Raw genomic sequence first — 72089 nt, forward strand, 5'->3', positions numbered from 1 at the left:
TTATATAGTGTACGTGGACTCAGCAGAAAAATGATATTGAAAGCAGTGGCAATGAAGGCCAGGCCAAGGCCACTCCAGTGGGGATTGGTGAAGACACTCAAATAAGGAAAGCTATTATTGATAAGAATGCAAGGATTGGCAAAAATGTTATGGTAAATATCTTGAACAATTTTACTCTAGTAATTAGTATAACAAACTAACGTATTATTATATGATTGAATGATTTTGAATTAAAAAAACTTAATCATATGATGACATACCAATTTTATACCAATGATATCCTTAATTATACCCCCTTAATTATACCTCTAATGAAACCATAAATGATATATTCTGAATATATAACTCTAGATTATACTAGGCTCGATAGTGTAGATGGAGTCTAACATTGAACCATATTGTTTAACGGTCTAATTGTATACTACATGAAGCTAAATGGTGTTAGACTTGGTCCATTAGCAAGATATTATTCACTTTGGATATGTAATTCACCACTTTTTTACTTTTGAACTTTGACTCAAAACACATTTTGACAATATAGGATTTCATAAGTTATTTTACCAGTATTACAGATGTAAGATACTTAACCTAGTATCTTTCTTATATTTTGTCAATTTGAAATTCATCTAAAGGTGTTACACTAAGTTTTTTGGTTTCGAACCGATATCAAGTTAGATTTTATTCAAATTCATTCAAAATTGAATCCAACTCTATTTGCAGTCGACTTATTCTTTTGATATGATAGCCACAACTCATGAATTAAGTGTTACCTAACAATTACATAATTTGCAAAATCCACCCATCACTAATTGTAAATTGTGCATGCACATGAATTGAAGCATTATACAGCATTTTCTAATTCTAAATCTTCTCAACTTTGGAATGTATACAGATCATTAACAAAGACAATGTCCACGAAGGGGATAGAGAAGGAAATGGCTACATTATAAGTGGTGGAATTGTGGTGGTTCTTCAAGGAGCTTTGATCCCAGATGGCACCATCTTATGACACCAATTATATGCAAAAAAGAATACTTCATTCATTTTTTAAAGAACTAAATAAAATTAATATTAATTTATGTATTAGTATTAATGTGTCATTATGTAATTGAATTTTATTTTATTTTTAATTTAAAATTATTTAATAATATAATAATAACATATCATAATGCACAATTTTCATTGATAGACGATGCATTGAAAGATTGCAGGATTAAACTTCATTTTAGAAAGGGTTAATACACTTAAGGAAGGGGAGTTAGCACCTTAGACAGTGAACCAAGGGGGGTGGTATGATCTTATTGGTTGTGGGGTGATGGAATTCAGCTATATAAACCTACTCCTTTTCATTGTATATACACACAAAAAAATAAAGAACATTTCTCCCGCTTTTGTGCTCTGTTTCTCAATCAAATATTTTGATCTTGCCTTCATTTTTCTTTCGTCTTTCTTTCATCTTTCTTTTCCAATTAATTATATTTTCAATATGTTATTAGTACAAATCAATCAAGTATATCATAATATTAATAATTTTTTAATTATGTTATTATTCTGTTTGTATATTACAAATATATATATCTCAATTATGATATTGTCCTATTTATCAATTACAAACTATGTATGTTTTAAATATTGTTATTATTCTATTTAATTTTTCATTTATAATTTATGTTAATAAAATTATAATTATATTTCATTTACAATCTAAAGTTTGCAAAATCATAAATTTAAACTTGTAGTCTTGAATATCATTTGAATATATATTTATATTATAATAATTGTATCTAATTTATAACCTAAAATTTATAAAATCGTAAGAATATATATTTAAATATATGGGCTCAAAGTCATAAATTCCATCAAAATGTTTATTTATTTTATAATAACTATATCTCATTTGCAACCAGAGACCTGCATAAATTGTGAAAAAATATGGACTTGAAGTGCGAAATATATTCAAAATTAAAGTTTAAATACTATATTATTTTGAATACTAATTACAAAGTAGAAGTTTTGTAAATATAAGATAATATTTAAACCTGAAGCTTCAAAGATTAATCCCAATATATTTCCTATAAAACCAAAAGTTTTGTGAATATAGACAATATTTGAATATGAAGTATCTAAAAATGGATGGTTATAATTAAATGAGTTTTTTACACGATTCTCCATCAAGGTTACTATTTGTAATTGATTAAATAAAATTGATGAGTCTTGAAAAATTGATTAAATAAAATATCTCAGAAAAACAAATCCAAGGTTACTATTTGTAACACCCAGATTCAGGTGTGCCAGTAAACTCTAGTTTCAAAATTACCTCTAAAGTTGATTTTATTAGTTGTTGTTTAAGGAATTTGTGGAGGAATTCTTTAAAACTACTAAATGAGTAATAATTTTCAAATGGGGTAAAATGGTTAAGGGACAAAGCAGGAATGTAAATTGAATGACATACTTGAAATTATATGATGGTGCTAAGGGTTTTTGGTAATTGTATAGGGATATAATAGTCATTTTTGGAGAAGAATAAGGGTAAATTAGTCCAAAACAATTATAAAGGAAATAAAAAATGTAAAAACAAACAAAAACTATTCATTTTCTTCTTCCTTGGCCAAGACTCCTCTATAAAATTTACTAAGGTTTTCTTCAAACAAAGATTCACCAAAAAAACCTAGTTAAATCACTTAATTTTCAAAGTCTCCAGTTATAAAAATTATAGATCTGTCTATTTTGGTAAGTTTTAAGGTAAAAAGTTTAATTTTTAAGAGATATCAAGTTTATAGTTTCAATTAATGATTATGTTTTTGGTGGATTAGGGTTGCGAAGAAAAAGAAAAGAAGGAGAACAGACTTAAATCAGCCAATTATCAAAAAAAAAGATAAGAATTTTATATTTTACATACTTAAAGTAATTTGAGTTAGGTTACTCAAATAACCTTTACTTATATAAGTGTGTAACCTATTAGAATTAAGGTGATTTATGCTTAAAAGAATAAGGAAATTCATTATGACTCATGATGTAATTTTTGGTCATAAAGGTATTTTACACATTTCATATTTCTAGGGTTAACTTAGCAAATTTTGTGTATTGAGTATGTGAAAAATAATGAATTGATAGAAGAATTTGCACTAAGGGTAGGCAAGTAATTTTTGGTCATAAGGGTAAAAGTGTCATTTTATGTGATGTAGGATAATATTGTTTAATTATATGCATGATATATGTAAGAAACCTTACATTCAGCCTTGTTGTATATATGTATATTAATATGGAGAAATTAATTTGATGCATGAGATATATTTAAATGGATGAGAAAATAATATGAAGTTTGATAAGGATTGAAAAGAATGAGGAAAAACAATGAATATGCATTTTTCATACTTTGCTTATACATGTATACATAAGAAATCATAGCGTATGCATGTTTTTCGAAAAATAAAGAAAGAGGAAAAATATTTCCTAAGTTATGCATGATTTTAGGAAACAGAAAATAAATATTTTTAGTTTTATAATGACTCATATGATATAGGAAAATAAAAAGCATGTTAAAAAAAGAAAAAAAAATCCTTACACGCGAGTTGTACTATGTGGACAGTAAAGAAATATGTCATATGTACTGTGTGGACAACAAAAAAAAAAATGAAATATGGGTGCAATCCGTGAGATTAAAATTGCGTGTAAGAGATGATTATATCTCATATAGTAACTGCAAGTACTATCATATGTAATCTAGATCTGTCAATGAAAATATTTGATAAACAAAAAAAAAAAGAATTAGCAAATGTTTTATGAAAGTCATTTGCATTAGAATCATACATGCAAGCCTGTGTGATATAGATATTGGTGAATATATATATATATTTTGGTTTCTATATGTACATTTAGTTATGGTATTGATATGCATATACACTATATAATAGTTAATATATCCTCATGGAATATATATATATATATATTCCACGACCAAATTTTAGCCCAATTTCAAACCTGCACCTACGACCAAACTTCTGTTAATTTTTTCTGTTAAAAAGTGGGGTAAAATAGTCATTTTATTGTTTATATTAAAAGTTATAAAGTTTATTACTTTCTACCCCCCAAGGTTTTAGAATCTAATATTTCACCTTTACCTAAAATTTTTAAACTTTGAAAAACAATATTTTCACCCCCAAACCTAGGGTTTTCATATTTTTCAAAGCTCAGTCGCCCCCTATAACTTTCAAAAACAATAGTTTCACCCACATTCTTCAACTTTATCTTTTGATGTCGTCATCAACCTCTTCCTTCTTTTGGTACAATGGCAATAGTACAATGAAGAGATCTATATCTTCTCGTCACACAATGAGATGAAGAGATTTCTCTTCGTTGCACAACCTAAATAACAAAGAACGATGTTTCATCGTCCTTCGTCGCTCATCGCATCGTCTAAACGTGACGACAAAGCATCATCCTTTCGTCTGTTCTTCTAGATTTGGATGATACTTCATCATCCAAATCTGAGTGAGAAAGTTCGTCCTTCGTCATCCTTTGTAGTTAGAAAAGGAAGATTCGTGAAAAGAGTCAGTCGTCGGTGGTGGACGGAGAAAAAAGCAAACTCTAGGGGAGAAATCTAAACTTTTCAAACTTTAAGGATGGGCTGAAGTGTTAGTTTTTAAAACCTAGAGGGGGAAATGATAAAAATTTTGAAGTTTTAAATTTTATAGGTAAAATAACGATTTTACCCTTGTCTCTAACTGAAAATTTGGACCGCAGTTTGACCATGGGGAAGAGTTTGGGTTTTTTATCTCCCATAGGTGTGACTTTGAGATTAGGCTAAAATTTGGGTGGGAAATAGTCCTTTTCCTGTATATATATATTGTTAATTATTGGAATTGGTTATAAGGTTCTTATGGGTGGTAATTTTTCTGATGGTGTCTATTATTTATTTATTCTGTTAATTATGATTAAGTTGATTGGTATGACTGGTTTGTGTGATTTTTAATTAGGACTGTTATAAGGCATAATAAAAAATTCTCCGAGCCCTATAAAATAGAAGAATTCTTACCATTTTTTTGTAATACATCTATTGGTTAGGAGAGACTACACTATTTTACCGGTATCACGTCCTTGAAGGATTGCAAGCCAAATATGTTGATATAATGATAAATCGACTAGATTCGTAGAGAAATTTAAAAGATAAATTTGAACATCAAATTCAATAACACTTTTAATAGTTCCGTTATTTAGTACAACTCTGTTATATTTAGAATCTTTTCTCAACTACGGTTATGTGGCAAAGAAAATATTTTCAACATTTTATTTTTATAATATGGTCCTGTAAGAGCAATATCGAAAATCGAAAAAAGAAAATTTGAATTAATATTTTTTCGTTAATGAAAAACTATCAAACTCACCCCACAAACATGACAATATTCCCTGAAGTGAACGCAACTATTAAAAGTAGTTATCATGGGTGTAAGGTCATGGATGAAATATTTTTGATCTAAAGATAGTTATAATAGAAAATCTCACTTATATCACCAGAAGTGGATTAAAACTGAAGTAAAATAAAGAATAATGTAGGGTAAACTACAAAACAATAGTTGTGGTTGTAAATGTCCGACCATCTCCCTTCGAAATTTATATGTGACATATATTGAACAAAATGTGTACTGTACTCTTTTTTCTTTCGTTAGTTTTTGTCTCACTGGGTTTTCCTAATAAGATTTTTAATATCCCACTTTATAGGACATTAAACAATTATGTTCTTTTATTATAGTTTTTTATCTCATTGGATTTTTTTTAAGTAAAATTAATGTAATTATATTGTAAGTAGTGAAAAACCCGAGGAAGAATGTTTTATATATATATAGAGTGGATTTTTTCACCATATAGAAGGCAAGTTGGAAACTTTTGTGAGAATACATTTAATGAAGAGAACGAGTTAACACCTTGCATAGTGAACCTTAGGAGGTGGAATGATCTTATTGGTTGTGGGGTATGGAATTTGGCTATAAAAACCTACCCCTTTTCATTACATATACACACACAAAAGTAAAGAACACTTCTCTCAGTTTTGTGCTCTGTTTTTGAATCAAATATTTTGATCTTTCTTTCATCTTTTTATTCCAATTAATTATATTTACAACAATTTCGAGATTTAATATTTTTTTCCTATGCATTTCTTTAAATTTCTTCATTGTGTTTATGTATATAGAGCCTAAATTATACATTAAAGTAGATTATAGCTCAAATATACATACATGTATATATATGCATATATATATATATATATATATATATATATATATATGCATATATATATATGCATATATATATATATATATATATATATATATATATATATATATATATATATATATGCATATATATGTATATATATTTGATTTGGATATTAAAAAAATTACCACTTTTTGGGTTTGTCTATACATTTTTACCACATCTTTTTTTTATTAAACAATTATGTTACTTTGTTAGTTAAATATCAAAGTTACCCTTATCTTCATCTTTATAAACACAAGTAGCAGACGTTCTTTTCAACACTAAAAATTCAAAATATATTTTTAGAGATCTTGCAAATAATGATGACGATGCAGATGAGGACCATAATCCTAAGGATAATGACAATGATGATGACAAATTTAAAGGATTATATGATGATGTCAACACGGATTACATACCAAGTAAAGAAGTTGTGACAAGTCAAATCAATGAAGAGGTTGAGTCTAACACAGGACAACATGACTCCATAGATATGAGAGCATATACAAGTCATATTTATAATCTAAATCTATTCTAATAAGTTCCTGAGCCAGTAATGGATATTGAGAATGCTAATATTAGTAATTGAGAAACACAAAAAGACAACAATTTAAAAGTAATAGGTTTTTATAATTCGGAAGCTAAATTAATAGCTTTATTTAAGAGATATGCTTTAGAAACAAGCATCCAATAGAAAGTTGTTTACTCTTGTATGAAATGTTATCAAATTAGATGTGTAAATCTTTAATGCAAATGGCAAACAAGAGTGAAAAAGAAAGAGATGGAGACTACATGGTGTTACATTGCATGGATGATGCACATACTTGTCCAAAGGATCAAATATTGTCATATTATAGACAAGCAAGTGCTAGATCACTAGGACCGATCCTTAAATCAATGTTTGTAGTTAATCGTATCTACTGACCATTGAAAATTATCTCTGACATGATAGATAGGTACAAGATTAACATTTCATACAAACAAGCATGGCATGCGAAGACGTATGCTATAAATGCATTATGAGGATCTCTAAAGGAGTCTTTCATGTTCTTATCTAAATATTGTTATAATTTGGAGCTAAAACACCTAGGAACTTCTATATATATTAATGTAGATGCTAAAAATAAGTTCTAATTTTTTTCATGACTTTAGGTTGTTCGATTAGGGGATTCCAATAATTTTATTATCTGGCTATTTGCATTGATGTTTCACATTTAAAGGGAAAATACTTTAGTCTCTTTTCATTGTCATTGCAAAAAGACGACAATAATCAAATTTATCTGTTTGCATTTGGTATTGGTCACAATAAGGGAATGGATACGTGGACCTCATTCTTAAGGTACCTATAAAAGTGCATCAAGGATATTCCAAACTTGGCCATTATTTCATATCAACATCATTTGATAATTGCATCAATGGCAAATGTATTTCCACATACTTGTCATGACTTTTATAATTATCATATAAAAGGCAATATGCATACACAGTCTAAAAACACCGAGGATATTGAAAGATTATTTTAGAGAGCTATAAGGGCATATCACCTCAAGGACTTTGAATCTTTCATGACTAAAATAAACCAGGTGAAACCCGTTATAGCTTTGTATTTAAGCAATATTGCTTATGAAAAATGGGTCTACACCTACTTTGGAAGATGGTAGTATAACAAGATGATAACCAATATTACTAAGTCTTTTAATGTTTTAACAAAAATTGCGTGAGCTTTGCTTATCATCATTTTGGTGGAGTTTCTTGGGAGCATAATACAATATTGGTTTATCGGCAAAACTTAGCAGGTATAAAAACATAATTTTGTTGAATTTTATTTAGCATTTATTACATTAGGTTTGATTATTTTTTTAATTAGGTGATCGATCACACCTATTGACACCGTAAGTGGAGGATAAGATTGTCGAACATGTGTGTAAATTTGTAATTGTGGCAGTCAAATTGATCAACATCCATAGATACAAAGTTCATGATGCTCAATAACAGGTGTTCCTCTTTAATATTCTTTGTCGAATGTGTGACTATAGAAAATTTCAACTTTCATAGATTTTGTGTAACCATGTCTCAGTTGTTGCTCGATTTTGCAACCTATCAGCCTATTTCAGATGAGCAAGTGTATATTACTCCATGGATAATTTATAAATATTGTATCGAGAAAATGTCAATCCAGTTGGTAATCAATCAACTTGGACAACTTTTAATAGGCTGCCTATTTATCCATTTTCTTGTTTTATTTTTTCAAGTAGTTGTTAGCGTGGAAGCATTTTTTTGTTATGTGGAGGAAAAAGTTATTGTTGCGTTAGTGTTTTTATTAGTTGTGTTGATATAATGTCTTAATGGTTTTCATATTTTATATTTCATGATAGTTTTCATTAGATTTTTGGTAAGCTATTAATGAAATTAAGTAAATGAAGAAAAATAACATAACATCGACATATGTTAAAAGAAGGAAATGAAACCAACGTATGACCAAAACACCATTAAAATGTTAAACAATTAAATGAAACCGACATATGACCAAAACAAGTGAAAGAAGTCCATCAACTTTGCATGCGAACCCATAATTAAGGAAATTCCTCCAAGTTTGCATAAACAACCAAAAGTTTAAATTAATTAACAACTTTGAAAAAACAAACAACCATATATGAAAGCAAATGAGATATTGTTTACCCTCTCATGGTATATCAACATGGCTACATACCTCTATAGTAATTGCGAATTTGTGGACATAAAGTTAAAATTGTGATGATGCGTGAGGTATTGCATAAACATAAGCATAAAAATGTCACAGTCTCCCTATCTTAACTCATGTTTTGGCACATTTCACACACACCTAAATTTAATTATTGGGGTTTTATGTGGTGGTGGGATACCCAATCTTGTTTGATAATATGTGCTAGTTGAGATGATATAGGTTAGATACTTATATGGTCCCACCAACCTCTTGAAAGTCACTTTACAAGTGATAAATGTTATAGAGCATATACATACAAAGTTCACAAGATCAAATCAAACATATCACATGCCCAATATTGGTTCTCAAAGTTGATTGGAATAAATACCTGAGATGTAGTCATAAAATAAAATTAAAATAAATAAGTGATTGTAGTAAAAAAATAATCTTAACCAATATAATATACCACCTTATCCATTTTACTCCATGGTTGAAAAAATTCATTCGACGAAGTAGAAGAGATGTTGTGGATTCGATTAATGAACAACGACGACCACTCTATAGTCGATCCTATTCGATCAAACTCTTATGCGTCTACTGGTAGATTTGCCACTAATTAGGTTAACAATGTTGTCCAATTGTTGCCTAGATATGTTTTACGAAGAACCCCAAGAAAAGCTTCAATATGTTATGTTATAACAAAAATAATTAATTAAACAATAGAAGAAATCATCAAATAAATAAATGAACTCTCTCTATCGTGTCTTCAAGCCAGTGCCCTTCTGTTATCAATGAGGTCTAACATTCACTTTTGGAGACAAAATCAGTGACACCACTAGGGCCCCCAAACAAGACACATCTTCTAGCATTGTCTAGTATCATAAGATACCAATTATTGAATGTTTTGTATGTTTAGACCAATGTCTAGTTTGAAGGTTAGGGTTTTTCTGTGTGCATATTCTTTTGTGTCTTGGTCATGTCTATGAAAGGACTAATCAATTGTATGTCTTTTTTGAGAACATGAGCAAATGTTGATTGTTTCCTCGAAGTCTTGCCTATGTTTCTCTGTGGGGTTCATCATCATGTAACACAGTCAGCTCTTGTATGATAAGCTCTAACTGAGACAATGGTTCCACAAGACCTCCACCTTCTCATTCATATCAACCTAAACAAATTAACATGTGTCATTTCATATTAAAACATATAGAAAAAGAACACATCTTATTAAAGACAACTACCATAAACCTACATCAAAAGCAACCTCTGACTTATGACTCCTCAAATGCTTTCATGTGGTAAAACATGAATGCTTGAAAATCTTGTATCTCACCACGCAATTGTTGCATCTCTCTCTATATCATCATGACATGCTGGTCAAGTTATTGTTACATATGAAAGCCAATCATAGAAGTTTATTAGGACAAGAGTTATTAGAGATGGTCTTTTGATATAATGTTATATACAACACCTTGAAATGAGTGTCTAGCAGGGGTTGATCTATGAGACTCTCGAGGGTGTGACACCGAGAGGTTGACATAGATGGCGAGGACATTCGTATATACAAGGATACTTTAGGAATATTGGCCTAAGATCCTCATGATGTGGACCCCTATGTAAAAAAGACTTGAAGGGAAGGATGGCATGGGCATATATGGGCTCTAAGCACAAAAGAAGATGATCGATAAAAAGCATGAAATCCCAAAGCAGCATGCAAATTGTCAATTGATTTTGTTGACTTCTCATCAGATGACATGGTAGTGTCTCTTCTCCTGTGAACTCTAACACCTTAATATACCACTCTATCTCTCGATCAAGCAATGTTGGACGCAATACAGTTGTAATGAGATTTTGAAACAAACAAAATAAAACTTTGTTGTCAATTAACAAAACATATCATTATATTCTATTATGTATTATAAAAATTGGAAACTTCTACTTACTAGAGGTGTACCCATAATTGCTTCAGCTTCATCCCACGTCAAAAGAAAAACGGTCTTCCACTTAAGCATTCATAGGACATAGTAATCTGTGATAAGTAGCAAATGTGGCGATAGGTTGCTCACAGTTTCATAAATTTAAAACTGCATTAAAAAAAGACAATAAGTTTATTAGTAATAATGATAAAATGTAATCAGATTATTTGCTAGATTGACAATACGCTACTTACTTGGAATGCAGTGAGAAAACCCTTAACCAAGTAATTGACAACAGGGGTGGTCTCATGTATGCATCATACTTTTGTAAGCAATACTCATATCTTCTATATATATCCTGGCATATGGAGTCTACTATCTTATTCCATGAAAACACACCTCATGGATACCGACCAAATGCATCTAGATCGTCACTTAAATACAACATTTGATTAGATACCATGTTCTATTGTTTGCCCCAAAAAGAAAGGAATTCGCTAAATACAAAAGTATAAAATTTATGACATTTTCATCATTATCACCTTAAATCTGGTTATCAATTGCCCCCTCGATGTCTAACTATCGTAATGATCTATTAAGCCTTGGGGAGTATTGCAGTATCAATCTAGAGGTTCTTGAACAGTTCACGTAGTGTGACACATTTATGTCATCTCCAAATAAAAAACTAGTGACAAGTGTAAACTTTATCGATCTAAAATATACTTTCACACCATTTATTCAGAATCGTAGTTCTCTATCTTGTTGCCCCCGATTAATTAGATGAAAAAGCAATGCATGTATAAGAATGGCACTAAAACGAGTTTGCTCTAAACCCAAGAATCAACCAAAACAAGTTGTCTGAAATATCTCTCATTGCATCATCTTCAATTTCTGGTTTATGATGCTAACAACACCCATCTTTATTCAAATAGTCATTTGAGTATTAAATTTATACGCGTCATGAAACTTGTATGCTTCCTCCTGGATATTGATTCAGTGTTATTGCAATACAAATGAAAACAAATGTAAGAAACCAAAGATACTATCAAAAGTGACATTACAAGATCATAGGCAATATCGTTTGGTAGTTAAGTGATATCACCTAGTAGGCAATATCATCTATTGTTCTTCAAAATCTTCTTATTCTTTCTCAGATCAACCAAATCAAATAATCAGTTCAAATCACACACTTAAACTACATTAACACAACAAAATCTCATTTTTTAAACCTTAGATCTATTCATAAACTGACACCAAACACCAATATTTAGAAAATATATCAACAAAATTTAAACAAAAATCTAAGTAGAAATCACTCGCCCATAAAACTCAACGTGCCATTCTTCTTGAATTGGTCAGATTCAGACGACGACATCAGTGGATGGAGCATTCGATCTCGTTGGCGATAATTCTCCTTCTAATTGGCATCAGTTGCTTCTTCTTCTTCACATTGGGCAATCTTCTGCAACGATGGTGGCTTCTCTTTGCATTGGCGATAGAGGCTTGGAAAGGGAGAAGAACTTTTTTTGTTTTGCGAAAATGACTAGCCTTGGAGTTTTACATTCGAAACTCACGAGAACTTCTTTTTTTACTTTGCAAGGATTCTTTTGCTTTACAGAAAGGAATCACTTGTAGATTTTTTTTCATGATTGAACAGTAGAATCGTATGATTGTCAACCTTTAGTCATAACAAAAGTATTTCAAGAATTGTACGCTTTTTATGGTATATTTGTTATATATATAAAAGTGTGATAAAAATGTATAGACATACCCAAAAAGTGGTATCTTTTTTAATATCCTTATTCGATTAATGAGTTGTTTCTATTTTCATTTGTTTATTACTCTTTTCTTTTTCTTGGAAAGACTCTTTAGGTGGTAAATTAGATTTCTTGAGTTATCAAGTGTAAGGTTAGAATTGATTCGAATGGAGTTAGAATAAGGTTCAATTCAAGCTTAGGTTTAAGATCAACGAATTAATATTTAAATTTAATTTAAAAATAATTTAATTTTAGATTTAATTCAAATTAATTTGAATTTAAATATTTGGAGTGGCTTAAAGCTCAAATTCAACTTGTTCGATTCAAATTTAAATAATTTAGATTGAATCAAATCAAGTTTACTTTGTTAGGTGAAATGAGAGTATATAGTTGAAAGCTTCGAGTTATAAATTACGGTAAGAGTCTCAGAATAATATAAAAAATTAAAAAAAAAAAAAAAAGAGAGAGAGAGAGAGAGAGAGAGTAATAAAATCAAAAGTATTTCCCTCAAATAAACGACGTCGTTTCAAAACAAAGCAAACTGAATAGTTCCCCCGGAAACTCTCCCATCCAGTCGAGTCGCGTTGCTTCCTTGCAAGCAAACCCCATCTTAAGCCTCTGAATCCCACTCACTTATAAATTTCATTTATTTGTAAAACTCAGTGGATTTTCCAGATGGGTATGTCCTCGTTTTCTCATTAAACTCTTACAATTCTTGTCTTTACCCACTTTTAATATCTGTGCTTAGCTGAAGATACAAACTTTTGAGTTCTGTTTGAAGTCTTTGTTATTGTTTCAGTTCATAGTTTTGTTATTTATTTAGTAGGTAAACTAGAAATTTACAATAATGGAGGGATTGTTAAACACATTCACTCCCCAAAGTTGCATAAAACCCTTAGTTTTTAATCCAAGAATGGTTCATAATTTTCCTATAATAAAACTGAGAAACGGGGATTTTCCCCGAAAATTAGAGACGGGTTGTTGGAGAATGAAGTGTTTGAATTTGAAGAGAGATGGTACAGTTAGGGGGAGGAGAGTTAAGGGTGATGTTGAGAAGGAAGAGGATGATAGCGAAGAGAGTATGGATTGGGAGATGGAGTTTCTTGGGGAGCTTGATCCCTTTGGTTATCAAGCTCCGAAGAAGAGAAAGAAGCAAGTGAAGGATAAGATTATGGACGATGGTGAAGGGATGGATTGGTGTGTTAGGGCAAGGAAAATTGCTCTTAAATCTATTGAGGCAAGGGGGCTGAGTCATACAATGGAAGATTTGGTTAGTGTAAAGAAAAGTAAGAAAAAGTATAAGAAAATTGGTAAGAAAAAGAAGGCAATTGAAGAAGATTTGGATTTTGATTCGGAGGATGATATGGAAATAGATGATATTATGATGAATCCTGGTGGTGGTGATGATAGTACAAATAACCTTAGGAGGACTGTGAGTATGATGGCTGGTGGGATGTTTGAAGAAAAGAAGGAGAAGACAATGAAGGAATTTGTCCAGAGGCTTTCACAATTCTCAGGGCCATCTGATCGTAGGAAGGAAATTAACTTGAACAAAGATATTGTAGAAGCACAGACTGCAGGAGAAGTGTTGGAGGTTACTGCTGAGATGATTGTCGCAGTTGCAAAAGGTTTGAGCCCTTCGCCTTTGTCACCTTTGAACATTGCAACAGCACTGCATCGAATTGCCAAGAACATGGAAAAAGTCTCGATGTTGAGAACTCATAGGTTGACATTTGCCAGACAAAGAGAGATGTCAATGCTTGTTGCTATTGCAATGACGGCCTTACCTGAATGCTCGTCTCAAGGTATATCAAATATTGCATGGGCATTGTCGAAGATTGGTGGTGAGCTGCTTTATTTGTCAGAAATGGATCGAGTTGCAGAGGTAGCCTTGACCAAGGTTGGGGAGTTCAATTCACAGAATGTTGCTAACATTGCTGGTGCTTTTGCTTCAATGCGGCACTCTGCTCCTGCTCTCTTTTCAGAATTAGCAAAAAGAGCATCAAACATAATTCACACTTTTGAAGAGAAGGAGATTGCTCAGGTATTGTGGGCTTTTGCTTCATTATATGAGCCAGCTGACCCTATACTTGAATCTTTAGATAATGTTTTCAATGACAAAAACCAATTCAAATGTTGTTTAAGTGAAGAATCATCAAAACATAGTGGAGATCTCAACTCTGAAGGAGTTTCAGCCTCTGCAGTGCTCAGCTTTAACAGGGATCAACTTGGGAATATAGCTTGGTCATATGCTGTTCTGGGACAATTGGACCGAATTTTCTTTTCCCATGCATGGAAAACTATGAGCAAATTTGAGCAGCAAAGGGTTTCAGAGCAGTATAGGGAGGATATCATGTTTGCAACGCAGGTTCATCTTGTGAACCGGTGCTTAAAACTTGAGTATCCACACCTTCAGCTAGTTCTCAATGGTGATCTTGAGGCAAAAGTTTCTCGTGCTGGGAGAACTAAGAGGTTTAATCAGAAAGTGACTTCTTCATTCCAGAAGGAAGTTGCTCGTCTCCTTGTTAGCACTGGCCTTGACTGGGTTAAAGAATATGTTGTGGATGGATATACTTTGGATGCCGTTTTAGTTGATAAGAAGGTTGCTTTTGAGATTGATGGGCCAACTCATTTCTCAAGGAACATAGGTACATGTCTTTGTAACAATGCAGCATCCCGGTATTCAGATATTTGATCAAGTCAGCTGATCACCTACACTTCCATTGATCTTTATATGTTTCTCCTTGCAGGGTTACCTTTAGGGCATACCATGCTGAAGCGCCGGTACATTTCTGCTTCTGGTTGGAAGTTGGTGTCATTATCTCATCAAGAGGTGACTTTCAGTTCTTATAATCCTACATATATTCTATTTTTCACTCAGATGTTGCCAGAATGAACACTGTCAAATTGGGTTGCTAGATGAGCTTCGCACTGTTATGAATTATATTTGTAGAAATATTAGATTGGGAACTAGAACTTGTTTAATGCTAGAAATCTGTATGAGAAAGAAGATCTTTGGCCTTGCATGGTAGGGGTGTCGAAAACGGTTAATTGAACCAACTTGACTACTTTTTTAACGTAACCAATTTTTCAGTTAGGAAGAAACCGTGAACTAAAACCGAATCGGTTGAAAGATAAACCGGTTTTGAACCGAGCTGAATACTCAGTTAATCACTTTTGAACCAAATTTCCATAGGGATGGTCATTCTAAACTTGGTACAGACCATCTAGGTTCAGATTTCACATTTTCTTCAGTTTTTCTTTAATTCATTCAATATGGTGAACAATCAGTGGAACAGGGTCGTTCTTTGTTGAACAAGCAATCTGGGAAATGGAACATGCGTTCCACATCTTGAATGGTTGGTTTACGGATTTTTAAACACTCCTATCGTATGGGATTTTAAGGAGGCCAGGCCTTATAGAATAAGAGAATCATAAATGCACTAGATGTCACAAATCTTTGGAATACAAGCTCATTCAGACAATGCAAGGCTGAGTAATGTATGAATGTTATTATGTGGAACATGACTGTCAAATTTTTGCATGATCTGATGGGAAGCATGGATGGAAACTAGTTAAGATTGTGCATCTGTTAAGTATAATAGCTCATCTGATAGTTCCTTTTCTTTCTTGTCTCTCCCTGTAGTGGGAGGAGCTTCAAGGGAGTATTGAGCAGCTTGAGTACCTAAGAGGAATTCTCAGAGATCATCTTGGTGAAGGCAACAGCAGCAGTGCATAAACAGCTGGAAGTTTTGGGTAAATTATCATGTATCATCAATTATTGTCAAAACACTCTCCTATTCATATTATTAATCAATTATGCGAATCTTCTTATTCTACCTGCAAGTCAAGGTCTAGCACATGTTAAGGAAAGACTTATGTTTTTAGGGAAACTAATGCGTTGCCATCTGTAGGCTTGGATTGATTAAGTCAAGTTTGGATAAGACCTAGTTTGAAATCAATTCAAATATAAAAAAAAAAAGTCAACTCCAATTTAACGAGTTGAGGTTTTGACTCGATTCAAAACAACATTCAATTTGAGGCGATTTGAATTCAATTGTTTAGCTCATATCATGAAAATGAGTATATTATTTGGTTTGGACTCAGCTTGTGCAATCTGAACACAAAACTTAAGATTGGATGGAATCGGGCTCTAATTATATCTTAAACTCTCTTGTAATATAACATATCAAATGTATCATACAACATTATAAATGCATATTGTGTTAGCGTCAGCCACTAATTTTCTATAGATTAGTTAAAAATAGCTCCCAACAGAACGTTAAGACTGTGTTTTTCCCGTTGGAGCATTTGGTTGAAAGGACATAAAAATTATTCTGATAATCTATATTTTATTATATCTTTGCTAAGTATTAAAAGATAATCAAATTGGGTTTTATTATAATTATATCATTATTAATTTTTATAATGAAAATATTTCCATTTTTAATTAATATAATAAATATCATGAATAATATTTTATAATAATTATATTCAGAGATATTTTAAAAAAAATAACATCAAGAATATTTAAGAAAAATAATATTTTAGTATTTTTTTATTACTTCTAACTAAATATAATAATTATTTAATTTACCTATTTTTATTAAATATAATAATTATTTATATTTACTAATCTTTTACATAAACTATATTTGTGATAATATTTTATTTTTTGTAATAAAAAATCACACAAACCATATGTACCTTAATAGAAATTAGTTGTTATTTTGATTCAATAATATAAACATCCATTCGATTTTTGTCTAAAATATAAAACAAACTAAGCAAACATGATTCATATTAAACTTCATGCTAAACCCATTTTCCATGCTAGCCTCAAGTCAATCGAACTCAATTGACATGTGTTTAAAACCCAATCTAATAAAAAATTAGTAAAAAATCTAATGCAGTTCATAAACTTGGAATAGATTGATCAATTCAATCAAAATTTAGTGATAAATCTAATTCAATTCATAATTCTAAGTCAAAATATAAGTATAGATGATAGTAGATCATGCCAACACGACCCAAGCTTGATATGATCACAAAATTTGTGAGTTGTGTCAAGGCCTCATATAAAGGCTCGAAAGTTGGCACAACACAACCCATAAAACATAAAAAATTAATTAAATTTTAAAAATATATATGCTTTTGGTGTTTTGGCCTATAAAAAAGCTCACAAAATCACGTGCTCACCATATCATGGGTTGTGCCTACTATATTGGAGATCATATCTCAACTTTTAATTATTTGTGAGTCATATCAAGACCTCAAGACTCTCATTTTATTAGTTTTAGCATAATACCATTTGTGACACACACAGGTTGCACCAATTTTAATATAACCCGCCCCATTGCCCAATCTAAGCTAAGGGAGCATCAATTATGGACGGTGTCCCTTGGGACATTAGTGCTTTTTCATTGTTAAAATCAGGTTAATTTTATTTGATTATTTAAAAGGCCAAATGACTATTTCCCACCCAAGGTTTGATGTTTTCTCAAGTTTCTACGCTTTAACTATGAAAACACCAAACACCCACCCATGATCGGTTAGATTTAACAAAACCCTAACGGTGGTAAATTTAATCTTATTTTCCCCCCTAAAAGTTTAAAAACTAACATTTTTTCCTTAAGCTAAGTTTGAAAATATTGCATTCCCCCCCCCCCTAGGGTTTATTTCCAAACCCTTTCACTTTCTCTGATGTCATCACCGGCCGTCTTCCCCTCCCGACAGTTTCTCTTCCATCGACGACCCCCCTCAACTCTTGCACTACGCATCTGACGTTGAGAGAAGTCGTCTAGGAAGAGAAATCGTCTTCCCAGACGACGAAGACAAGATCGATCGATTTCGTCTTCGTCGTCTGGGAAGACGATCGTCTTCCCAGATGAAGATGAAGACGACAACGATCGCAATTGTCTTCATCGTAGTTGGAAGATGAAGACGAAGATTAAGCCCGATTACAGTTGGAAGATGAAGACGACGACGACTGGGAAGACGAAGAACTTCGTCTTCCACGGCTTCTCCGACTCCGATGGGGCGTCCAAATGGGAGGAAATAGATCGCCAGAAGGAGAGGATGCTTCGGGAGGGAGAGGTCGTCAGCAATGGAGCCGAAGATGTCGTCGGAGATTTCAAAACGAAACCCTAGGGTGAAACTGCAATTTTTTAAAACTTAGGCTGGGGAAAAATTTTAGTTTTTAAAGTTTAGGGGGGTAAAATTGATTCTATTTTAGTTTATTTTTAATATTATAGAGAAAATGACGATTTTACCCTTACCACCGTTAGGGTTTTGTTAAATCTAACCGGCTATAGGTGGGTGTTTGATGTTTCTATAGTTAAAGGGTAGAAACTTGAGAAAACATCAAACCTTGGGTGGGAAATAGTTATTTGGCCTATTTAAAATCCTCGATCTATATTTGGGAATGCATGAAATATTTTTTTGTTTAATATCATTCAATAATATAAGTACTTAATAAATTTGCTTTAAGATTTTAATTATATTATATTAACATCTTAAATCTATTCAACCAATCCTTTCACCAGGTTAAAAACACATTACACAGGTCTCTAATTGCCAGGAATTCAGGTGATCAAGTATCGTCTACATGACCCTTTGGACCTTCTTCACACATAAGCCAGACCTTGACTGATTAAAAAATGGTCCCCTTTTTTGTCGGCAAATGTGATGCCTCATTACTTTAATTATTTCCTGATGAACCCACCAAAATTTAAATAATTGAAAAATAATCACTTTGTATAAATAAATATCTGCCAAGTGATAAAGGCTCTTGCTGGCTCTTGTTTCTGGTTGTCTTGTCTTAAACTCATCTCAAAACTAGATCCTTTACTCACAATCTTTAAGGTAAATCAAAACCCTTTTCAACTTGATTCTGTTCATCAAATCTCTCTCTTCTTTTTGTTGATCTGGTGTGTCTCTGTAAATTTATACGTATATGAATGATCCGCCTTCATGGTGATATTTTTCGCTTTTGGTTTGATCTGATCGATGCTTTCTCCATTGGATTTTCGTGGAATGTGTGGATCGTTAGCTTTTAAAAAAAAAAAAAAATTGATTTAAGCAAGTGGGGTGGTTTTGTTTTTGTTAAATTGCGATCAAGTTTACATCTTTATGTGATGTGAATGTAATCATAATTCCATTTGAAGTATATGAACCAGCCTATGTAGTGATACTGTTTTTGTTGATTTGATCTGGGATGATTGATACTTTTTCCATTGATTTTCGAGGAATGTATGGATTGTGGTTTCAGCCAATTGATAGGTTTTTTTAATTTTTGGGTTAAAATGTGATCTTGTTTGCACCTTTTTTACGATATGAATATTGTCGAACATTTGTCTAAAGTATATGAAGGAACGTACATGCCGATACTGTTGTTGGCTTGATTTGGGCGGTACCTTTTTCTTTGACTTTGAACTAAAATGTGTGGATCATTAGCATTTGTTACTCGTTAAAGCAAATGGGTTGGTTTTGTCTTTGTTAACATGTGATATGGTTCACATCTATTTTTTGATATGATTATGATCAAGCTTGATCCATTATCAGCCACCAGCTTTATGGAATTTTTCCTCCATCTAGAATTTGATTTATCTCATAAGCGTGTATATGAGTGATCTTTGATTGCTTAGTACCTGATGTTCAACATAAGTTTGTATTTTGTATAATGTTGTTTTGGTATAATGCTCATACTTGGCTTCTGGTTCTTTGTGAGTTCTCATTCATACTTGTTTCAATTATAAAGTTGCTAATCTCTTAGATGATCTTAGTTACAGAATTATTAAATTTTACATGCTTGGCTTATTCTGTTTAGGGTCTTTCATCGGCCATTTTTTGTTCTGAGAGTACATTGAATTGATTGCTCTCCATGTTTAGTATGTTTGTTGTTCAATCTAACTTGTTTACTACTCATTATGTGAAAGGTATGTCTTCATCAGATAAGCCTGAAATAGTTGAAAGGGGGCATAAGAAGGATGACAAAGAAGAAGAAGAGGGTGGATTTATGGATAAAGTGAAGGATTTTATCCATGACATTGGTGAAAAGATTGAGGAGACAATTGGATTTGGGAAGCCAACTGCTGATGTGAGTGGAATTCACATTCCTAAAATTAATCTTGAACAGGCAGATATTGTTGTTGATGTGCTCGTTAAAAACCCAAATCCAATACCGATCCCTCTGATTGACATAAACTACCTGATTGAAAGTGATGGAAGGAAACTAGTTTCTGGATTGATTCCGGATTCTGGAACTATTCAAGCACATGGAGAGGAGACTATCAAAATCCCAGTTTGTTTGATATATGATGACATAAAAAGTACATATCATGATATTCAACCTGGTAGCATTATACCATACAAGGTCAAGGTCGACCTGATTGTAGATGTGCCCATCTTTGGAAGGATAACTATTCCCCTTGAGAAAAATGGAGAGATACCCATACCTTACAAGCCTGATATTGATGTTGAAAAGATAAAGTTTGAGAGATTCTCATTTGAAGAAACTGTTGCAGTTCTTCATTTGAAATTGGAAAACAAAAATGACTTTGACTTGGGCCTCAATTCACTGGATTATGAGGTTTGGCTTTCGGATCAGAGCATTGGGGGTGCTGAGCTTGCAAAGTCAACCAAAATTGAAAAGAATGGAATCACTTATCTTGAGCTCCCTGTTACTTTTAGGCCCAAGGACCTTGGCTCTGCACTTTGGGACATGATTAGAGGTAAAGGTACTGGTTACAGCATGAAAGGACATATTGACGCAGACACACCTTTTGGGGCTATGAAGTTACCCATCAACAAGGAGGGTGGTACTACACGCCTTAAGAAGAACAAAGAAGATGGTGGTGATGACGACGATGACGATGATGATGAGGTATGTTAAATTTCTTTCTTTCTTTCTTATTAAACTTCATCATTTCATCCTTGGGTGATTACCATTATGTAGTTTTAAAAATTGCATGTCATAATTTTTATGTAGTTGACAATTAATTATAAAACTAGATCATGCATAGACCTACTCACTTTGATTCTTGAGCTAAAGCTAAATACTTAAGAATCTTACTGTGTATATTATTGTTTATTTTTGTCCTTCGTTTGGTGCTCCTCAATAAATTTTTTCTCCTAAGACAAGGCCTACTTTCCTTTAATTGTCATATGATCAATAAGTGAGTTGAAATTATGTAAAGGTACCATGCTTACCAAATTATAAGTTAATTTGCAATTTTCTTATGGTCAAACAATCACTAATTATATGAATAAAAATGACTGGCGGTGAGGGATTTTTGGAAAATTTTATGAGTTATGTGCAGGGAAACATGACTAGTTTTATGAAACAATAACTTTTACAGAACAGGAAGAACATCCAGATGCATATACATATAATCTCTCTCTGTGTGTGCTCATTATCATGATACATATTTTGCATATATGCGAATATATGAACTATGATATAGATATTTCCTTATTAATTGATGGGGTGACATCCAAGAAAGCTCTTATGTGTTTGGCAAAAAGTTAAAAACGAAAACACACAGTGAATGAAATTCTCTGGTTGTACATTAACATATCGTTGCATCTTTTCTCTTCGTATTAGATTAGACTTAACCGTTGTTATGTTCTTGATGATTCATGTTACTGAGTATTTAACTCAATTTTTAATGTTCCCTTTGCAGGATTAAATGAGGATGTCAATCATATGAGTAGCTGTTGCTCGATTATCAGAGGTTTGTTACAATAATAGATCATTAATTTTCAAAGAATCAACTTCTCATGGTAGCATATGCTTTTCATCGAAGAAGTTGGTGTCAGTGTATGCATACTTATGCAGCTGTTATCGTGATCCGTGTTTGAATATGACACTTGTTTTTTTATTGGCATAGGCAACTGACTGATAGATTTTCTGAGCCGGTTGTTACTATTACTTTTCTGGGATTTGTTTGTGCAATCGATATGAACAGTGTTATCGGTGTTAGACCAATAATTATGTTTGTTAGATGAGGGTGCTTCATCTTCTCTTGATTATCCTTTACATTATGGTGAAGTCAATGTTTTAAGATTAGTGATACGGTATATATCGATCAGTCAACTGCAAACTAGCAAGCAATTACTAGTAGCATATGAATTACAAAATAGCAGCAAGTTGAGGCCTCCTCCGGGCTTATGAACTTCCTTGAGGAGATAGATCTTTTATCATAGAAGAATGGTAGTTTCAATTAAGAAGCATCAATCACCAGTAATCTTCTCAAGAACAAAACTCTTTCTTTAAAATTGAAGATGAGGAGACTCAATCCCAGGACCAGGATGTAGAGAGGCACCACAAGCACTGTTGGGCTTGAAACAATTTTTGTTCAACGTTATTCAATAAACAAATATAAGTAATACGTTGTAAAATTTTAATTATATCATTTTAATGTCATTGGCCACAGATTGGCCCTTTGGCCAAGTCAAAACCCAACCCAGGTCAAAAAACATTACTATATCATACCCATCTCAATTACATCTTTGAATTATGTTTGATCTTTCAGGTATTCTTAGCAATTGGAAGATGATTTCTGGGTGGCGTTTCAATTAGTGCAAAACAAGCAATATCTTGAATCAAAATTTTTTTGGTTGTCCTGGTCCTCTTCATGTCCATGTACAAAGCTATGGTGTGTCTCTTCCATTGAAGTTCATCATAGACAAAGTTGGTATCAAAATTAACACAAGAAAGAAATATAAAATGGTTTCCTAAGGAATTACAAATGGACCCAAGCTCTACCCAAAGAGGCAATTTTGAAAGTATGATGGGTGGGAAGTATGATGCAAAAATTCTACCTCCAGGAGAGGCAAAAAGGCAATGGAATATCAAAGGCAACTTTCATCCTACTTTCAATTTAACCTGTTAGCCCAACCACCTCTTTGGTCAGATCTTGGCCACGAAGCTAGTAAATTTTGGAGAGACTAGTTCAACAACCTATCATCAAAGTCTTTTACTTCAATATAAACACATCAGAAAGCGTTAATATGTACACTCAATTCATTTATAGAATTCTCTAACTCTATGTTTAAGATTTCACCCATTAACATATTGTTCTACCCATGGTGTGAATCAATTCAATTATTGTCATGGGTCTTGTGACATTATCATTATCAATAACATGGAATAACAGCTACATTTATTGGTCTCACCACTTAAACTGCTGAATGAGTCATGCTTGTTCATCTTTTTTTTGTTTTCTTATACAACCTTGAGAAGAGGAAACGTTAGCTTGGTTCTATTATGCTTCAAAACATTATCCTTTTTCTGGTCCAGGTTTACCTGAATAAATTACAAGAGTGAAGAATGCAAGGATGGCACAAGAGTGGAAAGCCAAGTTGTGCAGACAGGAGATCAAATAATAAACCCACATGAAGTTAAGAGTAAAGGAGCTTATATGAGAATGGAGGTGAAGCATGCAAGGCCGGCAATGGCATGACAATTGTGGGTTTTGTGGAGCAGAGCAGGCGTAATTCCAACACTGGGCAGGTGAGGTTAATGTTGTCGACCTCGTCTAACATGATTTTGAATGGGCCTCACCCCCCATCACTTTCCTTCTAACAAAATGGACCTACTTTGTAGGCCATACATATAATAATATTTTATTTCGTCTTTTTTCCATTATTCATATTAATGAATGAAAAATAAATAAATTTTAAAAATACCTAACAATTCGATACTATGTTAATTTGTATATATAAATTGTTAAAATTTGTTTTTATATGTAGAATTACTCTACAATAATATTAGTAGAGACATAGATAAATAAATTAAAAAATTATAAAGTGGAATTTTTTTTTATTTTTTAATGTTCATATTAAGGGTAAAGACTGACTAGGGACATAAAATTATCATTGTGGCACATCAAATTCCATCTTATAAATATAAATAGAGTAATATCATATATATATTAATAATAGGTTTAAATACAAGCACAAATATTAATATATAATCATGTAATTAAATATTATTTTATTTTTAATTCAAAATTACTTAATTATATAATATATTAATACATCAATATTTATAAACCAATTGTACCCATCAAGTATTATTAATATAAATAATGCAAGTAAGTCTTGACTACTTATTAGATTCCCAATATCTTTGATGCTCTTTTATTTCTATTGGAGTCATTTACTTTGCTTTAAGACCAAAGGACTTACATACATATCCATTTATATATAAAAGAAGACAAAAAGGTAGAGAATCCCAAATTAACTAGGAGAATTTTAGCAAGAAATTGTGAGATTAGTCTTTTAGGGTTAATGGTTTGATCTTTGGTTTAACCCACCTTGTAAAGAGTATTGAAGAACAAATTTCATGTTTTTACACATGATTTTTCTACCTAGTGGAGCACTTTAGCATCTATATGAGATTTTAAACAGATAAAAGTTTATATTTATTCTGTCATTGACAATCTTGAATAAGATTCGTTCTTAATATGATAAGATTTTACAATTAGTATATATCAAAGAATAATTGTGATATTAATAAAATGATGTGCAATAATAATTTGTATATTAATAATGATATATATTTTATGTGGTTGAATGATTTTATATTTATTATATGAAAAAAATCATCTTTAGTATACAAATTAATATTGATTGTTAATGTGCATTCTCTTACTTAATGTGATATACATGGGATCCACTTATTATTACATCCAATAGCAAATGATGCAAGAGGAATTATAATCTAATGCAAACTTTCTAATCTCTTGTGTTAGTTTTTGTTTCCTTAGGTTTTAGGTTACCATATTAGATTTTCGTATGAATGTGTTTCCTTATTATAAACCTTATAATTTTCTTTTTTTAATATTCATATCAACATTCATGAAGTGATAATACTATAAGCAATTGGTTAATCTAGATGGTGAAAGATAAGGTGCAAGAGCCTTGCTAATATTCATTTATTCATTGCTATAAAAATAGTGTGGCAAAGCCAAGATAAGAAAGGAGAGAATTTATTAAGGATTCAAACCCAATTCCCAACTAAGTAAATAATATTATTATTTGGGTCATATCTACTTAGTAGATAGGATCCCCCACAATTATTTATGCTCTCTATTTCTATGGACCAAAATTTTTGAAAGATCACTTCCATTGAAAACCTCTCCTAATATTTACTCACAATTAAAAAAATAATAATAATAAAGATATCCCAAATTTTGTTTAGTGGAATTTAAAGCAAGAATCACCAACATTAGTTACATAGGAAAGTGATTTGATCATTTGATGTGTATAAACAAAATATAATTTCTGGTATAGACAGCATGCAACATTATTTATCAATTCATGGGTAAATTTAAATTTAAAAGAATGAGAAAATTTTAAAAAATAAAGAAAATAATCTGTAAAGTTTTTCTTTTTTTAAATATTTGGTATATAAAGAGTAAACAACATTTATAAGTCCTAGATTATCACTTTTTTTTTTTAAAGTGTTAAACTTTATTTTATTTTTTCAATTGAAGAAATCTAATTTTCATAATCTTTCTATTAAATGTGTCAAATTAACTATTATTTGACTTTCAATAATATTAAATAAGAATGATGTTATATTTTTCTATAAAAAATATTGATGTGATTATTTTAGTGCATTAACATGGATATTTATAATATATAAAACTTCAAATTTCACCTTTTCCTCAAATTAATTCCACAAAACAGAAAAACAAAATCTAAGACTGAACGATCAAACCAATTCAAGTTAAGCTGTAAACACAATTCAACCATAAATGCTAACATCAACATGACTTTTGTAAATTTTTACTTACCAAAAAAAAAAAAGATCTATCCAAAATAAGCAAAATCAACCAAATTGACATTCAATAATCTCTTTAGAACAAAATTTTTTATTGTTAAATGTCCATGTATTCAACCATAAAAATTAGTGTTACTGGGTGGAATAATCATCCTAACCATGTCTCTCCTCACTTATATTTCTTAAACTATAAAAAAAAAAAAAAAACCATCCCTCTGAGCTTGTAATCAAATCAGAAATAGAATATGTTTAATGTATGTACATCAAAAGTTCAATTTTGCAATGGAATGATCAATCTTAGAGTAGTCTTTGAATTTTAATATTAATAATAATAACAAGTGTGAAAAGCATTTTATTAGGTAGCTACAAACAACCATTCCCTAAACTAAATCTCCATTACTTGATTAAAAATTAACATATAATCTAAAATATGGTTTATATTTTCTTATTTTTAATCATCCAGAAAATACTTTTTGTTGTCCGGTCTAGGGTTTATGATCTCATTTTTTTGTCGCTAAATGTTTTATATGTGTTGTTTCAAAAAATAATGAACAAAATCCAGATTAGACAGACACTAAAGCTCATCTTTAAATATTAAAAAAAAATGACATTGGATTATCTCTCAAACTCAAAGTCTTGATACATCTCCCCTAGACAAAAAAAGGGTTGCATAAGATTTCTGTGATATCTGTCAAATCCATACATACATTGAGTTATGTGAAGACAAATATGGCTTATGAAACCAATAAATGACTAAGGAAACATTTATTTAATTCATATTGTTTTATTATGAACAGATTAAAGTCTTCTTTTCATATGAAACCAATAAATGACCAAGGAAACATTTAGCACAACCTTCAAAAGACACAACCCACATTCTACAGATCCAAGAACAAAAACTTGTATTGTGCGTAATTTTGTTTTTCTAAAATGTTTTTGAGAACAAAAGAGAAAAATGGTATGCTTTTTTTAATTTTTTAATGAGGAATCCCACTTGGCAACACTTAGACCACCAAACTATTAAACTTCAAGGAGACTAAACATCCTGGCAAGGCCTCTCTTTTCAATACAGACATATGTATTCACACTTGTTTTTTTTTTTTTTTTTTGGGTGACATTGGTTTTCTGTTTTTATTTTTTTTATTAATTACTAATTACAATATTGTATTTTGTTCAAATAATAATCTTAGTAGGAGATTCTGATCCTCCAAAATGTGTCTATCAACATTTTTGCCTAGAACGAAAACTATAAAAACACTCCTAATATGTAATTATTTTGTAGAAATTTAAGATTTATTTCTTAAAATGCCAAAAACATCAAAATGTATTTTTTATTTTCTTTGTAAGAGTAGAAAAATTTTTAATTTCAATTTTCTTAAATGTTTTACAATTACTACCATGTTTTTGTCAATTTTTTTTCTATTCAAAAATAAAATTAAATCAAATCAAAGAATGCAATATATTTACCCATTTTAAAAATAAATTTGTTGTCGAATAACTTATGAGTGAGTAGTTTGACTTTGTTACCCTTACATAACTTATGTGGTTAGGATTAGTCAAGCAAAACGTAGATATTACTTAAAAGATTAGTTGAGAAGATGCAAACGTAATTTGAAAGCTAATCGAGAAATAGATATTGTATATATGTCACCAATCTCTTATATATTATGATTTATATATATAATATGAATTATGATTTTATAAGCTATGTTTGAAAAAACTTTACAATATTCTTTTTAGGATAGTTGATTTATTTGATGCATCGGAAAATCTGGCAGTCAAACTACTACAAATTTCATGAATTGAATTTCTTTTCTACTTACTTTATTTCATATTTTCCATTTACATGAATTCCAACAAAACCCCACTTCATTACAAATTGAATTGGAGCTACCTTTGTCAAAATGAAGAAATCCGTTGGAGAAAAAAGCTTTGTGTAAAAATCTAGACTAGACCAATTCAAGCCAGGACAAATTACAGGTCAACAAGAGCAATTAGCAATGACATTGAAAACACAGCTAAAAAAATTTAAAACAAAAAAGACTTAAACATGCATGCATTCTTCTAATTTGAATTAATTTCTTCCCCATTTTACTATCTTTATTCCTTCTGAAAAGTAGACAAATCCTGTACATTGCATCTATCCAAACCAATCCTGTGATCTCCATTAATACTAAAGAGAGAAAAATTAAAAAATGGTTCCCTAAGAGAATCACAAAAAGGACCCACAATCCACAACATAGTCAAGCAAATTTGAAAATGTGATCGATGGGATGTTTGATGTTTGCGAATCCCACCACCAAAGCAGGCAAACCATAACCGGCAATGTTAGGTAGAAAGATAACCCTTACTAATATATTAATATAAATTGATGCATCAATATATAATTAAATAATTTTAAAATAAATAAAAATATAAATGATCACATATTGTTCAATTACATATTATTACATTAATTTTTATGGAGAAGTTAATGAAATTTTTTGTATACATATAATTTTATTTATAGCTAACATGGTTTATTTCTTAGATTCAATACAAACTTCCTTCCTAACTTCACTTGGATATTGAGTTTTATATTGTATTTTCTATCTCTCTATGTGAATATTTTTTTTAGAGAAATAGATTCTAATCCCCATCAAACCAACTATACCATAAATTAATGAGCAGCCAAGAAAGTCCAAGTTTAATTTTAATAGAGAAATTAAATTAAATTATTCTAATGCATACGCAATGAATGTAAGGTTTAGATGCATTGTACAATAATTGAAGCAAGCACAAGAAATACTCTAGAATGTTTTAATTGGGTAGATAGATTATAAAGTCTAATCGCCCAATTGAAAGACTTCCCCATATTAAATGCATAATGTTAGCTATTTCATGGTACATATTTATACACATAGCATTGTCTTATAATATCCACACAAATGTCACATATTTCATTGTTAATTCTATTAAAACTTATTCATATCAATAATGTTACGTGTAATATCGTGATAGTTTAAAAAGGTAGGGTGAAAATTAATTGAGATTATGTAAATTTTTCAAATTATTAAAACATATTTTAGGTGAAGAATACTCGAATGAAACTCTAATAAAAACTTGTGTAGGTTTGTATAAACTCAAAACAAATATTAATAATAAATTCAAATGTTACAATAGGTTCTACCTTTTGTATATATAAATAAATAAATTTATATGTAGATATTAATATTTTGTTATGTACGTAACCATATGAAATGAAATGAGATGTTTTGGTAGTGGATTGTTGGATTAATCCCACCGTGTTTACTGAATTGATGGCGGAGCTCCACCTCAAAAGGGTGGCCGGGTTCCACCAAATATCTTTTTTTTTTATTATTATTATTACAAAAGAAAAACATCTCAAATAAGATTGACTGGTTTTCCTAATGGTTTGATTTGATTTGATTATATGTGCTTTCTTCCATAATAGCAGAACCCCCAAAACCACCCATTACTACTTTTTTCCTGTCTAATCAACTATTCATCTTCTTCTTATTCTTAATCCTAATGCAATTGATTTTGACCAAATTAACATACTCTGTTAATAATTATTCCTACTTCCTTGATGCATGCACAATCCTATTCCTCTCCGTCTATACTTTAACGGCTTAACAATTATTTTTCACTTTTAAGTTTTATTTCAATTTTAAAAATATATTTATAATAAATAAAAAATTTAAATATCTATTTATCCCTAAAATTTAGTTAAAACTATCATTAAATATAAATATAAAATTATTATTTAATAATAATATTAAAAAATATATAATTTTATCTCATTTCACCATATATTTTAACTTTAAAAAATGATTTTTTCCTCTCTAAAAAATTCTTAAGTTTTTTCTTTACCTCTCTCTTCAACCACCACCGATGGTTGGAGGCCTTAAACTTTGTTGGATGACACTCGTCATTCTTCACTAGACAATGAAGTGTTGTCCAATTTAGATGATGTTTGTTATCTTTAGAGAGTGTTGTCATCCTCTGAACAATGGCAACTCTTTCGTCCACAATAGGATTATTGTTCGTCGGTGGAAGTGGTCGAATTTCAAATTTGATATCCTAAGGAAAAAAAAGTGAATATTTCTAAACTTAATTATAAGATGAAATTGTTATTTTTTCAAACTAAAAGGGAAAAATAAGATATAATTTTAATTATTTTAAAATTACTGAAAAAATAATGATAATACCCCAACCTGTCGAATGGATATTGTTTATTTTTAATCTCAGTTTGTAATGAATGGGAAAGTCATTTTCACTTAATCAAATTAATTGAATAAACACAATTAGTCCATTTTTAATTGTGTTCATACTCAACCACCCTTCCTTGATGTTGTCTTTTATTTTTGCCTGTTTATTTCTTACCCAATTAAATAAATATTGTTGATTTTTAACCTAGTTTGCTACAAATTTAGTGAACGTTGTTTGTTTTCGCTCCACTCAAAACCCAGTTGAAGAAATATTGTCTGTTTAATTTAACTAAATATGTGATAACAGATTTCACATATAATATATACTATACATTAAAATCAAAATAGAATGGAGATGCATTGAATGAAAAAGAAGCATGACATGTGGGCAATCTCATGAATCCATCTGAAGAGAGCATCCTCTTGTCACCTTTTAATTTATATTATAAAGTTTTTTGACATTCTTTTATGAGACTTTATTACAACATCATTCATTCATTCATCTCAAAACACATATTAGCTAGATTTAATCAATTTATTATTATTTTAATTTGGTCCACTTGACTTTACAACTTTGTATAAAACTATTATGGACAGCCATATTTCTTGAACCCCACTAGCCTAACCAGACAACTTTTTTTTTTTTTTTTTTTCATAAAATGTAATATAGACACAAGTTGAGAAAAATTAATCAAGCATTATTTCATTTTAATCCATATTTGAAAATTAGAAAGTTAGTCCATACCCAAAGAAAGATATATAATTAATAACTGTATTCCACTTGGTTTGGATTTGGTCTTAGAACATACAAATTTAGATTCAAATGGGTTGCATTATTTATATTACTTGAAAATAATTATATAATACCAATAAGAAAAAATATATAAATTATATTATTTTCAGTTCGGTTTTGTTTTATTCAATCTGATTTTTTTTTTAAAAATAATTTCAATCCATAGGTTACATTATCTATAATATTTGAAAATAATTATACAATGCCAAAACACAATGGAACTTTGAATGAGGTTTGGTTTATAGATCCAAATCTTTCATCCACAGGACAAATTTTGGAAAGAGTGATGCTATGTATATATAATTTTGAATACATAATTAATACATAAATGATTTATCATTATATAATTATGTATTATTTATCTTTAATTTAAAATTATTTAATCACATAATAACATATTATTTATATATTCAATTATAAACTAAAAAAAAGTGTATATATAATTTTAATATTTTGAAAAAGTAATAATATGAAAATAAAAAAATGTTGTCCTATCTTGTATTTATAGACAAGAGGAATAGATTATCAAGTAATTATACAAGTAGATATACATAGATTATAGTATATTAAATCTAGAATTCTAAGGATATTCTTTTATTTTACTATCATGTAAAAATAAAAGGTAATTGCTATATGTGAAAGTAAAAATAGAGGTGAGACGCGATTAAGCAAATGAAATATTACTTGGGTGTTTTTTTTTTAAATTTTTGTAAGTAAAGTAAAAATTCACTTATGTGTTATTTACCCTTGTTTTGACTGTATTAGGAGTAATTTTACAGGTAAATGATGTGTCTTATTGATACATGTTGTTTATATAATTAGTCATTTATTTATGTTAAGATTAGACACTTTTTTAATGTAATCCTTTCATATTTTCTTAAGAGAAAATTTGATCATTCAACTATATATATATATAATTATATTCAATCTAAGTTGGTTTTAGTTTTATTAGAAAATACAAGTTTAATCTAGATTTAAATGGGTTTGATAATATGTTTGAAAACATATTTACAGAAATATGTACATTGGTTATTCTCGTTCCCTATATATTTAAATTTGATACTTAAAATTCAAAGATTGTAATAGATGGGGTGGGGCTCTCTGTTTTAAAAACAGAATACAAAAAAACAAACGTTTTTTGCACTCTACATAATTTATTGTATAGATTAATATTCTAAGGATTATGAATCAGTTTTCTTTTTTCTTTTTTTTTATTTTATTTTAAAGTCACAAAACTCCTGTTGATAACATCAATAATTAATAAAACTAATAAAATATTTGAATTTTAAAATAGAGGATTTGAATTTTTACCTTTATTATATTTGTAAAAATTTTGAAAAAATTATTTAAAAAAATCTTGTTAATTAGGCCTATAATAATGACAATAATACTTTTTATAAAGGGAATTAATAAATTTATATATGATTATATAATTGAATAATTTTAAATTAAATATCATTAAATATATAATAATAAATCTATTTATTTATATACATTGATGTACCGGTTGCATGTATAATATAATCTTATTGAAAAGTTGAAAAACATTATTAAATTATATGTATTTCAGCTCCAAGTGTTTAAAAATTAAGCGTATAAACAAAATCAAGAGGCACAAAGTACATTAAGAACCACGAAATTGATCCAAATGGACCCGTTGGAGAAATTCAAGTCCAAATGGAGAAGGTAATTGAAGCAAACAGAATATATATATATATATATATATATATATATATATATATATATATATATATATATATATGCACATTCAAATAATTATCATATTATATTGTTATAATTTATTTTTTATCATATTGTTATGATTTGTTATTACGTGTATAAATGAAAAACTCTTGTATTCAAACTTAAAATTATGAAGCCAAGAAAAAAAAAAAAGGCCTTTTAAACCATTTTTACATGTTAACAGTGATTAGTTTATAGAATAAGGCTCAAAATTGAGTTTAAAATGAATCAGTTAAGTCTAAATTGATTTGAATAATTAAGTTTAAATTGATTCAAATCGAATCTAAATTAAAATTATTTATAATTAAATTTAAATTTTAACTTATCAATTTTAATTTAATTCTTTTCATTTTGAATTAAATTCAAATTAAACCTTATTTAAATATAGCATGATCCAATTCATTCCTCCTTTTAACACATGGTTTTATCCCTAGTTGTTAGCTCATGGTATTATTATTTGCTGTTGACGCTGGAAAACCAGAACTCAAAAGAGTATCTTTTTCTCTTATCAATCAGAAAAATTTATCTTTACACTCTTGCCAACCAATGGCTTGGAAATAGTTTTTTAGACGAATATGAAGGTTAATGAGAATTTTTGTTCCATCTATACAAAAGCTTTGCATCGAAAAGATTTATTAACAAGGTAATACTAGCCGAAAAGAAATGGATAAAAATAGTTAATGGGACCGAAATGTGTGAAGAAGAAGAAGAAGAAGAAGAAGAAGAAGAAGAAGGAGGTGGTGAGGAGGGAGGGAGATGGCCAGAGAAGAGACCAAGAACAAAACCAAAAAGAAAGTAAAAAATAAAGAGCGTAAAGAAAAGTCCAAGGGAGGTGAACCTTGGAACACACACTACACTCTCTCTTTCTTATTCATTTTCCAAAACCAGCAACTCCCTAAGTAATTGTTACCCCTATGGCCCCACTTCTTCTTTGGTATTCACTGAACCCAACCCTACTTTCAAACTCCCTTTCTCTCTCTATTTCTCGCCGTGCCTTAGCTCTCTCTATGTCATCAGAAAGTGTATTTATAACATAATAATAACATGAAAATGAATTTTAAAATGAAAACAAATTCTTGTGTTTGTGATGTGTTGTTGTTGCTCACTTGTTCTAGTTGTGCATTTAATAGTTACAACAAATACAGTGAAACCGTCTAAAAGCCATCAATTCTTCAAACTCATTGTGGAAACTGGAAACTACCTCATTTCTTCCTTCATTTTCCTCATTAACTCATTCCTTGTACACTTCATCTCCTTTTTAAATACCCTTCTCTCTTCTTTGTTTTTGTTTTGTTTTGTTTTTGGTGTTCTAAGCCTTTCTTATTTCTTTTCTTCCCTTTCGCTTTACCATTTCTTTAAAGGAACACATCAAGATTGTTTCTTTTCTTTGTGTTTTAAAGAAGAGGAGATTGATCTAGAGTTTTGAGATGCAAAAGCTGCTCCAACGTTTCAGCTTGAAGTTGTCTTTCCATTCTTGTAAACATCACCTTCAAACTCTGCAACATCACTGGTATTACCTTTTTTTTTCTTTTCATAATAACATAGAGAAATTTTATGTGTTTTTTTTTAATTTTATGAGTTTAGCATCTGGGTATTGTTCTTTGTTCTTATTTGTGCACTGGGTTGGATGCAAAATCTTCTTTTTCAAATCTTTGATATACTATTTGGGGCTTCAAATTTTTTTTTACATGATAAAGATCACTTTTTCTATAGCTTTTTTTAGCTCTTGATTGGGTTTATATGGGGTGGAAATTTCAATCTTTCTTATTGAATTTTATGGTTTATTAATTTTTTATTTCCAGTTGGATTATTGGGGATGACGTTTCATGGTTCAGCAGCTGAGTTCTCAAGTTGAAGTCCAGATAGATAGCTAAAGATACCCAGTATTGATAAGTTTTTGTAGCATATCGTCTCTCTCATGGAGGATTGAATCTCCTTGTTCTTCTGATTTTGGGTTAGAATCCTGCTCACATTTATAGTATTTGAGGCTGTAAGTTCCAACTTGAGATCTATTAAGATACGCAAAGTTATAGAGCTGAGAAGTTGCTTTAAGGATAGAGAGTCCTTTTCACATTGAATCTTTAGTTCCCATAGCTGCTTTCAAGCTTTTAGTTTTAGGATTCCTAGTTCAAGTTTGGCACATTTTAGAATCTGGTTCGAGCTCAGATCGTTTCAAAGGCAGAAAGAATATTTGTGATCTTCATCTCTTAAATTTGAGACATTTTAGAATCTGAGTAGTGCTTCAATCTTTGTAATTCAAAGTGATTCTCTTTGTTCACATCTGGTCATCTGGCTTGAGCTTCAAGCCTCATTCACTGCAATTGATGTTGGTGTCAGCAATTGAGTCTTCCTTTGAAGCTTTTGTTGCAAATTAAGAGGACTTTGATCTAATCCAGGGTGTTGGTGACCGGCAAAACTGAGAAAAGTAAATGAATTCTGAGCATTCGGAATCAAAACTAAGACTATCAAGAGGGATACTAAACTTTCAAGATCATTGTACAAGCAGCATTATGAATGGAAGAGTAAGAAAGATTGCAACTCCTGTAACGGAAAAGAGAGAAATGGAGTATCATAGGAGCTACTCACAAGGCACTTCAAGAAGATTGTTACCAGCAAACTATTACAGCTTGGAGTCATTGCTGTTGCTGATATGTTTAACCGCATCTTTGTTGATCCTTCCATTGATACTTCCACCGTTGCCGCCGCCTCCATTCATGCTGCTTCTGCTGCCTATAGGCATTCTAGCAGTGCTCATGGTCTTGGCTTTCATGCCTTCAAATGTAAGGGACATGACTTATACATATGTGTAAATGGTTTTAAGAATATTTCACCCTTGTGATCATACAAGTTTTGTAATTTGGAACATGTTGAAACCAGAAAAAAAAAAACAAAAAGAAAGGGATAAAAGTCTGTTCTTTCATTTCTTATGATCATCAGCCTGAAAAGTTGTGCAGGCTGTTTCTTGCTTCTTGTTTCTGGTTAAACATTGCAGTCGCGCATATGCTGCATAATATACTTAATAAATCTCTTACTTCGACATTCTGATACTGATATTGACATGACTTTGGGTTCTTGTATGGATCTATGTTATAACAACCCATGTCATTGTAAGCTCGATCTATCTCCCTCTGTTTATAAAAGAATACCTAACTTTTCCGTCGTTGGGCTGAGTTATGAATGAGCGTTGTTGCATAGATTTATGTGATTTTGTTGTATAGATCTGTATAACAAATTTACTCAGTTTAATCAAATTTTGAATGATTTTTGTATCAAGAAACCGTCGAGAAGAGAGAGAGTTTATTAGTGGTGAGGTTAATGATATATCAAATCCAAAAAAAGAATAAATTTTTGATACGTAAGTACAATATTTTAAACTTTGAAAGTTGGGTATAACATAAAATTTAAAAACCTTATAAACTCTAAACGATGAAAATGAAAAAATAAATTTTTAAAATTAAGTTAAAGAAGAAATTGTTAATTTTTAAAATTAAAGTGAGAAATAAAAATAAATTACTTTTTAAATAAAATTTTAAAATAAAAATCTTATCTATAACAAGAAAAACTAAAATTAACAAATACACGGAAGTTTGTTTGAGTTTTAAAATTAATAAATAAAAAAAATTAGGGGAAAGAGTAACCTTTGGGTAGGAATAAGTATATGATATATTCCAAAAGAATGATAGGTCAAAACTACAAATTTGTTTCACAAAAGTGCTTTACATGTTGCCAAACTTAGTAACATAATAAATAATTACTTTTGCTAATGTTTTTTAAAATCGTAATTCCTTATATAATTGTATCTTTATTATAAAGTTTTCCTAGAAATAGAATGCAAACATAACAGGAAAATCAAAGAAGGAAGCAAGCTACAATTTTAAGTAACATGCATAGGCTTCATCTACCAAACCTGACATGTTCTGTTCATCATTGAAAAAGGTGTTGGGATATTTATTTATTTATTTAATTTGAGTTGCCATGCCATAAGAAGAAGAAACCAGTTGAGCACGCAGATTGAGTAGGTTAGCTGTATGTACAGTGATTTTGAGATGATCCATGAATCTCGTTGGTACCATCCATGTGAATGTGATCCACTGATAACAACAATCCAACTATACACAAAAGAAATTTTGCCATACAATGCATTTGGAGAACAAACTCTCCATCATCACAATCACAATCACAAATCATTTAATCATATCAAGTCTAGGGAGGGAGGGGTAGATTCCAGCATGTTCGGTTTCGACAAGCTGAAATTTTGGCTTTACAGTTAGTTCAATTTGAGTTCAAAAACCTGTCAGTGCTGTTTGCATCAAAACTCTTCTTCTTTTTTTATATTGTATGATTCATTTTCTTTTACTCTAATAATTTCTTTTTAGTGTTACTGTTAATTATTTAAATTTATTTGAGTTTAAATTCAAATTAATTATTTTAAATTCAAGCCAGATTAGGTCTTTTTCAATTCAATTTAATTAGAATTCACCCCTATTTTTTAATCTTTTTATGGATTCGATGATTTCCTTGGAAACTCTTAATTTATTGAATCCTTTCATATTAAACCCTTAATGGGGCAACAACCTGTTGAATTGAATATTTTTATTTTTTTTTCAAATTTTTATATTTTTGTTAATGTCTTTTGAATTCTCCATATTGATTCATTATTAATATTTTATTCTCATAATATTAATTATAAATGATTAATATGTTTTATATAATAAATAATTAATAAGTTTAAACTATTCATGTTAATCTTTTTATTTCCTTATAACATTAATAAATAAATAAATAAATATGTTTAAGCTTCCTATATTAATTCATTAATAATTTTTATTCTCCATAACATTAGTAAATACGTTTAGTTCCTTATGCAAAATTTTTGGATTTTTCATAATATTAATAATAAATAATTAATAAATTTTTTTAAATATGGTGAACAGTATCATGCAGGTCAGGTTGAACCATGGGCCAAACTTTGCAGTCTGAGAGCATGGCCTGTGAGCTTGAAACAACCTACTAGGGGTTATGCCCCATTGACAATGTAAAAAAGGACTGCACAAGTTGGCTCTTTTGACATGTCTATTTTAAAAATTTGAAAAAAATTTCATAATAAAAATGCAAAAGTATATGAAGCTTGATCCATTGCCAAATTATTATCCGTTTTTGACACAGTTTATCATAACTTTATTTTTAAACTTTATAAATTAAAACACATTTTGATACTTTAAAAGTTCACAAACTATTTAATTAATATTTTTTTTTTAATCATTTTCACACAATGTAAGATGTCTATACATATGCAACGCCTTTTTATACTTGCTAAATATATTATTTGTCTAAAAATATTATATTTGATTCAAGCTCAAATTCAAGTCTATAGGGCTCAAATTGAATCAACCTTTAGAAAGAATTAAAAAATGAAAGAAATAAAGAAATAAATAAGAATTAATGAAATGATAGAAAATGGTTTGATGATGTTATGTGACAGTAACATAACATTTTTTCATTAAGTAGTCGTTTGATTCAAAAGATTAAAAATTTATTCTGGTAATTTAATTTTTATTAATTATATTAATTTATTTGATTTATAAATAATAAAATATTTTAATAATTTGATTATTATTTTCATTTTAAATATCAAAAGATTATTAAAATAATTTTAATTTTATTATAATTATATCATTATTTATTAATATTTTTATAATAAAAATAATATTATTTTCAAATAATATAACAAATAACATTAAAAAATATTTTAAAATAATTATATCAAAAATATTTAAATAAACTAATATATTAATATTTTTTATGATCTTCAATTAAATAAAATAATTATTTATATTTACTTATTTTTATTAAAATTTATCAAATATAATAATAAATAAAATATTATTTAAAGCGCTACCCTAAGTGCAGAAGGTGGAGTAGAGAGTTGATGGCGTCTGAAGAAATAACATTATTAGCAATAGCCAGTAAGCGAAGCATCCAAAGTAAATGATGGAATATGACATATCTTCTGCTTAGGTCACTTGCATGACATAACATGGACATTAAAATATTGGAAAAAAGGTCTTTTGCAGAAAAGGGAAGGGAAACTATTTTAATTAAATAATAATAATAATAATAATCACCCTAATAATTCCTCAAATTTTATCCTAGGGGTGAATCTAACTGGCACGGTTTGCTCCAATGCGTCTTGACTTAGAATGACTCCAGTTATAACCCTAAACCTTCAACCCTAAAATTTTAGTTTAATAACTTCAATCAAAATCGATTTATTTGTCTATTAATAACCAATAATACTGTTTATTTTACGGCCAAACAACTATTTCCCACCCAAGGTTTGATGTTTTCTCAAGTTTTCACCCTTTAACTATAGAAACACCAAACACCCACCCATGACCAGTTAGATTTAACAAAACTCTAACGGTGGTAAAGGTAAAATCGTCATTTTTGCTATAATATTAAAAATAAATTAAAATAGAATATAATTTTGCCCCCCTAAACTTTAAAAACTAAAATTTTCCCCCACCCTAAGTTTTAAAAAATCGCAATTTCACCCTAGGGTTTGGTTTTGAAATCTCCGGCGACCTCTCCGGCTCCGTTGCCGACGGCTTCTCCCTCCCGAAGCAACCTCTCCTTCTGGCGATCTCTTTTCTCCCATTTGGAGATTCGATCGGCGTCGGAGACGCCTTGGGAGATGAAGAACTTCGTCTGACGGAGCAGGAGAGGTCGTCGGAGATTTCAAAACCAAACCCTAGGGTAAAATTGCGATTTTTTAAAACTTAGGCTGAGAAAAAATTTTAGTTTTTAAAGTTTAGGAGGGCAAAAAGAGATAAAAATTTTAGGCGTTAGAGTTTTGTTAAATCTAACCAGTCATGGGTGGGTGTTTGGTGTTTCCATAGTTAAAAAGGGGACATTTGAGAAAACATCAAATCTTGGGTGGGAAATAGTCGTTTGGCCTTATTTTACTAATAATTTCTAATAATACTTTATAATAACTCAAACAAATTTAAACACAAACTTGAACTTAACATTATAAATTTGATTTGAACTCATCCTAACCCCAAGTTTGACTGTGCTTACATTGAATCCACCCCTATTTTATACCCACCATTAAAGCAGAATAAATTTAGGGATCCATGAGACCATTGCATTTATCACATGCATTTCATTTCATATCATGTCTCCTCCCTTTGGCTGTGGTCAAACTCCATGTGAACATCATTGTCTTTAAGGCAAAGAAGACCTTTAGAAGGAAGATAACCAAGTTCTTTTATTCAAAATTGAACACAAAAGAATATGCCAACCCAACTAGCCGGCCACAGTAAAAGCACAAATGGCTTACAGTGCAAAAGGGCTAAAAGAAAGCTTGAAAGACGGATTTGTGTATGACTTTGTAGCAACTCTTCTTCAGAATCTTTATGTATCATTAAGCAAACAAATGTAACATGCTTAAATGATAACTTATGGATGAACCGATCATTTGGATCATGCTACATTCTAGTCAATTTTCACACAAAGGATTGAAACATGTGCATAAAATACAAGAGCTTACAATTTACATTCCCATCACACATTAACTCTTTGTGATAATATTTGCTCTCTGACTTACATATAGCAAGATCAAAATGCAAAGCCATTAAGACAGTACATTGTATGGTATGGTGAAAGAAACCAAGAAGATTGCAGACAGAACCAAGATTTTAAGCCAACCACAAGATGTAAGGAAAATTTGTCAAACCTTAGAGCTTTGACATCTTAACCACAGGTAACATGTAAATTATTATTATCTAATATCTATGACACATGAGATATGCAGGTAAGAGAAGCTGAGAAAATGTGAAATAGCCGACATTAAATTTTTGCCAACCAGTTCAGGAAGCATGGACCAAAAATGGAGGGAGGTGATGTTCCAAAACTGCCAACAGCTCTTTGCCCTGGCTCACCTCTCCCAACACCCCACCACCAAGCCTTTTCACAGCTTCCACAAGTTGACCCCTTAACCTTTGCGATAGCAAGCGACCACCTACCTTAATACACTCCCTATACAGTGGCAGGTATGCAATTGCTACCCTCAGAGGGCCTGGCAGATCCCTTAAGCAGATAGGAGATCCACCCCACTTCAAGATCCTAACTAGATTCATGTAATGCTCTTGCCCTTGATTTAATCCGTCTGAGAAAGCAGCCTCAGACCAATGCTCCCGAAGAAAAGCTTTCAAGTCAGGGGCAACAGCCTCATCATCAGACCTAGCAATGCTGTCCGCAACAGCGTAAGTAGCAGCTGGGTCACTTAAGAAATCAGAATGGAGAAGGAATGCTACACCATCAAGAGAACCACCACTTCTTTCACCTGCAGCCTTGAGAATCTCAATGCTAAGCGCTGCAAGGACATGCTGAGGGACATGGGGGAGCAGATAGGCAGCAACTTCAACTTGGCTGCTGGAAGTAGCAGCTGTAAGGGCAAGGCAGAGATCCATGTCCCGGCAACCCCTTTTCACAAACCATTGGACAACCTGCATACAACCCCTCTCAGCAGCTCTCATCAGGGGACCCAAAAAAGCCACAGCATTACCCTCTTCCACTAGACACTCCATTGTGCCAATCTTGCCATAGTGTGAAGCAAAACCCAGGGCCAGATCTACATCAACATCCAAACTGTTCCTTTGGGCAATCTGAAAGATAAATTCCACAAAGCAGGCTGAGCATGTCTCATCATAAAATATTACTCAAAACATAACAAATCTTCATCACAGTTACATACTGTTGAGCATGTCTCATTAGATAGGACTTTCTCTGCCTAAGGTTTCTGAGTCTTCTTCACATGAGAAAGGGGTACATAAATATACCAAAAAATAAAATTACCACCAAATTTAGAACATGTCTGGTTTCCACAGGCACCATGCAGAAATTAAACAGAAGTACATAAATTGTTCCTCTAGAAATCACACACTTATAGCAATCACATAGAGATCTTACACATCTTCAAAGCCTATGCTAATAATTAAATCTCATATATATGCTAAGAATACAGCATACTTAGCCCTCAAGAGTGTTTTCATATGATTAAACACCAGCTTTCCTTTTGAAGTCTTCACTACTACCAAAAAGAGGAAAATGTTCACACCTCCAAAACAAGTCTACTAATAACTTCACAGAAAAGATTTTGATGTAAGTGAATAAGAGCAACATGCTACGGCTTAGTTGTTAGTTAATTACCAACGCCATGAACAAGATCCTGATCTGTAATTAATATCAAAATTTCAAATTCATATGCTTTCTCCTTTCCGATATCTTGATAAAGTCCAAAGATCTTTTCTCAATGAAAATGAAAGTTTTTCTACTTCTTCATTAGCAATTCCTTCCTACAAAACACCAAAAATTTGGACTTTGCAAGATTGTGTTTCGGGAATTTGACAGTTGGAAATTCAAGAACTGCATATAAATGACTTACCTGCAATAAAATACGCACGAGTTCTGTACTCCCAAACCGAGAGGCTTCAAGGAAACACTGGTTAACATTGTCAGCACCACCTTCCACCAAAAGACCCAGCAATCCTTGGATCACAGTAGCTGATATGCCAGATGCCCAACCAGGGTCAAAAGAGCTAGAGAAAAGAGTAAGGGGAAAGCAAGCTGCATCAAAAGCCTCTGTGAAATCTTTTCCTGTTAGTTGATTGCCTGCCAGATCCAGGAACATCTTGAATGCAGATAGCCGAAGTTGGATCTCAACAGCAGTGCAGTGACTCACTCTGTCCTGACTCCCATGACAGCGAGAATGGAAGCCTATACATCTTAGAGCCCATTCAGTGAACTTTTGAACCTTAGCACCAGCTTCTGCCTTCAAGACCTCATCCCCATTGCACTCCTGGAGACGCTCATGCAGCCTGACAAGAAGCAAATAATCAGAAACTTAACATGATGCAAAAATTCAGTATGGCAATCAGCAATCAGCATACATGCTGTAAAAATGTTGTTATGCTTTCTTCTAACAGGTTTCTAAGGTTAAACATGAATCTCTGCAATTTCATCCATACAATTTATAGATAAAGTCATAACTCCTCCAGAAAAATCAGTTATTTTTCTACTAGAGAACTTGCCAAAAGCAAGGTAAATGCTAACTTGCAGGAAATGTGCAATGAATGTCTACTAATAGTGTTTTATGTAATCAGGAAAAGATTTGCAGAAAGCATGTCAGCAGGAATAATATCACAGAAGCTAAAATTTTAACCCACATCTGAAAGAACTCCAGAAACACTATCATTCGTGTCTGCCACATGTAGAGATTCTCAAAGGAGAAAAAGAAAGGGAACAGCATATAACACTTGCCGAGAAACAGAGAAGGAAATAGCAAGCACATGTTACCTGGTAAAGCAGCCATGGCTTTGTTGCTAGTCTATTATTCTAAATTTTACTGATTGGAATTTTCATTTTTTGGGATCTCAGATAATGCGTAATGATGACAGACTTGCATAATTTAGAAGATAAAGTTGTCATCAGTCCAACATCAAATCAATTATTGATTTTGATTTTATTAATTTTAATAATTCAGAGCTTGACTGGTGCAATTGTAATCTGGTTCAAGCATACAAGTTTCTATGAGCTTTGAAAAGACTGGAATTGTTTCTTGGACTTTCTTCAAACTCGGTATTTAGAAAAACTATTGTAGGAACAGGAATAGTTCAAAAGTTTAAAATAAACTCTGTAATCTATTTTTTTCTAGTGTAAACTAATGAGTTATTATGAGCCATATCATTTACAATTCAGGCCAGCATTTTTCCTTTTCAACTCTTGCTTCTCCCTTCACTGCATTGCAATCTTAATTATTTGCATAATCTTTCAATGAAATTACAAAAAAACGCCTTTTTTTTTTTCAATTTCTAAACCCTCAATGATAATTCTATCAATCCCTGGACACTATCCAACTAAACAGTAACAATCCCACCACTTTTATCTTGCAAGAAAGCCTGAAACTCAATGACACCAAAGTCATCCAGAGTAATCTTGACTCCAAAAGCCACATTTCATATACTACTGGAAAAACATCAGAAAGAAATATCCTTACTCTTATTATTACACTGACTAAATAATGAACTGTGTAAGAGGAAGTTCTTTCACTTTTTATCGAAAGAAGTGGCTCTTTTCAATTTCTGTGCTTCCTTAGTTGAAATAAGAATTCAAGGCTACACCCATCTCAAATTCAATTTGACATTGTTAATAGTTATTCAGTAATTTTCCTTGACTTAAACTTCTAGGATCAATAGATATGCAAATATCTGTTGAACTTCGTTTCATCTCAGATAATTGGAAAGAATAATAACTCCTTATGTTTACTTAGGCAATTCATATATTGAAGGTAACCCTGCATGCACGTTCTTATACATGAAGAATGTATACAACTATAAAATCCAATTTCAACTACAAGCGGCAGAGCGAAAGTATTACCAAAAACCAGACTCATAGACAGAGAAATAGAGTGCACTTCATCATGAAGAGAGGAAAAAAAATGTTTCAGATAAAATAGGGAATTGCAATCCCTTATTTGACTCACAACACAGGCAACGATGCCTATGCTGTTTATAACTTCTAAAATGCACAAACACGTAATGGTATAAAAATATTCAGATGTCATTACCACAACCAATTAGAACTAATTACTCATGCACAAAATGTGTCACAGCTAAAAGTAAGCATGCTTACCAGCAGAAACAGCGAAGGATGATAAAAACCGTACTATAGAGGGTTGCAAAATCTCAAATTTCTGAAAGAGATTTTATTTATATATATATATATATTTATCCTTAGTTGTCTACTATGAATAGACTAAACATTGCCACGAAGAGATAAAAAAATCCTTTCAATCCAAATATATGAATGCAATTAAAAACAGCAGATCAAGTAAACATAAGCACTAAGAGAGGGAACCAAATGTTGCACAATCATCATCAGAACTGATCACACTAAAAACTATGAGCTTGATTACCTTTGGGCCATCACAGTTACTGTGTCAGCAAGACTCATTGTTCTGCTCTGGCATGCAGAAACACATGATGCAAGAAATGAAGTTCTGAGAGCAGCTCTTGTGAAGTCATAAGCTCCATGGGAAATTATACTCTTAATCAATCCTGTTACCCCACGAAGCTCCTGCTCTGTGCTCAAAAACCAAATAGAGTCCAGCGTAATACACAATGCATCGTTAAGAGTTTGTGGATCTGCCAATGTTATAAGACTCTCTGAGAGCTCCCAATCATGGGAAATCATTGCACGCTGAAATAACTGCCCTAACTCAATCCTGTCTTGTTTACTGAGTTTCTTTTCATGCCCAGGTTTGTCCTTAGAAAGCTCAGAACCTGCAGGGATCACCCTCTTTAATTTGAGATTCTTTGCAAGACAACAACAAGCACTAGATATTCTTGAATCTTTACTTATAAGTGATGGATCTATAGGAAACACCATGTTACTTCCCTCGCCCTCCTCAGATGCAAAACCATGATTTTCATTCATTTCCATTTCAGCACATGACGGTTCTTCATGATTAATCACATCCTCCAAATACAAATTCTCACTCCTTGGTACAAAATCTGTGTCTTTCACCATTTTTAACCACTGAAAACCCACACTAATCCTCCAAAATCTTAAAACAACTCTAATCAGTCAAGAATTCAATCCTCTCAAACAAACAAATCCAAGCACCTCACCTTGGTAATTCTTCCAAAAATCTCCCCAAAAAATCCATTCCATGAAAGCAAATGTCTATCGTCTAAAAATCAGCCAACCCCATTATCTTATATTTTTCTCCAAACAAACATATGTGAAAACCTCTTAAAAAATTATATTACTAATACAACCAATAGAACATCTAGCTCTTCCAAAAAGATCCAAATTTTACACTAAACAAGCATCAAAACAAACCAACCCATAAAAGAAAATGATATCTAACATGAAATGAGCATACAACTCAAACCTATAAACTTAAAAAAAAAAAAAAAAAAGAACCCTAGAAACCCTGTTCTGTGCTTCATCAAATTAAGTGTGGCTTTTCTTCAAAGATTCAAAACCAACCCTGCAAAAACAAAAACGAAAAAAAACTCATTTGCATCAGCACATAAACACGTAAACCAATAAACAGAATCCCAAAAAACACTGTAATTCACGAGATATAAAGCTACCCACAGGCCCTGTCTGGAAAGCAACAAAGAAAAAATTAAAAAAAAGAAAAATTTCCAAAAAGTAATAAACCAAAATAAAAAAGAAGAAGAAGAAGAAGAAGAAGAAGAAACGAACCTGATTAAGAGATTGCCAAAGAGAGATGATGCTAAGAGAATGAGAGAGAGAAACTCACTCTGTTTAGGGTGGTTTTTGAGAGGAGAGGATTTTAGATACTAAAATAGGTGTATAGTTCTTTTTTTTTGTTTAATGATTTTTTTATTATTTATAAGTATTTTCCTTCTTCTATGTAGAAGAGATTGAGAATTTTATAATTAAAATTAATTAATAGCATATTTTAATTAAAATAAAATAATAATAATTAGAATGGAGAGAGAAAGAGGAAGAAGAGTGGTCATGAAAATGAGTCACAAAGCAAGAGAGGTCATGAAAATGGGACCCAAAATTGCATACACTCCCACGACAATCATTACACATATGGCTTCAATCTCCACCCATTCTCTTTTGTCTTCATCTTCCTCTCATTTTATTTCACATGTATTTTGTATATTCAATAACACTTTTTGTGTATTGAGTATGAATATAAAGATAGGGATAATCATGCATGTAATATTATTATTACATGGTTTTGCATTGCATTTACCACATTCATGCCCTTTTCCATCTGTGTTTGTACTTGAACTCCCCTTGATTGTTGATTCTATGGACATAAACATTTTAAGCCATACAAATTTAAGTCAACTTTTGTGGACTCTTTGTTTTAGCCATCTCAAAAAGTTAGGGGTTGTGAGCTCAAGGAAATGAAAACTCATGTGCAACATGCACATATACAATTTATTAATTAGAATTTGTATTTTAGCATGTCAAGGATAAGAACAATACTAAATAATTTTTCTTATTAACTTATTTAGACAAATTAATATCTTTGTTTTTATTACATTTAATTTCATTGTATTACATTATATTCTACTATATGTGAAAATCACCATCAATACACAATAGGATAATTTTTTGTTGAATAGTTTTGGACTACATAAAATTAGCCAATTAAGAACTTTCAAATGTACTATGTAAACGAGGAGAAACACATTTTTGCTATGCTACCAATAAAAAAGACTATAGAACAAATGCACATATTCTCATTAAAAATTTTATATGTGAATTCATTATGCAAAAAACATTCTCAAAGTTTAGGATTGATATTTAGGTTTTGGAAAATATAGATTTGTTATTATAAATGAATATCTAACTGTGATTTTGTAAGTTATTGAAGTAATAAAGTGGAGTTATTAATACATATCATTAAAAAAAATTATACCAACATAAAATTGGGTCTCACGTAAAGAGATAATAATGATGATTAAAATTAGTTGGATAATTTTTTGTATACTATATAGGGTGAAGAGTGTGAGTGATGGTAATGAATGTGCAACGGTGTGTAAATGAACATCGAAAACAAGATATCCATTTATATGTGAATTCATTACACAAAACACATTTTTATAGTTAAAGATTGGTATTTAGGTTTTGGGATACACACACACACACACACACACATATGTGAATTCATAAATGTATATCTAACTAAGAATTTTTAAGTTACTGGTAGTAATAAATTAGAGTTATCATTATATATCAATCAAGAAATTTATACGAATGATAACTATGTAAGATTGAGTCTTATATAAAGAGATGATAATAATGATTGAAATTAGTTGAGTAATTTCATGTATACTACATAAGGTGAAAAGTGTGAGTGATGGTGGTGAATGTGCAGTTGTGTGTAAATAGGTATCGAAAATAAGATTTTCATTTTATATGTGAATTCATTACATAATGCACGCTCTCATAGTTTAGGATTGGTATTTACATTTTGGAAAATATAAATTTGCCACCATAAATCGATATCTAACTGAGATTTTTATAAATTATTGATAATAATAAATTAGAGTTACTAGTACCTATCAATCAAATTTATACCAATGAGAACCGCATAAGATTAGGCCTTATGTGAGGACATGATAATGATGATTGAAATTAGTTGATTAATTTTGTGTATACTAGATGGGGTAAAGATGTGAGTGATGGTGGTGAAAGTGCAACTTTTTGTATGTGAATATTGAAAACAAAATATTTTTAATGTGGTTTAACACATTGCTCAGGAGTTTATATTTATGATTATTTTATTTACTTCTCTAAGATTTTCCAATAGATTATCATTAAGTAATACGAAAACTCTTCTTAAGAAGTATTCAAAGTCTTTCCTTTTACTTTTTATATTTATAAGATAAAGAGACTAGTTCGCTACCTTACCTTCCTTAAGGAGTATAAGACTTTCATAAACCTATGAAAATAAGATAATTGTGTAATCTTGATTTGGTAAGAAATAATAACTTTTTTATATAGATATGAAATTTAACATGAAAATAATACTTAATTCAAAATTATTTAATCACATGATAATAGATTAATGAAATACCTAATTGAGTACTCAAAACTAGGTATAAAAAATGAGCTTATTGAATAAAAGCTTAGGAAAACATAGCTTTTTCGTAAAAAAAAAAAGTTTTTTAATTGCTTTCATTTTTAGAACAACAAAACTATGTGCGTACACATTTGAATACAAAGTTAAGTATACAAATAATGTGTTGTCATATGTGTAACATTGTTCTCCAAATACATACTCTTACTCGGATTATGACTCGAAGAAATGTATACAACTTGCTTCTTTAACCCATATAACGGAATAAAAGAGCATGTAATTAAATACTTTGACTTAAATGTATGCAAAAAGGTGACGTTAAGACGTTTGAATAATCATAAATCTATAAATAATTGAAATCACCATGCCTGAAATAAAAACCAAACATAAATATACATAATAACAATCCAAGTCTCAAATTGACTAAAATATAAATAACATAAATTCATAAATTTATTCAAATGATGATATTGCCCCTTAGCCTCATGCAACTACTTAAGTTAGATCACTGGCTCTTCTGCATACTCCATTATTTACCTTTATCTACAAAACCATAAAAAAAGAACATATGAGTAAAAAACATTTATTAAGTAGGTGACATTTCGACACCTTGCACACATCATAACTTAAATCCTTGTGATCCTTTACAAAATCTAAATGTGGTTAAAGTAGATGTTTTTCGACTTTCTCTCATGCCCATCCATTTTTCTTGGCACTTTTTGCCATAATAAATAAGTCATCTCACACAAACTATTAAGGTCTAAACTGATCTCAACATATATGATGTCCTAGTGAAGATAATTAACATCTTAGATATCTTTTAACTATTGTGCCTCGAGCACATGCCAGTCAGACTCTCAAACTAGCTATGATACCTTAATCAAATAAGTAAACTAGTTGCAGTCACTTTCTTACTACATACATCTAGCTACATGATTGCTATTTGAATTATCACCCTTGGGTGACCCCTATCATGAGGGTGTATGTAATGTATCCTACTGATCACGTGAAGACCTAGCTGAAATGTCACAACCTTTTACCATGTACACTTAAACTAAACTATACTATATGACTAATGCATCTTTAACATCAAGTACATGTTGAATCTCATGGGTATCTATTTCCTTGTATAGCTTGTTGCTTTAACATATCTCACTACTTATGCTCACAACTGGTGGTTATCTATGTATACACCACTTTCCTTAACTTTATTGATTTTCAACCTAAATTCGACTCAATCAGGGTCTGTATAACACTCATCTTTAGAGATATATCTTTACTTGGAATATGCATTTGAAAAGATATGTTAGCTCAAAACTCTCCATATAAAAATGCAATGATTATAAAATATAAATGGTAATCAATTCAAGTCTCACAATCTGAAAAAGTGTGTTATATAAAATTCATTAACATATTTAAATACCAAATATATCCGAACATCTAAAAACCAAATCATAAAATCAAAGTGCAAAAGTAAATAAGAATAATCTTAAAATACATTGATAGAGTTCCAAAGAATAAATGACTAAAATGCCTCGTCTTATGCATCGCTTTGAGTTGACCTATTGACTCCCTTATTGCCCCATTGGTTCATAGTCTTACCTACAAAACCATAACAGAAACATAATGAATTGAACATATCTAATAAGTAGGTGACCTATTGACACCAAGCAATAAATTAAGTAATGTCCATAACATATGACGATGTTCCATATTCAAACTCTTTGCGATATCTCAAATATTTTCCTTGCATCTCAAATGCCCATTCGAATATCTTGGTACCCAATGTCCAATCTCCAATGGCGATGCCATCTTAGATGACTAATGTCAAACAATATATATCAATGTCTTGGATGTTTTATGAAAGCATAAAACATCTCGGATGTCTAATATAAAGTGTACCTAATACACTTAACAATTGAACTTTGGGCAAACGATACCCTGGAAATGAGAAGTTAGATCTCCAGCCTATCCCAATATCATACATAGGGGCGTACTTTGTTCCTCATACATAACCATGCATCTCACTTACACAGGCATGCAACTTCAGGCAAGATACACGACTGTGTGTCCCATCCCACATGGTTATGTATCTGATCCCAAATTTATTCTTAATTATACATAACTGTGTATACTACCATACACATATGTGTGGTGTTCTTTTTTCAAAATTACTAATTGATATTCTTGAGTTCTTTGGCCATCCCAAAAAACAATAAACAATTCCAAAATTCTTCCTTAACATTCCTAAACATTCATACTTCATCCCTACTCCACATTACACTTCAATAATAATCTCAATAGTGTCGACCAATAGATACAATATGCCATCAGGATTCCTATAAGCAACAATAATCACAAAACTATTATTCACCAGATTTAAACACCATGGATGCAACCATATAATATCAAATCCTTAATCATTACAATTTCTATGGGTTTCACAATATCAAAAGGTACTCAATTTAACACCATAGTATACCATATAACATAAACATAAGATAATTCATCGTCTTGCCATCATTATATCATCAAAATAATAATCATGTAATATAATTGTTTAACTTATCAAAACCATGAAAGCATATCATCATGACTCTATAGAATGATCTAACATTCACATAAAAGATTATCCAAAACCAGAACAAGAAAGGAATCACTATACTTACCTTTCCTCTATAGTTCAAGCAAATCTACAAGTGGCTTGGCAAATTCCCACCAATCCTTTGGTCCTCCTAAGGTTCTCTGGACGAAAATCTCCTAAATCCTCTCAAAAGTCTTCCTAGCTATAAGAAAAATACGATGGAATATGTTAGACAAAGCTGATCAATGACATTTTGTTTTGCCAGTTATACACAACATATGGTCTTGTGCCCTTCACACATGGGTGTGCATATTGTTACCCTAAAGCAACAACTTTATGTGAAAGTCGTGAAACTACTCCTTATCTAAATTCAAACATGTTGGACATGATGGATGTGTATCCTAACATACGTGGGCATGCATATCTTCCAAACTTATCCACTTATTGCACACTTAATAAAAAAGACTATTTTGCCCTTGCTAACACACACATGACCATGCAACTCCAAAAACTCAATTAAACAAGCATAATCAAGAGGCAAAAAGACCAAATTAACCTTGGACGTATAAGTGGATATTACTTTCTATGTCATTTTTCACACAGTTAGATACCTTTGCTATAATAGACTATAAAATTTATATCTTTTTTAGCCATTTCTAGCTCGATCCCCATTAAAGCACATAACATAGAGGTAAAATGACCATTTTTGCCTTATCTAAATGAGTGCCACCATGCCCTTGCTCCTCGTTCATCTCTAAGCCCATGTATGGGTGTCATTACTTATGGTGAACGTGCGTTTGCACTCCTTTGACTAACAACCTACGCATGGTTGACTAACCTCGTTAATTTTCTAATGCTTGTCCCTCTCCTAACTTTATCGTTCGCTCAACAGTGACATGAATGATCATTCAACCTATATTGAACATCTGTTCAAGCTGATATCTCTAGAATGAATGCTCATCGCATGAACAAAGAAGTTGTCCTCAACCTAAGGGCTGAATGCACGTTCAACATGTCTGGAAGTTGAGTGCCCTACTAGTTTCTACCCAAACCAATTCTGGCAACCAAACACATACACAACCAATCATAGCATGTCTCTACTTATTCCTAAGTATGATTTCAACTATCAAAACCATCAAACATGCTTATTCTTCCAAATCATGAAATTATCACTCAACAACCATAATCCATTATCATACATATATGTGTATATACTCATACGAACAACTAGAAACTCATACCTCAATATAGACTATTCATCATCTTAGGATCATGATTATTTAGCATTACAACATGTTGACTCTGATAACTAATCAAAATACATGTAAAAATCATGGCCTCATCAACCAATACTTAACTAGTGAAGAAGGAAAGGCTAACTACTTACTTGCCTCCTAATGTGCACTTAATCTTCACATGGTTGATGGAAATTCAAGAATCTAACACTCTTTCGTTGCTCTTTAATTGCTTAACTCTCTATGGTTTGTCGTTTGGTTGTGAAACTGAATATAGGGCAAAACTATAAGCCAAACACAATATGCCTCTTTTTATTTTTCCAAACAGGCCTGACAAATGCCCATTCGTTCTCCATGAACGATCATTCATGTCGTTATCCAGTTAACACACTTTTCGAAATCATCGAAAAACGTATTTTATCCAAATTCATGTTCAATAAATACATGAATGGGCGTTCACCCAACCATGCATAGTTGCTCGTCCTCTTATACTTGACTATTTTCATACACTTAAAATGAAATGAATATTTTGCCCTTTACTGTGCAAAAATAGGCGTCCACTCTTGCGATAAACATGTTCACCTTCTTACACATTAAATACTTATTTAAATCACATTGAAATATAGATAAAAAGACCAAAATATCCTTAGACTTACATATAAATGTTATAATGTGATTGTCTAATTTTAAATTAAGTATAAAATTTCACCTAATTACATAAATATATTTAATTATAGTCAAATATATTAATTTGAGTTAAGGATGTTTTTCTTGTTTTTATTTTAATTTCAACATTCTAAATAAGACCAAAAAGAGCATACAGGAAAAGTAGACAGACACTGTGTTGACTTGGCACCAGAAAACCATCAACTCGTCACTCCCATTTCTCTGAATGAACATCATCCTGTCATCCAACCATGGATGAAGAGTATGATGTCATAGTCTTGGGCACTGGCCTCAAAGAATGCATTCTCAGTGGCCTTCTCTCTGTTGATGGCCTCAAGGTTAAATTTCCGCTGCTGGGTTCGTTTTTCGTTCGAATTTTATTTGGGATGTGATTGTTTCTTTGTTTTTTGGTTCTTTCTATCTGGTTTGTTTCTAGTTTCAATTTTGTATCTGTGTTGTTGTATTTTTATAATCTGATGGATGTGTTTGTATGTTTTGATCTGATTGATGATTCATTTTGGGGATTTATTGGTTTGGTTCGTGATAAAGATATGTGTCTCAAGTTTTTAACTTGTGTTCATTCGATGGGGTTGTCGGTTATATGGCTGTTGATTTTTTTTCTGTTTTGTGTTCAGTGGGACTTTTGTAATTATTGATTGCGTTTTTTTTTTGGCTGGCTGTTGCTTTAAGTTTAAATGATTTTTTAAGGTTGATTAGATAACTAGATTCAAATACGGTCAGTTGATTACCTTGGCTGTGTTTGTGTGTTATGAGGGCATGGCGGAGGGTGAGATCTTACAAGGTTGATTAAGTTGTATTAGAAAATATACCAGCTAGAAGGAATGCTAAAGATGCGTTTAGATGATTGTTTTTGTTATCATTTATGGTAACTTCTATTGGATTCCATTTTGTTTGGACCGTGTTGTATGTTGTGCACTTTGTGTGGTAGTTTATATCTCCCTTTCTCCTTTGCATATTGCTAGCATTTTATGCATTGTGTTTAGTTCGTTGTTTTGATATTCTTTTCAATTTCTTGTGATTCAGGTTCTGCACATGGATAGGAATGACTATTATGGAGGAGAATCAACATCTCTAAATCTCAATCAGGTTCGTATTTTGTGAACTCTCAATCATAAAATCTTTGATCTATTTTCAATTTTTGTTATGCTTCAAATGGTTTTGATTGAGCTTTTTGTATCTACAGCTTTGGAAGAGGTTCAGGGGAAATGACCCACCTCCAACACACTTGGGCTCTAGCAGGGATTATAATGTTGACATGATTCCCAAGGTAATTTTGCCTTGTGATTTTTTTATGCCCTCTTTACTTGATCATAAAAGACTCCATTAATTTAATCAATTCTTTTTCAATGTTTTGAATTTTCTTTCTTTGGATAGTTCATAATGGCAAATGGAACTCTTGTACGTGTCCTCATCCATACTGATGTTACAAAGTATTTATACTTCAAAGCTGTGGATGGCAGTTTTGTCTATAACAAAGGAAAGGTATAACATTTTATTTTCATATTTGAGTTTGCCTTTTGTGTACACCTTTCACACATTTTTTCATAACTTGAACTAATGGTGGCTGAACCTGTTATTATAGGTTCATAAGGTGCCGGCAAATGATATGGAGGCACTCAAATCACCACTCATGGGTATATTTGAAAAGCGCCGTGCTAGCAAATTTTTTGTCTATGTTCAAAATTATGATGAAAACGACCCCAAAACACATGAGGGAATGGACTTGACACGAGTGACAACTAAAGAGATAATTGTGTAAGCTTTTCACTTAGTCTTTTATCTTTGTCATGTTTTATTTTTACAGAAAGATTTTTTTTTCTGATAATATCTCTTACTTTTTGACAGCAAATATGGTCTTGATGACAACACTATTGACTTCATTGGCCATGCAATAGCCCTTCATAGAGATGATCGTTACTTACATGAGCCTGCTCTAGATACTGTGAAGCGGATGAAGGTAAAAACTGTAATGTGATTAGAGTTTATATCATTCCTTTCTATGAACTACTATATGTTGAAAGCTACAACTTTATTATGGTTTCCCAAATTCCCTCAAGTTTTTTCTGTTCCTGATGTTGCAATAGTTGTATGTGGAGTCTGTTTTACATTTTCAAGGAGGGTCGCCATACATTTATCCTCTTTATGGGTTGGGAGAGCTGCCCCAGGTTCTTCCCTCTCTTGTTTTTTTAGTTGCTCTGAAGAACTGTTATCGAAATGAAATTGAAAGTAGTTAATTAGGTTTTAAATTTATCTTTTATTTCTATTCAGGCATTTGCACGACTTAGTGCTGTTTATGGTGGGACATATATGTTGAATAAACCTGAGTGCAAGGTACTTAATAGTGCTACATATTTTATGCTATTTTCCATTTTTAACTTGCATTGCCTGGTTCTGGTATATAGTGCTGTGAAAACCTTTGTGTATTTATTACCGTTAGCTTAGTATTTTCATTGGCTGAGTATTGTTGGCATCTTGCTCTAATGCTAGGTAGAGTTCGACGATGAAGGCAAAGTTGTGGGTGTCACTTCAGAAGGGGAAACTGCTAAGTGCAAGAAAGTTGTTTGTGATCCTTCCTACCTGCCCAGCAAAGTAATTTTTTTGTTTCTCTGTTTTGTCTTAGTCGTCCATTTAAGGTGAAAGGCTTTATGAATTTTCTACTTCTGAGTTATCAGCTTTTTTCATTTATATGCAATCTAATTTTTGTCCAAATCTTTTTATAGTTGGAAATGGAAGAGACATTTGTGGCTAAATATATCTGTTTTGTTTTTTTAATTACTGTCTACTGACATAAATAGGAATGTGAATTATGAGATCGATTAGTATCATAAAACCCCGATTCTTGTTCTTAAAGTGTATGTATGATAAGTTCACAGAAAAATGTATTTCTGTAACAGGTGAGGAAGGTTGGCAGGGTTGCAAGAGCAATTGCCATTATGAGCCACCCTATCCCAAATACCAATGATTCTCATTCAGTGCAGCTTATCCTGCCACAAAAACAGTTGGGTCGCAGATCAGACATGTGAGTTATTTTATTTCCCTTTTCTAGGGCACCTGTGGATACCAACATCAGAACAAAAGTATTCATGATTGTTTGGTTAACATGATATTCTTTTCTATTTCTTTTAATGAACTGAATTTTATGATTTTTACATGGTCGAGTAGGTACCTTTTCTGCTGTTCATACTCTCACAATGTTGCTCCCAAGGGAAAATTCATTGCATTTGTGTCAACAGAGGCAGAGACTGATAACCCTGAGATTGAATTGAAGCCTGGGGTCGATCTTTTAGGTCCTGTTGATGAAATATTCTTTGAGGTTCTTAACAGATATGAGCCAGTCAATGAACCTTCTTTGGACAATTGCTTTATATCAACAGTGAGTGTATCTTGAGTCCTTTAAATGTTTTCACTGACCTTTATTGTCCAATTTTCTTTAAAATTACCTATGGTCGAACTGTAATGAACTTCATTTTGTTCTTTCAGAGTTATGATGCTACAACTCACTTTGAGTCAACTGTAACAGATGTGCTCAACATATATACCATGATTACTGGAAAGGTAACATTTTTTTATTTTGGTGCTAATTAATCATATTCCTTGCATTCCAAAAGATGCTTGAAAAATGACCATTTCTACCTTTTTAGCTTTTGCTATACCTTGTTATTTCAATATTATGTTTATATTGCGGAACAATGTGATAGAGAATTATCCTTATAAGAATTGAAAAGACTGTTTTACACTGGTGCTAAATGGTGACTTATTTGTGAGCAGGTTCTTGACCTGACTGTGGATCTAAGTGCTGCCAGTGCTGCAGAAGAGTGAGGATACCAGTCTGTGCATACTTTAATGTTTGTAGTGAATATAAAGTTTCTTTAGGTATTATGCTGTTAGTAGAATTTCCCTCACAAGAGTAAGGGGTTAGACTTGTCATAGTTTTCTATTTAATCATTAGTTATATCTTTTGTAACAAAATGTTTTAATTGTTCTTTAGAACTTATTATGTAGATCTCAAATATTTAACTTTTTATATTTTTTGTGCTTTTTCAAGTATGTGAACATTATTATAGTTTATATCAGTAGAAATATATACATTTAGTTTTACTCTTGCCCCAGAAAGAAAGGTGAAAGAGATTAGGAGATCAAGGGAATGTTGTAATGCATTTATCTTGACATTAATGTTGTAACCAAGGTGCTGCATTTTGGTTGCAATGCAATCAATCAAAGAATATTTGTTGGTAAGGGCCAACAGTAGATGGTATAAGATTTTAATAATATTTAGTTTCATATTACTAAATTCTAATATTTTTAATATGTGAAATACTTGTAAAAATCAGTATTAAAAATAGTAACTATAATTAGGGGTGACAAGATTTGAGATTGGATTGTTATTCAACTTGAACAAATTGAGTCATTGGCAAATTTTTTATTCTTTTCAGGGATTGTTCTCCAATATTATTGTTTATCAATAAAGTGAATCATGTTCAATCTCAGTTAATGGTTATTTATTTGAGTTAAATTTGAGCTAACGTTTAGTTCGGAAAGTTATCATTAATTAAAATTTGATAATTTTGGAAAGGTATGACAATGTGAGGTTTTGAATTGTCAATTTTTTTTTTCTTAATGAGGTTAGATTTGTTGATATTGAAAGGATTAATCTTTCAAATTTTTTTATTAAAAAAGCAAATCTTTTAAAATGTTTAATTAAAGGAATTATACTTTGGAAATATCATATTGAAGGTATCAAACTAAATGTTTTGTTTTTTGTTTTGAATAAAATAAACAATAATAAGGGAATTCAATATACTTATAGGAAATAATAAAAAATTGAATTCTTCAATTAAAAAAATTTAAAAATTTGGTTTTGTAACAGAATAAATAAATTTTAAAGTTTAATTATTTTAATTAAAAAAATTGACCGTGGTTGTCATCCCATTTCGGAAATGGGATGTTTGGACAAAAACCCTCCAAAGTCAAGGTACGAAGTAGAGAATGCAGTGTACATTCAATACTTAATTAGATTGGAAGCGGAAGCCATCATCAACAGCATCTCTATCGTCTCTGAGTTCTTTCTGTTTTGGCAGTGAAATATTTGCAGCTTTCTCGATCACCTATTTTTAGTAAATTAAATTTTTTGATATTATATTCATTTTCTCTTCGATTTTGAAAGCACCTACTCGAACTGAAGTTGAACGCTTCACTCCCCGCTTCCGCCCATTCAAGCTTCAACAGTTTCTTTCTTTTGGTGTCTTTTTCGACTTTTAATAGGGAATTTGAAATTTTTACTTTTTTTTTTAACTGTATATACATATATATTACCCATCTCAAAGACTAAATAAAAATATTATAATAGTATTTTATTTTCTCAAAATACTCTTATTGATGTAACTCTTGCATGCAGAAAGAGAAAATATTTTTCTTCAATGTTCCAATGAAGAAATTTCTACAGCATAAAAAAAAAAAACACTTCTTCAATAGGAAACACATGTGATTGAATAATAAAACCCGTGAGAAAACTATTATCAAGAATTTAAATTGGACACAAGGGAGGAGAGACGAAAATTGGTAGATTTTTTTAGAGAATTAACATTTGTTGCAAAGATTTCACTACAAAATCATTTACATTCAGGTCAGTCTTGATTCAAGCTCATATGTTATGTGTTTTCTTTATGAATAATTGAAAATCAAATAATGTGTGGTAGATTCATGTTCATGACTTCATGTGAAATTTAATTTTGTTGTAATTTCATGTTATTGAATTGTTAAATTGTTTAATGTTATTATTTCATGTTGTTTTTATTGTTTAAAGTTGTTATAATGATGTTTAATGTTGTATTGATAGTTAAAAAATACAAAAATTCTAGTCTAAAAAATTTTCAAACAAAGAATGGGTTGGCGTCGCCAACCTGGGTTGGCAACACCAACCTCTTAGCAGTAGGTCTTGGCGTCGCCATCACCCAAACTGATATTTTTCTCACTTTCTTCTATTTCATTTAATTTCATGTTATTTAATATTGTCATTTCATGTAATTTTTATCATTTAAAATTGTTATAATATTGTATTGTTGGTTATAAAATACAAAATTCATTTCTAAAAAATTTTTATGCCAAAAATGGGTTGGCGACGGCAACCCGGGGTGGCGTCGCTAACCCCTTGGCGGCAGAGGTTGACTCGGATTGTTTTTTCTCCTTCCATTTCACTCAATTTCATATTGTTTAATGCTGTTATTTCATGATATTTTAATTATTTAATGTTGTATTGATAGTTATAGAATACAAAAATTCAAGTTTGAAAAGTTTCCAGATGAAGAACGAGTTGGTGTCGCCAACCCTACGAATTAAATTTTTTTTCTGTTTTCTTCCATTCTACTCAATTCTTTCATTCCATTCTCTACACCTGAGATTGTTTGTGTGAGCTAACTGTGATTCTCTTCATTTCAAAGTTATTATTCATTGATGTTTATTGTTTATAGTATATAAACTTTGCCTAGACATTGGTGTTTTTATGTTTTTAGGTTATTCCTAGTTAAGATGAAAAAAGTTGCATTTAAGATTCACTACGGAGGCTAGTGGTTTGAAGGTGATGACAATGTGACAAGATATGTTGGTGGGAATGAGAGAGAGATGTGTATTGACACAAGTGTTGATTTTGAAGGATTTTATTGCGAGAATAAACCATCGTTTAAGACTCGATCGAAGTCAATCAAATGTGCATATATTTACCCTAGGTGATGTAGGTCCAATGAAGATTGTAGATGATGATGATATGAAGTTTTTGATGGTTATAGCAAGAAGTTTACAAGGATACCATAAACTTTATATTACCGAGAGTCCAATTGGTGGAAGGGACAATCAACAAGTCGAAGATGTTCATGAGAAAGAAAAGGAAAATTATCCGACAGATGAGTAGGCACATCCATAAAGTTTTCAAGAGTTTGGTGGGAATTATGGTGTTAATGATGATAATGATGATGATATGGATGAGGATTACGAAGTAAAAGATAATGAGGATGATGATGATAATGGAAAATTCTTAGGGTTTGATGAGGACATGTATGGTATTTTGAGCCAAGACGTTAACAGAATTCTCACGGAACATTGATGCCTACTATTGCCACTACGCTTGTATATCCCCACGAAACATCGATGCTTGCCGCTGCCATAACTCTTATAGCTCCCTACGAAACATCAATGCTTGCTGTTGCCACAACTCCTATAGCTCCCCATGAAACATTGATGCTTGTTGCTGTCGATGCTCTCACATCTCCTCATGAAGCATCGATGTTTGCCCCTGTATCTCTCCGTGAATCATTACTGCATGTTGCTTCCACTCCCTGCGTATCATGGCAACGTGTTGGTCCAACTGTTACTGCATCTGAGAATTGATGCCTTTTCTATGTTCTATTAAAATCTACTGAAGATGGTCATACGAGACACCACTTAACAATGTCCGTAAACTGAATGCCTTACAGGCTTGTCCCTTTGGCACTCTCGAGAATGGGAAGCATGGGAGGTAGACTTCCGTGGAGGAGATACATATATATTAACAAAGGCCCTATACGACTTTTGGGAGTGTATAGTATGCAAGGATGACACTTGTGGAAGAGATGTCTATCTAACATAAGACATCCCAAGAATATGAAAAGGGTAATCTTGTGCTAGTGGGGATGCCATAGGGACAAAGGGGACTTGTGACCTAGTAATTGATGACTGTGAAGACCTTTAAGAGGTTGTTTAAAGGGAACAAGACGAATTAACTAGGCATTATCATCGTCGTCAGAATTGATGATGCTGGTAGAACCTATTCTCCCATAAATTCCTGAGCCCAGATGTACCACTCAGAGTTACTGCATGTTGCTCCCACTCCTTACGTATCATGGCAACGTGTTGGTCCAACTGTTGCTGCATCTGAGAATTGATGCCTTTTCTATGTTCTATTAAAATCTACTGAAGATGGTCATACGAGACATCACTTTACAATGTCTGTGAACTGAATGCTTTACAGGCTCGTCCTTTTGGCATTCTCGAGAATGGGAAGCATGAGAGGTAGACCTCCGTGGAGGAGATACATGTATATTAACAAAGACCCTATACGATTTTTGGGAGTGTATAGTATGCGAGGATGACACTTGTGGAGGAGATGTCTATCTAACATAAGACATCCCAGGAATATGAAAAGGGTAATTTTGTGCTAGTGGGGATGCCATAGGGACAAAGGGGACTTGTGGCCTAGTAACTGATGACCGTGAAGACCTTTAAGAGGCTGTCTAAAGGGAACAGGACGAATCAACTAGACATTATCATCATCGTTAGAATTGATGATGCTGGTAGAACCTATTCTCCCATAAACTCTTGAGCCCAGATGTACCACTCAGAGTTACATTCAGTCTTAGTCGAACATAATGCAACTATAATCTCTTCTTGAAACATGAAGGAAATTTATAAAAATGAATGAAATGATGGAGTGAATAATAAAACATAAATCAACCAATAAGCAAATTACTGGAGGAACGTTCCAAAGTTTCGATATGTCATCCCAAATTGGTAGTACATTTGTCTTTCACTTCAAGATACGAGGAATTTGATCATTTATTTTCAGACAGATATGAGGTGATAGATTGTGAATCATCTCATAAATCCAATATTGAAGAATATACAATATTTATAGTTAGTATTAAGAATTGTCAAGATGAATGTTAACTTTATTCATTACATGATATTTACCTAAAAAGCAACTGGATATCCTAAAATATTGTAGCTAAGAAGTGGGAGAAGACTTCTGTAGGATGAGTAGTATTCAACATAATATTGATATTTGTTATGGGTATCTTTCCACATCGATTCAATTGTTTTATTCCATGTAATCGTTCCCCATAGATACTGACTAAATGCATCTAGATTGTCTGCTAAATGCAAAAAATGATTAGGTATTTTTGTTTTGTTGTTTGCCCCTAATAATCCCATAAACGCAAAGTACAGTATTGTGAACTTCACTGCGTCGTTGTCATTGTCTCCCCATATTTAATTGTCGATTGCTTGCTCGATCTCCTTATAGGATAACAACCTGTGAATGCGAGGGAAGTATTCATCTCTTAATCCAGACGTCCCTATGCAATCAACATAGTTGGGCACGTCAATGTCCTCCCTGAAAATCGGATCACCGACTAGAGCAAACTCTACAGGGTTGAATCGAAACTTAACACCATTTATTTTGAACCATATTTCTTTTCTAGGTTTCTGTAGTTAATCATCCGAAGTAACATCGATTGTATGAAAACAACACTAAACCGTGGCTCCGCCAAATCCAAAAAGTGTCCAAAACAGGTTGTCCGAAAGATAGCTCTTTGAGTAAATGTTAGTTTATTCCTAAGTATAATCACAGTGTCTATCTTTGTCTGAAGTGACATGTACACTGAGAATCTATATGCATCATGGAATCTGTATACCTCCTCTTGGTGATTGATTATAAATGCCTAAAAAATATATTACTCCGTTAATATAATTAATGAAAGATTAATTAAGGACAATCATTATCAATCAAAGATGAATCAAACAAACTGGATTATCAATATTAAAATAACATGGTTGACATCAACTAATGTAACATTCGAATAAAACTATTGTCTGTTTTTTTTTTACTTGTTGGATACTTAAATAAATTTATTATTTAACGAAATAATATTTATTTTAACAAAATAATGTTTATTCTAACAAAATAATATTTATTCTAACCAAATAAAAAAAATATATATTTATTTATATATCACAGTTTATACGCCAAGTAAATGTTGAATAATTAACAATAAATATTTCTAACAATATATATATATATATATATATATATATATATATATATATATATATATATATATATATATTATTTATTTATTTATTTAAATAAAAAAAATGCTTGTGGAATCATGAAATGGAAAGAATGGAAAGCGACTGGGAAAATGGAGCACTTAAGGGGTTGGCGACCAACCCCTTAAAATACCCTTTAAGCCAAAATAAAGGGGTTAGCGTTGCTAACCTGCCCTCCCAAAATGACCTTCCCAACCAAAATCAGTTTCTTGATTTTTTTTCATTTTAAAATTGCAACAATCAACTAATTAACAATATTGTTAAAATTATAATATTTAACAATATTTTAATTTACTTAATTGAATTCAGATATAATTAAATTGAATTGATTTACGTGGAATTCAAATTGAATTAATTTTTAGTACGATACAATACATTTATGCTTCTTTTTTATAAGAAAATCTCACATGTTATCTTGTTATTATTTTGCCTTTGCAAATCTATGCTAAATATGAATATATCTATGCTATATATATATATATATATATATATATATATATATATATATATATATATATATATATATATATATATATATATATATATATATATATATATATATATATATAAGGGAAATTGATCTTCATGTGAATAATATTACACAAATAATTACATTATCTCTCCTCTACAGGCATCAAGTTATTCCTTGCAAGCTTCTGAAAATTTTAAAATTATTCCCTACAAGCTCACGTGAATGAAGGAAACAAACAATATCAAATTCATTTTTGTTTTGATTCTTAGGATATACATATATATAGATGTATTCTTTACATATTCAACACTAAGTCCTTCAGTTCATGCTCTTCATGGGTGGCTTCTTGGATTATTTTTTTATGTGCTGCTTTAATATGAGATTGGCGCCAACCAAAATTTTGACAGATAAAATCAACCGAGTTTATAATTTTTGTACATTTAATCTAAAAAATTTAAATTCAATAATTTTAAATTCATTTGATTTTATTTAACACACATATACAAAACTTGTTTCAACTATTGATACTAAATATCTATACATATTCTCTCTCTACAGTGCATTAAAAGAAAGTAATACTGCAAACTTTGTTTTGGTTTTTCAAGGTTAAAGATAAAGACAATTTAGACATTCTATCATATGAAGTGATAAAAATATTTAAAATGTAAAAAGTGTGACATAAATGTATACGTGAGCCAAATAAAGATAAAAATTTCAATTTCCCTTTTTAATATTTTAAATAAAACTCCGTGATTCACGGTTTACTTATAGTATTGAGAAGACATGAAGCTGGATGTTAATATTTTGCGTTATCTATCGAAGGATGATTTTAGGGTTCTCACAACTGTGGAGATGGGCATGAGATTTGTACTTTTCTTTCTTAGTTGCCCTTCTACTTTTGTTTAACTTGTTTGTTCTTTATACTATAAGCTTCAAGATTCTCTAGCATGTCTTTTCTGTTGCTTCCAAAATGAGATTGTACCTGCTGAACTCGTGGACCGCGTAGCTTCTCTCAAGTATTTACCTTTTTTTTATTGACTTTTCCTTTATTTAGTTTTTATTCTCAAATTGAGGGGTCTTCCTATAATTAGTCTAAATGAGGGAATTCATGAATTTTTCAGCAATGTATTAGATAGATGGCTGAGTTTTGTAATCATAATTGCATATGAGTATAGCCATGGAGGCACTTATAAGGTTTTGAAGAATTTGCTCAGGCATAAGCTTTTGCACTATGACTCTTCCAAATGTGAGCTGTGATCTGATTTATTTTAAAAAATGATATACATTTTGCTGGAGATATTTACATTCTATCTATATTGTTATATGTGTCTAGATGATGGGTTTCGGCTCACTTACCTTGGTTATGATTTCTTTGTGATTAAGACCTTGGTGAATCGTGGAGTGTTTACTTTTGTTGGCCGTCAACTTGGGGTCGGAAAAGAGTCTGGTAACATACATAGATTTATTTACTCACATATAAATTTATTGTGTAAAGATGATGATGTTTAATGGAAGCTTACACTATTTTATCTGTTCAAGATATCTTTGAGGTTGCATGTGAGGATGGTACTGTTTTGGCAATGAAGTTGCACAGACTTGGTAGAACCTCATTTAGGGCTGTCAAATCTAAGGTGATTACTTGAGGCATCGAAGTAGTTATAACTGGCTCTATTTGTTCTGCCTTGCTGCTCTTAAGGAATTTGTTTTTATGAAGGTTCTTTATGATATATTTTACATTTTTATCTATTGTTATTTAGTGATTTTCCTGGTTGAGTTGTATATGAGCTGTATAAAGCATATTAGGATTATAATCAACGTTATATTAGGATTAGAATCTATAAAATAGGAATGTAGTTTATTGAATTTCCAATTATAGTTGATTGTAACAATATATCTAGGTGTATCCTATTCATTATGAAATATATAGAAATTATTCGAACTCATATTTCATATGGTATCAGAGCCAATATTAGGCTTCTAAAATTTTTTTCGGCTATCCTAACTCATTTTTCGGTGATTCCAAGTCTTTTTTTGACTGTCTTTTTTGACTATTATGTTTTTGTCCTTTTTCGGTGGTCGTGCTTATGCCATTGTAACTGGAAATGCCTTGCCATCAAACCCCTAAAAGAAGCATCAATATTTGTCATTGTATGTGCCTCCACATGCCATTAGTTCCCTTGGTAGCTTTTGTCGTCGATCATTTTCTCTAACAAAAATCCATTGGACTCAAACAACGTTGACAAGTCGTTTTGTGGTAAACCCATTGTCATCAATCATTGGAGTTTGCTGCACGTACCGATCGTTTCCTCCTCAAGTTGTCTTCTCCAATCTGCTTCTCCAATGTGTGTGGGACTACATCGCTGATACCGTCATCTTCAGATAGCATCAATGAACCTTTTCCTGTTAGTCATGCACCTGTTCATCGCCGACGGTCCCCATTATCATTGGAAAACCACTTCTGTTAGATTTTCCCCTTCTTTTTGAGTTGTGTTCACACTTGATTGCCTGCCAACTTTGATTTTCTTGAGATCGTATATTCTCATGACTTAATCATGTCATTTGGCGTATTAGACTCTAAATCAGGTCTTTTTTCTTTTCTCTTTCTTTCTACAATCACAATTGATAAGTTGATAGAGAGTGCCAACTATACCTCATGGGTTGCCTCTGTCGAATTATAGTGTATGGGACAAGGCTTGGAAGATCACTTGACTACTAAGGTTGAAGATGTGACAATCAATAAAACCTTTTAGATTAAAACCGATGCTTTGTTATATAGTTTATTGTAACAAATGATTGACTCTCAACTTCATTCAATATATAAAATGTATAGAACCTGTGTTGAGATATGAAATTAGGTCAAGCTACTTTATATAATGACATTCAATAGTTGTTTTCTATTGTGTCAAACCTGGTGAATTTGAGAAAACAAGATATGAGCATGTCAGAATTCCTTGGTAGAATGACGTTTCTTAAAGTAGAATTTAATTTATTACTGTTCGCTAGTAAGTCTGTAATAGAAGATTTAGCACAACGAGACAAGTTCTTTATGGTTCTAACTTTTGCCGCTATAAGCCCTAATCTTACTCCAATTCGATATCATATTCTGTCTAGTGCTACTATGCCTTCTCTTGATGAAGTGTTTGCTTGATTACTTCGTGTTTTTTTATCCAACGTTGTGACAGGGTAGACTCTTCTGTTTTGGCTTCTTAAACTTAAAATACTACTAGAGGAGAATAGAGAGATCGTGGTGGCAGAGGGAGTCAACCCAAGTGTAGTTACTATGACTGATAGGGGCATATCGGGAAGAAATGCTACAAATTGTATGGTCGACCTACTTGGGCTGCCAATATTATTTATGTTGATCACCTTGATCTCCATTCTGAAACATTTGAAGAATAAATTAACAATGTTTTTTCCTCTTTTCCTCTCTTCCAATCACTCATATTTATAATCCTTATATATTAAATTTTAAATTTGAATTTTATCTAAATCAAATCAAATATTTATCCTGATCAACTCAAAGATTATCTAAATTAAATCAAATATTCACCATAATCAAATCAAATATCCTATCATAAATATTTTATAATTAAATCAAATATATTATCCTAATCTAAATATATTTTATTTATTTATTATTTATTATTATTATTATTATTATTTATTAAGTCCTCACATTGGGTTTATTGGAATATATGGTGGTTGAAAGAACCTAGACATTTAGTTGACTGATAAATTTAAGTTATCTTGTTACTTTGTTATTAAGCTTTTTTTTTTTTCCCTCTTGATGGTACATACTTTGTTTTTGCAAGGTTCAACATGTCTTTTCAAGAAACCACAGATAATGTTGATGGTTTTGATATAGACACAGATGAAAGCAGTAGGCCCACCTTTTCTTCAATATCTAAAGTTTTGGGGTTTCTAGATGAGGAACTTGCTACCAGTGGATTTAAGATCAAGAGAAAGTACTTATACGAATCACTCTTATTCAAGGATGACATTGAGAAAGTACAATTCAACATGTTTTATTTACGAAAATTATATTAACTACCCCTTTTACCCCTTTATTAAGTAAAAACATCAATTTTTCTTATTCTTAAGCAAAAATGTCCAATTTTCCTATTCCTAAGCAAAAATGCCCTAAAACATTTTTAAAATACCAAAATTACTTTTCACCACATTTACATAAACCCTCTCACTAACTCTTATTACACACACTCTTAATATCACTCAAACACTTATTCCCACTCTCATTTTTACTCAATATCAATTAGTACGGGTTCGTTTGGAAGAAAAAAGTTCGTATTTTTGAATTCGGAATGAAAAAAGTCAGCTCGTGAAAAAAAGTATTTATACGAATCTTAACTCAAAACTTAATTTTATTTGTTAAATCTAGTTTGAATATTATATAATAATATAGGGGTTAAATGAAATGTTAAAAAAATATGGGTGGCATTTTGATGTTACACAATATATCAAAGATTTAAATAACATGTTAAGAATAGATAGATATATTTTGATACAAGATAACATACAAGGGTGTTAAATGAAGTGTTAAATAATTATAGAGGGTCAAATGAAATGTTATAAAATATGAGGGGTATTTTGATAATAACCATTGTAAGAACATTATAAATAAAATGTTAGGAATAGATAGATGCATTTTGATATGAGACAACATACAAGAGTGTTAAATGAAATGTTAGGTAATTATAGGGGTAAAATAAAATATAAAAAAATATAGAGGTATTTTGATATTACATAATACATGAAAGATTTAAATAATAGGTTAAGAATAGATAGATGTATTTTGATACAAGGTAACATAGAAGGGTGTTAAATAAAAGATTAGATAATTATAGGAGGTTAAATGAAATGTTAGAAAAAATATGGGGGTATTTAATATTACATAATATATGAAAAAATTAAATAACATATTAAGAATAAATAGAATATGAGGGTGTTAGATGAAATATTAGATAAGTATGGGGGCTAAACGAAATTTATAAAAATATGGAGGGCATTTTGATATTAAACATTGTAATAACATTTTAAATGAAATGTTAAGAATAGATAGATATATTTTGATACAAGATAACATATATGGTTGTTAAATAAAATATTAGATAATTATAGGTGGTTCAATGAAATATTAGAAAAATATAGGGGATATTTTATTATTAAACATTGTAAGAACGTTTTAAATAAAATGTTAAGAATAGATAGATGCATTTTAATGCAAAATAAAATACAAGGGTGTTAAATAAAATATTAGATAATTATAAGTAATTAAATGAAATATTAGAAAAATATAGGGGATATTTTGATATTAAATATTGTCTAAACGTTTTAAATGGAATGTTAAGAATAGATAGATACATCGGTTCGTTACCAAGGAGAATGAATTCAAGGTGATAACAACACAATAAAACATGTTGAAAGATTCAAACAATTGATTAAAATTCCTTATAGAACATCATTTAAGGGATTTATTTAGCTTGTGAAGGAGTCTTGCGGTCTTAATTCAATGAAAAACTACCTTTAACTATCAATGAAGCCAAGAAAAATTAGTTCGACTGTCCTGTATAGATCCAAAATGATGAAGATGTCTAGGATCTTATTGATATGTCTTAATACTTATAGGAATGTATTCTTATTTTTGTTACACGTACCCCAATTAAAGGATAGGAGGAAGAAAAAGAAGATGAAGAAGAAATTAGTGGAGTGAAAAAAGAATATGATTTGGAAAACTTGATTGATTTCAGTAATGACCTATTGTACATTGCAAACTCATGGGCTCATAGAGAGAAAGATAAAGTTCCCACTAGGGTGACTTTGATGGAAATGATATGCCTAATATTTCTTCTGAAGAGGTAGAGCTCGAGTATATGCCACATGTTACCAAGGGTATGAACAGTTTGCAGTTTAAAGATCTTATTTTAGGTGGTGGAAATTATTCTAGGCTATTTTTTGATAATGTCCCCACTGATCCATTTAGGTGGCTTCTTGATTTTCCTCCACAACCATCAGCATCATTAGATGGTACAAGATCGATTCGAGAGGAGAATGGTGTAAAGCCTGGTGATATTTTCCATAATAAAGTACAATTGAAAGATGCAGTAAAACAATTTGCCTTATTGAAAGGATTTCAATTCATGGTCAAGAAGTCTGACAGAGGGCGATGAGATATTAAGTGCAAGACTGAAAATTTTCAGTGGTATATATATGTAACCAAATCCAAAGTCGGTTAAGTAGAGGTGTCGATGGGCCGGGCCGGGCCTAAAGCCAAAACAGTGATGGGCTTTTGGGCCGACCCGACCCATTAATATATAAAGGCCCAAGGCCCAGCCCATATAAAAATGGGCCTTAAATGGGCCGGGCTTTAAATATTTTTTAAAAAATTATTTAAAATTTTTAAACATAAATAAATATATACTATGATAATATTCAAATGGATTGAATTCATTTGATACTTGATCTATTTGTAATATTTTGTAATGATAAAATTAAAATTAAAATAAAATTATAAACACAAAGAATTATTATTTATGAATTCAAATATCTTCGGAAAGATAATTAATGAGAGAAAATGAGATTGAAAATATAATAAAATAATTGAGATTAGAGATTTGTAAATGAAAGTGAAAATGAAGAAAAATTAAATAGGTTTATATAAAATAAATAAATTAATTAAAAATTAAAAAAAAAATAAAGGCTAAGGCTTCTGTCAGCAGAAGCCTTGTTTCCCTCTGCCTAACAAGGCTTCTGCCTTGCGGTAGAAGGCAGAAACACAAGGCAGAAGCTTCTACCAACAAAAATTTTAAAAAATATATATATCTAAATAGTATCGGGCTGGGACGGGCCAACCCATGGGCTTAATATTAAAGCCAGAGGCCCGGCCCAATAGGTCCACGAGCCTAACCCAGCACGCTACAGTATCGGATCGGGTTTTTTTGTGCCATGTTTTTTTTTCGTGCTTCGTATCGAGCCTCTATTCAACCCGACCCAATTGGCGTGTCTACTGTGAAGTGTTTCAAATCAACCAAATGGATCCAACTCACACATATTTAGTTGTTCAAATAATACCATATCACAAACAAGTTAGGGCTCGAGCTTTAGGTCAATTAATGAGGTAAAAGTTTGTGTTGATTTATCAAATTTATCGGCCTAAGGAAATAATTGTGGACATCGCTGACTGGTATAAAATTGACATTTCATATTCACAAGCTTGGTGGGCAAGAAATTGGGCTTTAAATTCATTAAGGGGCTCACAAGAGAAATCATTTATGCATTTATCAAATTATTGCTACAATCTATAGCGTACTAATTCGGGAACCATTACTGCTATTGAAATGAACGATGACCATCGATTTAAGTATTTTTTCATGGCATTAGGATGTTTTGTTTGTACATTTAGAGAATATCTCGACTTGTTATTTGCATTGATGCTGTTTTCCTTAAAGATCGATATCTAAGTCATTTATTTCTTACAGTGGGGCTTGATGGTAATAGCTAGATATACCTCATTGGTTTAAATATTGGTAAAAAAGAAGATCACGACACGTGGTGTTGGTTTCTCAGGAAGATTAAAGAATGCATCCACGATCTCTCCGAGTTGGCGATAATCTCAAATCGACATCATGTTATGTACTTTGCAATGGCTGAAGTCTTTTTAGGTGTTCACCATGGATGTTGTTGTCATCACCTTCTATGTAACATACGGGCAAAGTACAAATGAGACTCAAAGATAACGTGTTTAAACAAGTATTAACATTTTATTCTATTTAACTTTTTTATACATTTTGATAATAAATTTCTCATATTATTTATCACTTTGTAGGTTACGGGTGCATATTAGAAAGCCACGAAATCATACACAAAAGCAGAATTTGAGGCTATGATGTGATCTCTTGATGCGATGAACCCTCAAGCTTGGGCTTATCCAGGTCGAAGCCTAAACCAAAACAATCCAGACTCTCAAAAACATTATTATAATATTACCACCTTTATCCATTCCATCTATAGGTTCCCGTATCTTACAAACTGATGCAAATGTAGATTTTTGGTCACCATTCTCTTTGAAGAACGTGATGGAAAAGATGTATATATGGATATAAAAGTGGATAATTCTCACTGTTAAAAATCAATTATCACTCCATATTTAAAAAAATCTTAGCTATCAAAAGAGGATTTGAGAAGTTTGAATTTCATCTAGTTGGATATCACTTTGTTGTTGAAATTGACAAATTGTTTTTCCTTCCATGCTTATCCCACAGGCAAAAAGACTTCTAAACCCTCAAATGATTAGATGGAAGTTTTTATAGTATTTTTTCACAGTTAAACATATAAAGGGAAAAGACAACTTTATCTCTGATTCCGTCACCCGACCGCCTCATAGGAAAACCTATATAATTTGTCTTGGTCCTTCCATAATCCATCCTATCTCCTCAATCATATTTTTTGATACCA

The 72089-nt window shown here is 31.3% G+C and overlaps 5 protein-coding genes and 1 long non-coding RNA gene across 10 annotated transcripts in view; 5 read left to right on the forward strand and 1 right to left on the reverse strand.

Moving 5' to 3' along the window:
• The window catches only part of LOC123196894 (inactive glucose-1-phosphate adenylyltransferase small subunit 2, chloroplastic), a 3573-nt gene extending 2482 nt beyond the window's left edge, over positions 1 to 1091 (forward strand). Inside the window, exons 8-9 of one of the 3 annotated variants that reach the window (XM_044611041.1) lie at positions 9 to 152; positions 893 to 1091. In XM_044611041.1, coding sequence (XP_044466976.1) covers positions 9 to 152; positions 893 to 1009 — 261 coding nt within the window. In that variant the 3' untranslated portion in view covers positions 1010 to 1091. Of the gene's footprint in view, positions 153 to 892 lie in introns of those variants that run through there. The other 2 variants (XM_044611043.1, XM_044611044.1) reach the window with 2 other exon arrangements.
• Positions 1092 to 13109: 12018 nt separating this feature from the next.
• On the forward strand, positions 13110 to 16444 carry LOC123196762 (RAP domain-containing protein, chloroplastic). Its single transcript, XM_044610877.1, has 3 exons — positions 13110 to 15253; positions 15356 to 15438; positions 16252 to 16444. Exons 1-3 carry the CDS (start codon positions 13453 to 13455, stop codon positions 16342 to 16344), a joined length of 1977 nt encoding a protein of 658 aa, XP_044466812.1. The 5' UTR covers positions 13110 to 13452; the 3' UTR covers positions 16345 to 16444.
• Positions 16445 to 19327: 2883 nt separating this feature from the next.
• Positions 19328 to 22637, forward strand: LOC123196489. The gene is made up of 3 exons (XM_044610551.1): positions 19328 to 19469; positions 20543 to 21489; positions 22289 to 22637. The coding sequence occupies exons 2-3, from the start codon at positions 20545 to 20547 to the stop codon at positions 22292 to 22294; spliced, it is 951 nt and encodes a 316-aa protein (XP_044466486.1). The 5' UTR covers positions 19328 to 19469; positions 20543 to 20544; the 3' UTR covers positions 22295 to 22637.
• An 11278-nt stretch (positions 22638 to 33915) lies between these two features.
• LOC123195539 lies at positions 33916 to 36183 on the forward strand. Its single transcript, XR_006497491.1, has 2 exons — positions 33916 to 34654; positions 34947 to 36183. It is a non-coding gene; the product is annotated as an uncharacterized LOC123195539 (long non-coding RNA).
• Positions 36184 to 40649: 4466 nt separating this feature from the next.
• On the reverse strand, positions 40650 to 46572 carry LOC123196389 (ankyrin repeat protein SKIP35-like). Of its 2 annotated transcripts, XM_044610399.1 has the most exons (5): positions 46423 to 46572; positions 46312 to 46320; positions 45122 to 46201; positions 42593 to 43025; positions 40650 to 41813 (listed from the first exon to the last, which is right to left on the reverse strand). In XM_044610399.1, exons 3-5 carry the CDS (start codon positions 45733 to 45735, stop codon positions 41016 to 41018), a joined length of 1845 nt encoding a protein of 614 aa, XP_044466334.1. In that variant the 5' UTR covers positions 45736 to 46201; positions 46312 to 46320; positions 46423 to 46572; the 3' UTR covers positions 40650 to 41015. The 2 variants fall into 2 exon arrangements, with proteins under 2 accessions (XP_044466334.1, XP_044466335.1); XM_044610400.1 differs by lacking the exon at positions 46312 to 46320 and having other exon boundaries at positions 46423 to 46568.
• A 6789-nt stretch (positions 46573 to 53361) lies between these two features.
• On the forward strand, positions 53362 to 57391 carry LOC123195609 (guanosine nucleotide diphosphate dissociation inhibitor 2-like). 2 transcript variants are annotated; one of them, XM_044609416.1, is made up of 13 exons: positions 53362 to 53610; positions 54317 to 54379; positions 54477 to 54560; positions 54668 to 54775; positions 54876 to 55048; positions 55139 to 55250; positions 55378 to 55458; positions 55562 to 55624; positions 55781 to 55882; positions 56188 to 56312; positions 56456 to 56666; positions 56774 to 56848; positions 57062 to 57391. In XM_044609416.1, exons 1-13 carry the CDS (start codon positions 53524 to 53526, stop codon positions 57110 to 57112), a joined length of 1335 nt encoding a protein of 444 aa, XP_044465351.1. In that variant the 5' UTR covers positions 53362 to 53523; the 3' UTR covers positions 57113 to 57391. The 2 variants fall into 2 exon arrangements, with proteins under 2 accessions (XP_044465351.1, XP_044465353.1); XM_044609418.1 differs by having other exon boundaries at positions 53421 to 53629.
• Positions 57392 to 72089: the final 14698 nt, after the last annotated feature.

The sequence above is a fragment of the Mangifera indica genome, chromosome 14, assembly GCF_011075055.1.
Source record: "Mangifera indica cultivar Alphonso chromosome 14, CATAS_Mindica_2.1, whole genome shotgun sequence".
NCBI classification, from domain to species: domain Eukaryota; kingdom Viridiplantae; phylum Streptophyta; class Magnoliopsida; order Sapindales; family Anacardiaceae; genus Mangifera; species Mangifera indica.

What these genes read in the sequence shown, in the direction of transcription:
- LOC123196762 (XM_044610877.1), top strand. Translation starts at nt 13,453, where the DNA reads ATGGAGGGATTGTTAAACACATTCACTCCCCAAAGTTGCATAAAACCC. An exon ending in TCATTTCTCAAGGAACATAG is followed by an intron (nt 15,254 to 15,355) that starts GTACATGTCTTT and finishes TTCTCCTTGCAG; the next exon opens with GGTTACCTTTAGGGCATACC. An exon ending in TGTCATTATCTCATCAAGAG is followed by an intron (nt 15,439 to 16,251) that starts GTGACTTTCAGT and finishes CTCTCCCTGTAG; the next exon opens with TGGGAGGAGCTTCAAGGGAG.
- LOC123196489 (XM_044610551.1), top strand. Translation starts at nt 20,545, where the DNA reads ATGTCTTCATCAGATAAGCCTGAAATAGTTGAAAGGGGGCATAAGAAG.
- LOC123196389 (XM_044610399.1), bottom strand. Translation starts at nt 45,735, where the DNA reads ATGGTGAAAGACACAGATTTTGTACCAAGGAGTGAGAATTTGTATTTG. An exon ending in GTAACTGTGATGGCCCAAAG is followed by an intron (nt 43,026 to 45,121) that starts GTAATCAAGCTC and finishes GCTTCTTGTCAG; the next exon opens with GCTGCATGAGCGTCTCCAGG. An exon ending in TCGTGCGTATTTTATTGCAG is followed by an intron (nt 41,814 to 42,592) that starts GTAAGTCATTTA and finishes TTTATCTTTCAG; the next exon opens with ATTGCCCAAAGGAACAGTTT.
- LOC123195609 (XM_044609416.1), top strand. Translation starts at nt 53,524, where the DNA reads ATGGATGAAGAGTATGATGTCATAGTCTTGGGCACTGGCCTCAAAGAA. An exon ending in GGTTGGGAGAGCTGCCCCAG is followed by an intron (nt 55,459 to 55,561) that starts GTTCTTCCCTCT and finishes ATTTCTATTCAG; the next exon opens with GCATTTGCACGACTTAGTGC. An exon ending in CTTCCTACCTGCCCAGCAAA is followed by an intron (nt 55,883 to 56,187) that starts GTAATTTTTTTG and finishes TTTCTGTAACAG; the next exon opens with GTGAGGAAGGTTGGCAGGGT.